This window comes from Thalassophryne amazonica, chromosome 12 (assembly GCF_902500255.1).
Source record: "Thalassophryne amazonica chromosome 12, fThaAma1.1, whole genome shotgun sequence".
Classification (NCBI taxonomy): Eukaryota; Metazoa; Chordata; class Actinopteri; order Batrachoidiformes; family Batrachoididae; genus Thalassophryne; species Thalassophryne amazonica.
This window is the reverse complement of record NC_047114.1, coordinates 43683091-43752021: the sequence shown is the minus strand read 5'-3', so window position 1 is coordinate 43752021 and position 68931 is coordinate 43683091. Positions and strand designations below refer to the sequence as shown.

At 44.4% G+C, this 68931-nt stretch overlaps 1 protein-coding gene across 2 annotated transcripts; it reads right to left on the bottom strand.

The window, feature by feature from the left end:
* Nucleotides 1–8202: 8202 nt before the first annotated feature.
* Nucleotides 8203–56277, bottom strand: col6a2 (collagen, type VI, alpha 2). 2 transcript variants are annotated; one of them, XM_034182867.1, is made up of 32 exons: nt 56072–56276; nt 35980–36074; nt 35732–35832; nt 35476–35619; nt 31926–32288; nt 31820–31840; nt 31657–31722; nt 31335–31433; nt 31215–31241; nt 31017–31043; nt 30871–30915; nt 30683–30736; nt 30549–30611; nt 30388–30450; nt 23575–23628; nt 23456–23491; nt 23308–23370; nt 23107–23169; nt 22924–22986; nt 22243–22305; nt 22098–22148; nt 21912–22010; nt 18505–18567; nt 18259–18294; nt 18129–18174; nt 17899–18051; nt 17556–17650; nt 16117–16298; nt 15836–16017; nt 15693–15731; nt 9735–10069; nt 8203–9654 (listed from the first exon to the last, which is right to left on the bottom strand). In XM_034182867.1, exons 2-32 carry the CDS (start codon nt 36056–36058, stop codon nt 9388–9390), a joined length of 3042 nt encoding a protein of 1013 aa, XP_034038758.1. In that variant the 5' UTR covers nt 36059–36074; nt 56072–56276; the 3' UTR covers nt 8203–9387. The 2 variants fall into 2 exon arrangements, with proteins under 2 accessions (XP_034038758.1, XP_034038759.1); XM_034182868.1 differs by lacking the exons at nt 8203–9654; nt 9735–10069 and adding an exon at nt 10092–12371 and having other exon boundaries at nt 56072–56277.
* Nucleotides 56278–68931: the final 12654 nt, after the last annotated feature.

The following is a 68931-nucleotide window of genomic DNA, read 5'->3' as shown; positions in this document are numbered from 1 at the left end:
TACTCAACGTCCGGGATCAAATCAATGGCACAATTGTACGGATGGTGCGGGGGAAGGGTGAGCGCCAGATCCTTGCTGAAAACATCAGCAAGATCATGGTATTCGCTTGGCACCACCGTCAGATTGGGAGGGACTTTGACCTCCTCACTAGCTGTCACACCAGGCGGAACTGAGGATCCGAGACATTCCCGGTGGCAGGTTTCGCTCCACTGAGCCACAACCCCAGACGGCCAATCAATCCGGGGATTGTGCTTTATCATCCAAGGATAGCCCAAAATCACACGGGAGGTAGAAGGTGTTACATAAAACGCAATCTCCTCCCTGTGATTACCAGACACCACCAGTGTCACTGGCTGTGTCTGGTGTGTGATTAATGGAAGAAGGGTGCCATCTAGTGCCCATACTTTCAAAGGCGAAGGTATAGCCACTAGAGGGAGCCCGACTTCCCTTGCCCATCTGCTGTCCAGCAGATTCCCTTCCGACCCCGTGTCTACCAGTGCTGGGGCGTGAAGGGTCAGATCCCCACTCAGGATCATTACTGGGATGCGTGCAGACTTACGGGTTTCCCCACGTGCGTATTATGGCACACCCTTAGCCCAGCTTCTAAGGGCGGGCGTTGTTGTTTAACCGTTTGGGGCAGTTCCTCTGTAGATGCTCACTTGAGCCACAGAAAAAACACTCCCCGCAGACCAGCCTCCCTTGTCTGAGCTTTGTATTGACTTTAGCCCTGCTCGTGTCCATAGCTTCGTCAGCAGGGGGAGCTGTTGCCACACGTGAGTCACGGGCTGTGGAGCGTGGGGAAGACGGCACCCTTTCGGACCCGGAAGGAAGAGGGACGGCTCGTGCCCGGCCACGCCCCCCGCCCTGCTCCCAATAGTGTTCCTCTAATCGGTTATCTAATCGTATAACCAGATCAACAAGCCCATCAAAATCCCGCGGTTCATCCTTAGCCAGTAAATGCTCCTTCAGGACCAGAGACAGTCCGTTTATGAAGGCGGCGCGGAGTGCAACGTTGTTCCAGCCGGACCTCACAGCCACGATGCGGAAGTCGACTGCATACTCCGCTGCACTCTGTCTGATTGACAGCAGCAAGTTTGATGTGGATTCGCCTCTATGGGGGTGATCAAAAACCTGCTTGAACTCCCTCACAAACCCAGTATACGTCGTTAGGAGCCGTGAATTCTGCTCCCAGAGCGCTGTAGCCCAGGCGCGTGCCTCTCCTTGAAGCAAGTTTATTATGTAAGCCACCCGGCTGGCGTCTGACTCGTACATGACGGGACGCTGTGAAAAGACGAGTGAGCACTGCATTAAGAAGTCCGCGCACGTCTCGACACAGCCTCTGTACGACTCCGGAGGGCTTATGTAAGCTTCAGGGGATGGTGGTGGGGGGGGGGTCGTTGAACAACTAGCGGAATGTCTGTCTCAGGCCTCCGGTCAGCAGGAGGAGGTGCTGCAGCAGCGCCCGGAGCCTGCGCTTCCACCCGGGCGGTGAGAGCCTCCATCCTCCGATTGAGAATCACATTCTGCTCGGTGACTAAGTCCAGCTGAGCAGTGAAAGCGTTTAAGATTTGCTGCAGCTCACCTAACATGCCTCCTGCTGACGCCTGTTTACCTCGCTCTTCCATTGGCTGTTCAAGCAATGGTTGACGCCCCTCAGGATCCATGACGCTGGCCGAGAAATCCTGTTGTGAAAGTGTAGGAACATGGACCCACAACAGAGGGCGCTAAATGAACGGACAATGGATAAGCCAAACAGTAACAATTTAATGTTGTGAAAAGCACAACGGAATACAGACAAACACAGTTTTGGTACCACAGACAATTAGATGTTAAGTGACGTGTGGGCAGGCTTGAGGATAGGAGACCTCCATCTAGAACCGAGCCAGATCCCACACCGCCTTCACGCCAACGGAATCCGAAGAACACCGGAGCCGCCAAGTCCTGGAGCCCAGGTGGCCACCATCTCCAGCTGTCAGACCGGGTACTGTTGGCACAGAACAGAAATAGTTTTGATGAGTGTGACTTCGCACACTCAGTAATTCCACCGTCTGTGTTCTTTTGGGAGGGAGCACCTCCACCTCCAATCACACACTCGTGCAGCTCCTGTCTAACCACTTATCTGGTTGGAGTGTGAAGCGAAGCCGTCGCTGATCACACCAAACGCCAATCCCACAGATAAGGCACACCACAGGAAAGCGGCTGCAAACAGAGTTCAGACAAAGACACAGTTTTCAGTATAGCAGAGAATTACCTCCAAGGTAGCTGATTTCTTGGCGGGGAGGTGGAGTTGCAGTCCGGCCTTTATGGTGGTGGTGGTATGATGTGAAATGAGTGACAGCTGGTGCTGATGACGGGTGACAGCTGTCACTCCCGGTTGCTATGACGCCCTCGTGCTTGAAGCTCGCACTTCAAGCAGGGCGCCATCTGGTGGTGGTGGGCCAGCAGTACCTCCTCTTCAGCGGCCCACACAACACAAAGTGGGTGAAGGCCGCAGCAGGAGGGGCCTGTGCCGCCCAGCTTGGGGGCTGAAGACTGCAGCAGTAAAAACCGCTCTGCCTTTGAGGTGGCAGGGAGGAAGTCAGGGTGAGGGGAGTGCAGAGATACGAGGGGGGGGGGGTAATAGGGATGGAGAGAAGGAGACATTTGTTGTGTGCAGATGAGTTAAATTTCTGTCAATTTCTGTCCGTATGTGTATAAAGTCTGACAGTTTCTGTCCGTGTGTGTGTGTAAAGTCTGACATTGCTAGGCAACAGCAGGCTGGGGGGGGGAGATAGATGAGAAGGGGGAGCCAAATTCCTTCACCAAGGCCGTACATCCTTCTGGGGGAAGAACAGGGTATTTGGCCTTCAGGAGCCGATAAGACTGCCATGTGATGTTAGGTGGAGAGATACAGAATTCTATTTACTGCACCGTGACCGTCTAGAGTCCAAATTTATGAAGAATATTCTCCGGTCCTCAGCAACACATCCTTTGCAATGCAGCAATTTGCTCTGAGATTGTATCCATTTTGCGTTTGAGTTCAAAAGTTCACACAGTCTGAGATTACACAGCATTGCCCAACTCATTAATCATGATGGACAGACGATTTTTTTGTCGGACAGAGAAATTGTGGAAGCAGCCATCTTTGTCTAATATTCCTGTGGGTCAGGGCACGTGCACAAACCAATCAGCGCCAAACCTCCCACCATAAAAGCGAATAGGAATTGAATCTCAATGTCTTCCACAGAGAGTGGAGCCAAGCATGTCAAACCCCGTCTCTGTCAGGCATCGAGAGCATAGCCCGCTGGGTCCCTCAGCCCTGATTCCTTGTCAAAAAGAAATGGTGTCAATAGCATTGAGAGACCATCTGATCAATTCCATGGTAATCCAAATCTAATTTATAGAATTCATAGTCTGGTGAAGCTGGTACTTTGAAGATTGGAGCAGAGATAGAGAGAAGGAGGAGAGCAGAGGGGAGGAATGCGACCGTACTTGCCAAAGTTCCAAGCTGTACATAGACTCTATTACTCCCAAGAGAAGCTCCACAGTTTGTAGCTTATTGTTTCAACTATTAGTAATTGATGTAAATCTGTGACAGCCAACATAGCACACTCCTTCTGGTTATGCAGCAAAGTTCATCATACTAGAAAATTATATTTCAGTGTTATCTGCATGGGGAAAAGTTTTGGAACATGATCCTCTTGTAGCAGATTTTGCAGCTGCCAGCCCTTTGCCTTTTGTTAATTATGAGACGTATATTCAGTTGTGAGTGGTGACTGAAAAAAAGGTCAATCTTGTGTGTATGGAAATGGACTCTGTGCCTAACCTGTGGTTGGGAAAATGTCAAACACACTGCACTTGGAGAGACTGAGATTTATGATGATCGAGGAGATGAGCAGTATGGTGGTTTAGTGGTTAGCACTGTTGCCTCACTGCAAGAAGGTCCTGGGATCGCTTCACGCGTGGGCTTTTCTGTGTGGAATGGTGTTCCCGTTTGTGTGGTTCTTTTTGGGTGCTCCAGCTTCCTCCCACTTCCAAAGACATGCAGGTTAGGTGAATGATGACTTCTACATTGACTGTAGGTGTTGTGTGTGTGTTGTCTGTTTAAATGTGGCCAGTGAGACTGGCGTCCTGTCCGGGGTGTACCACAGCCTCATGCTCTGCAGGGATAGGCCCAACCCTCAATGACCCTTGATTGGATGTAAGTAGCGGTTATAGAAAATGAATAATCGAGGGAGATATGTTGACAAGTATGGGACCCCTTCCTGAGCTACCTCAAGGGTCAGGGACACAAGAATAGTGAGTGGTAATAGTGCTATACTACCCATAAGTGTTACGCAGGTCATACATGTTTATTTGATCTTGTATTTTTAGAAAGAATCTTGTCTATTCTATTATTTAGTTTATTAATTAGCTGCGACCATGGACTGCTGTTATGGATTTGGTTGTGCTAGTCCTGTGTGTTATGTTCTTTTCCAGTTAATAAATAAATAAAAACAACCATCACGTCTGTATGCCCAATGACCAAACATCTTTTAAGCATTGTGAGAAGGAATGGCAAGTTACAAAGTGGGTAAATGCATTGCTGTCCCAGGTGTTTTTGGAAGTGTGCTGGTCTTAAATACAGGACTAGATGTATATAACAAATGAGATTATGTTGGCTACACAGAACATTAGTTTATACTGTCTGCAATGAAATACAAGTCAAAGTTAATGTTAAGGATCACACATCAATTTCCATGCCATCCAAACTTTTTTTTGATTTAGCACTGTAGATAAATACTAAAATAGAACCTGTCAGTATTCATGATCAAAACCTAGAGAGTTGATTACTGTGGTGTTAAATCCTTTAAAATTTAATTTCATTTGTTGACATCATATCGCTCTTGATTGTACAGGTTTGTGGTTCTCTGTCCAGCAGAGGGAAGTCACAGACGTATGTACATACAGTCTACTGTATTCATAGACTAGACTCACCCTCAGTCTGTAACACGCCAGAGGGAGGGGCAGAATGATCGAGACAACATATATGTCGGTATTACATATACATACATACATGCACACATACACTCTCATGTCATTCCTATGAAGGCATCATGAAGGGATCAGTGGTTGGCAGTGATATAACAGCACAAGCAGCACCACAGGAAGAGGTCCTGGTCAGCACCGTTTAACCACGCATGGCTGCTCACTTCATTTAATCACAGGTGAAAGACATCCTGGACACAACGTTCAAATGGAACCAGGCAGTCCCTCAGCCTGTGCAGAACTCCTTTTTTGGGGGGGGTTCATCTCAGAGATGTTTTCATATCACTGCTGATATCATCCAGAGGAGTGTCTTGGTGGCAGTTCTGGTTTCTACAGGGAGCTGAGAAAGCAGGCCCTCAGAGTAGACAAGGAGGCTTTTGTTCGAGGAGCTTTGAGTGAGTGATGTACCAATTATGGTCTAGTTAGCTTTGGCCTGCTTACAGAGGAACTCAAGTCCACATCAATACTTAATCCCACCACAGTCTTCGTAAGCAATGATACAGTGCTGACAGATGTCCCATTAAGCCAACCACTTTGAGCAGTTGTATCAGGCTGATTCTCCTGCTACAATGTTGGACAGCTCTGCTGCCAGGATCCTTCTGAAGCATCCTCCTGATAGCTGTGAACCATCGATTATCACTGAGATTGCAAAGGTGGTGAAACAACTGACTGGACCTAAAGCCGCATCTAACCTGAATGTCTTCAGGCAGGTAGAGATGCTGGAAGTAATCTTTACTACCATTGGAAAATCATCTTTACTTACCATTTCTTAGACATTTAACATCCCAAAAGCCTAGACAAAATGATTTTTTGTATTTCTTTGGAAAGGAAACTTTGATCATCTGGACTACAGGGTATCACACAATTCTCAGCATCAGGAAAGGTACTTGCAAGGATCCGATTGAGTGCCTGTTGCTTCTTGCTGGTCTGCCTTCATGCCCATGAAGTCAATCACTGACCCCATACTTGCTCTGTGTATACTTATCAGTCACAAATGTAAATGTGGGCAGGGATTCTTTGTAGGTATGGTGATTTTTGCCAAATGTTTGACGCTGACATTGACTTTGCAGATGATGCTGTGATGTTTGTTCATTCAATAGATGCTTTGGTAGCACCTCTTGAAATGCTGAGTGAGGAGTCAAAGTGTCTGGGTTTGTGGTGGTCCTGGGCCAAGTCAAAGATACACATTTTCTGTGACTTCCTGGACTCAGCTATCAGCAGTGTAGTTCTGTCTGGCGAGAGTCCCACTACTTCTAATCTTACTGTACGGTTGTTTGACCTGGACATTAATGAGACAATAATGAGATTAACTGAGATTTACAGTGCACCTGGAAAACAGCACTTCACTTTTTCTACATTTTATGTTACAGCCTTATTCCAAAATGGAGTAAATTTATTTTTTCCCTCAAAATTCTGCTCTCAACACTTTATAATGATAACATGAAGAAAGTTCTTTGGAAATTTTTGCTAATTCATTCAAAAATAAAAAAACTAAGAAATCCCATGTACGTAAGTATTCACACCCTTTGCTCAATATTTTGTTGATGCAGCTTTGGCAGCAATTACAGCCTCACGTCTTCTTGAATATGATGCCACAAGCTTGGTGCACCTATTTTTGGGCAGTTTTGCCCATTCCTCCTTGCAGCACCTCTCAAGCTCCATCAGGTTGGATGGGGAGCGTCGGTGCACAGCCATTTTCAGATCTCTCCAGAGATGTTCAATTGGATTCAGGTCTGGGCTCTGGCTGGGCCACTCAAGGACATTCACAGACTTGTCCTGATGCCACTCCTTTGATATCTTGGCTGTGTACTTAGGGTCACTGTCCTGCTGAAAGTTGAACCATCACCCGAGTCTGAGGTCAAGAGCACTCTGGAGAAGGTTTTCATGTACATTGCTGCATTCATCTTTCTCTCAATCCTGACTAGTCTCCCAGTTCCTGCCACTGAAAAACATCCCCACAGCATGATGCTGCAACCACCATGCTTCACTGTAGGGATGGTGCCTGGTTTCCTCCAAACATGACACCTGACACGCACACCAAAGAGTTCAATCTTTGTCTCATCAGACAAGAGAATTTTGTTTCTCATGGTCTGAGAGTCCTTCAGGTGCCTTTTGGCAAACTCCAGGCGGGCTGCCATGTGCCTTTTACTAAGGAGTAGCTTCCATCTGGCGACTCTACCACACAGGCCTGATTGGTGGATTGCTGCAGGCATGGTTGTCCTGGAAGGTTTTCCTCTCTCCACAGAGGAATGCTGGCGCTCTGACAGAGTGACCATTGTGTTCTTGGTCACGGCCCTTCTCCACTTATCGCTCAGTTCAGACAGGCTGCCAGCTCTAGAAAGAGTCCTGGTGGATCCGAGCTTCTTCCATTTAAAGATGTTGGAGACCACTGTGCTCATTGGGACCTTCAAAGCAGCAGAAATGTTTCTGTACCCTTTGTCAGATTTGTGCCTTGAGACAATTCTGTCTTGGAGGTCTACAGACAATTCCTTTGACATCATGCTTGGTTTGTACTCTGACATGCACTGTCAACTGTGGGACCTTATATGTAGACAGGTGTGTGCCTTTCCAAATGTCCAGTCAACTGAATTGACCAAGTCTCCAAGTAAGCTGTTGATACATCTCAAGTATGATCAGTGGAAACAGGATGCACCTGAGCTCAATTTTGAGCTTCATGGCAAAGACAATGAAAATTTATTTAAATAAATTAGCAAAAATCCCCCCCCCCCCCCCCCAAAAAAAAAGTTTTTCACATTGTCATTATGGGATATTATGTGTAGAAGTTTGAGGAAAACAATGAATTTTGTTCCATTTTGGAATAAGGCTGTAAGTGCAGTGCTGTGAATACTTCCTGGATGCAGAGTGTGTTCTTTTGTTTCTTTGTACTTGATCTCTGACTGTTCTGCTTTCTTACAGAGCTTCCAATAGGTGTTTTTCAACTGCTAGTGTTTCATGCATGTGCAAGATCGTACCAGTACTCCTGTTACTGTAAACAGACACATTTGTGTTTACTAGCACATACAACCAAGATAGTATGTAAAACAGGCGCGTAAGAGATACAGAGTCTGTAGTAGAAGTAGTTTCTGGGAAACATTTGTATTAGCCCAAATGAAGTGTTAGCGGGAGAAAGGCAAATACACATCTTGGGAAGGGACTCATACTCTTTTCGTCATATACAAACACAAAACACATTGCTGGGCTCACCACATTAGACTTTATTTAAACTTCATGATTACAAATTTTGTCAACAAATTTGTTCCTTTAACTTTGGTATGCGTGTCTGTGATTGCCGATTGCCTGTCTAAGTACCTACACTGTATGTACGTTAGGATGGTCCTTATTTTGCAAAGTTTTGAATTGAATACTCTGACCCCCTGAATAGGTTCTAATTGATGAAAAAACATGCTGTGTAAAATTTTGTTTGTATAAATAAGTTTTTACAAGTATCTCAAAAGCATTGACATTTTGCTACTTTCTGCTATATAACGCTGTACAAACTAAAGCTTAAGGGTGCCCCAACCCATCCTAAACAACATATGAAAAGTCCTGATGAATCCTCCTGGTGCTCACTCAGAAATTCAAGGTGGCCTCCACAGGTGATTTTCAAGCTTTTGTTAGTATCGCGTTTATATAGCATGAAAATAGCAAAATTTCAATGCTTTTGAGTTACAGCTAAAAAATGTTTTTATACAAACAAAATTTTACACTGCATGTTTTTTCATCAATTGTAACCTATTCAAGGGATCCAGTTGGAGTATTAAATTTCAAAACTTTGCAAAATAAGGACCACCCTAATGTACGTGTGTATGTGTATTATTGTGTGGATGACCCTGGACCATGTTTGTGTGCAAGTTTCCCTGGACAGACATGTCTATATGATTGTCCCCTGAACAAACAACAGTACAGCTGATACATGATTTAAAAAAATTTAAAAACCAGCTAGACGGCTTTGTCCTCTTTCTAATTTAGCACCTTTAATGTAAATACTGACTGTGAAAAAGCGTGAGATACAACAAGAGAAAGAAAGCTTTCCTTTCAAAATGAATACAACACAAAAGAAATAAAAACAAAACACATTAGAGCCTATAATTTGTCTCCTACACATTCAGTATTCATACACCTCTCCTATTGGATATTTATATAGCGTCTCTTTGGTTGGACCATAGATTTAGAACAGCCCAGTCAGAGTTGATGTTGCTGTGTACGTGTTATCGCCTGCTGGTCCTACATGACTGTTTGGCTTTGACAAATGAATTTTCAAAAGGCATCTTCTGTGCGTCATGGTGATCATAGCTGTTTGGATGACGCGTTGAAGTAGCTGTTCCTTATTTGTTTTTCTGTGGATTCTAATTCTATCGTGTTGAGTAGTACAGTTCCTCACTAGCATATCCAGCGGATAAAGCGCTCAAAGAACGAGGGTTTGGTCAGCATAGTGTAGTCGCCTCCTCTAAAGATGGCTGACTTGTCCCCTAGAGTGATGTTCCGCAGCACCTCTTCGTCCGTGTCGGTTCCCATGGCGATCACAGTGGGAACGCCTTCCACGCGCCTCATGGCAGACACACCTTCAACCAGCTGCCCGCTGGCTGTGATGCCATCAGTGATGAACACAAAGGCCAGCTCAGCGAAGCGCCGCGCCACACGGCTGCCCTGTAAGAAACAAACCGTGTGAAAGGTTTCTGACACCGCCGGCCAAATGAGAGAAAAGTGACACTTGAGTGTTTTTATACCCCTGAGTTCACCACATTGTTGACAGCGTAGATGATGGCACTGCCCAGAGCAGAAGAAGAGTCCATGTAGGTCATTCCTGCCAGCGAATCAGAGATCACTGTCAGATTATGCGTGAGTGGGAACTCCACCCTTTGCTCTGTTGGGCTGCCATACTGCAGCAAGGCAAAGCGTGCATTCCTGTCGTCTGTTCGGCTTTTGGCCAGGACGAGGCGACGAGCCGCATTCTCGATGAATTCTTTGGCGCGGCGGTGGTTCTCCACTCCCATCCTCTCTGAACCGTCTAACAGGAAAACCAGATCCACAGGCCGCTGGACACAGCTAGCGACCGCGGGCTCTAGAGCACAATTTGAAATCAGAAACGGAATTTAGATTTAATTTAAGATTAAATGTGCATGCAAGCTGCAGCACAGATGTTTGGCTTCATGTAACGTTTGTCAGGAATGCACAGTTTTATTTTGCTGTACCGCTTTATTCTGTTGAGATGACAACATGAACATATGAATTTACTCCAGTTCATAGATATCAAGTCAGTTCACATTTGCAAAAAAAATAAAAATAAAAAAGCAGTCACAAAGCTTATATGGCACCACAGCATTTCTTTAAAGGTTCTTCAAGCCAACCATCAATGGAAAAGCCTTATAGGACCAACATGACTCATTCACAGAACACCGTTCGTGTAGCGGTTGTCACCATGGGTGTGTGCAAAACAAAAACTGGAAATTTAAGTAATTCAGTAAGCTGGTGATTCACAGTGGAAATGAGGCTTCATCAAAGAGCCACAGTACACAGGACAGCATGAATGGGTCTACAGATGCCTCCAACAAACGGATAACTTTCCATAACCAAAAGTGTTCTTCCACTAAGTTGGAAGACCTGATATGTATCATATTACTAACAGTAGTTTCCTGAGAAACAGCGGTATATGTCAAAGTATCTCCAACAGCGACCATCATGAGTTCTCTTTTTTGTTATTTTTGAGTTGGGCTCATGATACAATATGCATCACAGCACACAGGCCACAATACAGCTGCATTGTGAAACATTGCAATACATGATTTACTGCAATTTTTTGTTTTAAAAAGAGCTGAGAACAGAAATTGTTCTCACCTGGGTAGTCTAATATTTACACCACATTATATTGACAATGCAGCCGACTCATTCAATATTTCATCTTAAATTTCCATTCCAAATTATAAGAATGGCTTTTAAATTGCACATTACTGAACACACTGATGTTAAAAATAACATAAAATCACACGATGATAAAGTGCAATAATTCAAATTCAATAGCATAATACTGTATCTAATATTCTAAAATGTGCCATTATACATAATGAGAAATTTTACATTTGGTACTTTAAGTATATTTTGATGCTATACTGCTTTGTCAGTTCGGTGTGACACACGTCTGTCCAGTTGGCGATGATAATGCAGCGACAGGTTTGCCAACTGCCATTGAAGTTACAAGAAGAAGACACTAACTTAGCTAACTTTAGCTTTACATTACTTACTTTGCAGTCTGCTGCTGTACATTGACAGTTGCTCAATCAGCCTCCTAGCTCTATAGTGATCTTTCCAGGAGTGGAGGTTGTAGTGATCACAGGGATTTGTGGGAAATTTAATGACGTTTTAAATCCATTTAATGTATTGATATGAGAGCCGGAAGACTGATACACTATCATGGATTTAAAAAACCTCACGATACTTACCTGTATTGATTTTTTTTTCGTACACTGGTGTAATTACGTTCCATTGATGTGTGCCTTATGTCATCCAGTTATATTGCAACAGTTAAAACCTACAGTCAATTTTGAGAAAATAATGCCCCAATTTTCACAAAACTTTTTCTAGTTGCAGCAGTAAGCTTATTATTGGCATCCTCAGAAATACCCAGCGGGCAAAATGACATTGATTGAACGTTGATCAGTTTTGAAGTCTGATGTTCAGTAAATGTAGGAAATAAGTTGGATTTGAAAATTGGATGAACGTAGAAATCCTATCATTGGTTCAACACAGATGTTCACCATAGATATTCAAAATAATATTCAGCTTATTATAATAAATTTGAAAAGCAGCAACTAACAAATCTGATGTTTTGTGTGAATAAATAAATATACTTTGTATGGGTTTTTGACAAAAGACATCAAAACACAGGCGAGGAACCTAACCTTATTTTGATATTTTAGCAATATCATATTCTGATGTTGTTACACTAGGAAATGGCGTTGGGGCAACATTAATATCATGTTGCTTGACATCAAAACTTAATATAACCAAAAAACTACACTGATACAACATCCCCATGCCTGCTAGGCATACTGGTGAGGTGGTATGATTAGCATTACAACATTAACAGATTTTTAAGGCTTTTTCTGGGTCTCCCATAATGTCTCCGTAGACGTATTTGAAGGAGTCGATGAATAGCTGGGTCCATTGCTGCCTGTCCTCTCCCTGGGCAAGTTTGGCTCTCTGGGCTGTGTATGCCATGGTTGCCACGCCAATCCCATACTGCTGCTCATTCAGGCCATTCAGTAGATTGGCCACACCATCCAAAGTGGTGGGGACCAATCCAGGGTTGCTTTCTTCAGCTAGTGGTTTCCAATGGGGAGGGGCTTGACCAGAAGTGATGCGCCCTCCTGCAACAAGTGGGCGAATAACAGTGTGGGCGGGGTCCCACAAACACGATGCAATACCACATGGAGAAAAGGTGCTGAAGACGCACCTCAAAGTACTGAATGAACAAGGTTAGTTGTGAATGCTGGCTTTACAGCCGCAACATTTAATTACAAAGAAATAAATGAATCACAGCAACAGTAACTTAGCTACTTTAAAAAAACAAAACAAAACAAAACAAAAAACAACAACAAAATTGACCTCAACCCAACTCATCAAGTATTAACCTACAGCAGTGCTAATAGCACACCAGCCGGAAATTCGTTAAATATTCACAAAAATATTTACCCTGTCATTGCTTTGTGTTCGTGTATTTCTGCTGAGATTAGACAAATGGCATAATTTCTCAGGGTGCAGGACTGCTTTGTGTCCCTAGGGTGAATAACAAGTCTGCAGGCAACAGAGCCTTCTCTTATCGTGCCCCTGTTTTGTGGAATGATCTCCCTGCGCCAATAAAACAGTCAGATTCTGGATAAACTTTCAAGTCTAGAATTAAGACGCATCTATTCTCCCTTTCGTATAGCTAGCATACTGGCATAGTATGTTACTATGCTGTTTATCCATTTAAAGCCATTTTATTTGCAGCAGAACAGGGCTCAGCCTCAACTTGATCTAAATTCTAGGTCTGTTAGTGAAGCTTAAGGCTAGCTGTCGGCGATCACCTTTGTAATTTCTCTGCTTTTCTGTCGACTTACTGCTGATGAATTATACTTTAGGTATAGTTTTCCGGCCGACAGATTGTGCTCTTTTTCTCTCTGTCCAAGGTATGGATGACATCATATAGGATTACAGGGTTGACAGATCCAAACCGCATGGGGCCAGAGTGATGGTGAGATACAAGGCCTGAAGCAGGTGCTGCATGCTGCAGTTTGCATTTGAAAATGACCCTGTTGCGGGAAAAAGCCCACTGACGGCTTGGACAACCCCTGCCTGTGGTGCTTACGTCTGCGTGGACTTCTCATCATCTTTATATTATTATTATGTTGTTTGATTTCCTGTTTTCTGTTTCTTCAGCTTTGTAAAACCTTTTAACACATAAGCAGTGGGTCACCCCTTTGAGTCTGGTCTGCTTGATGTATGTTCCTCAATATCATTAGAGGGAGTTTTTCCCTTACCAGTGTTGCCTGTGTTCTTGCTCTAGGTGTTGGTAAGGTTAGACCTTACTTGTCTGAAGTAGGGTTTGCAGCTATTGATTATTTTAGTAATCGAGTATTCTGTCGTTTATCCTGGTGATTAACTGAAGAATCGGATAAGAAGTTTTTTTGCGTTTTTAAACAACATCAATAGTCCAGGGGTCTCCCTAAGCAATGGCACAATGTTGCTGTGCCAAAGTGTTGACATTTTCTCTTTGTTTTGTTTTCTCCAACTTGTAAAATTTAACCATTTAAAATTTTTAAAATTGTTCTGCCATTTCCTTGCAAACTCCGACGAGAGACTCCACCCATCCTCACACAAAGGCTGCTTACAAGCAAATGACGCAACCGACAGGCGTGAAAAAAATCACGCATGCGCACGAAGGTTCAAGGTTTGCTCATGCAAGCACACGTGATTCAAATCCATCAGATTTTTGAAAAAAAAAAAATAAGGTTGAATACTTTTCTAACAGACCTCGTATATATATATATATATATATATATATATATATATATATATATATATATATATATAAAGGTTGATGGACTGGGTCCCTGTGTGATTTTTTTTTTTAATCCCTCTATCTTTGCGATTCAGCAGATGCATTTCAGCTGGAGGTTGAACATGCAAGCTTCGCAGTCAGTTTTTTTATTATTATTTTATTGAAGTTACTGTGTTTGTGAAGCATTGTGCGTTGCCCAAAAAAGTGAAACTTAAAAAGCAAAACACTCAGTGCAAGTCTGAGCAAAACACAGAAGAAAGAGTGGACTTCTGCTGTTTGTCATTGTAGCTGGGGACGGAGCTGTGACTCGCCCGGTCTGAGAGCCCCTCACACCAGGTCGAGAGAGACAGCAGCTGGCCGCCGGGTCAATAGTCACTCCCCACCTAGAGCAGACCGTGTGTTTTTTAAAAGGCCGTGGCTATTCGCACGGCGGCCGTGTCCATAACTCTCATTTGGCTATTCGCACGACAAGACTCTGGTGGTAAAACTTGGAACTACGGTACTTGTATAAACAAACATACTGCATTCATGATGTCTTAACTCCTTTAATTTTTTTCGATTTTGATGATTTTTTTTTTATTCGGCCGTGTCCATAACTCTCATTTCAGTATTCGCACGGTGGCAAAAAGTCGACCCTATTCAAACGGCGGCCGTGTCCATAATTCTCATTTAATGCAGTTTGTTTATACAAGTCCACGTTTTACCACCAGAGTCTTGCCGTGTGAATAGCCAAATGAAAGTTATGGGCATGGCAGCTGTGCAAATAGGCACTTCCTTTTTAAAAATAGACAAACACACTGTTTCAATTTAAATGTGTAGTAAATCTATTTCAGGTGATCAGCATGGACTGTCTTTCTCTTAAAAGGCTTTATTTTACTCTGTGTCACGTTGGAAAGCTGTAGCTATCATTGTTAATTTGATTAGCGGTTATGCTCTAGTCTTTTTCTGTTTTTTGTTTTTTTTTTTTTATTCTGGGGACATTGCGGCGCAACACACAGGCCTGGCATATGTACTACAACATTAAACGAAGCTTTGAGGCAAAGAATTTGCCTCAAATATTTTTTGTAACCGAATTATTCAAGTTACTTGATTAATCGTGCCTTGAGGCAGCTTTGTTGTGATTTGGTGCTGTATAAATGAAATAAATTAAATTGCCAATTTTATGTCTGAAGCAACTGAACTACAAAATCAGTGGCCATCTTGTACTGATCTGCGCATGTGCGCCAGGAAATTAACATGCACACATGTGCCAGTTGTAGAAGTTCATTCTTATGTGTGTGTTATCTTCCTGGCTTGCATACGCAGATCAGTACAAGGTGGCTGCCGACTTTATAGTCCAATCACTTCCAACGTAATGTTGCGATGTTTTTTTTTGGGGGGGGGGGGTCTAAACTCAACAGAAATACATCAATGCAAAGCAACAAGAAGGTAAACTGAAGTTTTCTGTGAATATTTATTCAGGTTTCGGCTTCACATGTACAGAGGATTAAGCATTGAAGGATTGAATGTGAATAAAAGTCTAAAGGAAAGACTGTAGGTTAAGGCATGGTGTTAGAAGGAAGCAGTAGAGACTTTGGCAATGCAAAGCAGGGCTAAACAACTTATTGTATATTACCCAACAAACAAACATTATGATTCAAAATTTTACCTGTTTCACAAGGGAGATCAGGGCACACAACCACAGGATCTGAAGCAAAGATGGAGAGAGATTGTCAGAAACTGTGACAAAGAAAATCAGCTCATAAGAACTTGACTGGCAGCAAACAGAATGTTTCTGTAGGCTAAGTGCACCTGGACAGAGCACAGTCTCTATCTTGTCAATGAATTCCTCAGCCACCAGGTCTGCAAAGCGCCTCATGCCCAGCACCTTCCCTTCCTTGTCACAGGCGATGCTCTTGAGACTCTCATTCTCCTCAATCTGGTCGAACATGTCCCCAATACCAATGGCACTCACGTCAACGCTGGCATCATCCCTAAAATGGAAGCACACACAAATATGAACCAGATGTCAGAACCTTTTTGTTCCACAAATGAATATTCAATATCTGAAAATATAACACCAAGTCAAATACCTGCAGAGGTAATTGAGCAGCTTGTCGTCATCTCGGGGGTCAAAGCGTCCATCGGTGATGACAACAACTGTGACTTTGGCTTTTTCTCTACGGCTGTCTCTGATCAGGTGGTCGTAGGCAAATTTTAAGGCTGATGGAGTCCATGTTCCTCCAGCAATCCATTCCAAACGCTTCACTGCATCCTGAACAGTGGGAAGAGCAGAATGTGAGTCGTGCATGTGGCTGTGAAAACAACACAGCATGATGCTGCCACCACCATGCTTCACTGTAGGGATGGTGCTTGGTTTCCTCCAAACATGACGCCTGGCTTTCACACCAAAGAGTTCAATCTTTGTCTCATCAGACCAGAGAATTTTGTTTCTCATGGTCTGAGAGTCCAGGTGCCTTTTAACAAACTCCAGGCGGACTGCCATATGGCTTTTACTAAGGAGTGACTTCCGTCTCACCACTCTACCATACAGACCTTATTGGTGGATTTCCACAGAGATGGTTGTCCTTCTGGAAGGGTCTCTCTACAGAGGAATGCTGGAGCTCTGACAGAGTGACTATTGGGTTCTTGGTCACATCCCTGACTAAGGCCCTTCTCCCCCAATCTCTCAGTTTAGACGGACGGTCAGCTCTAGGAAGAGTCCCAGTGGATCCGAACTTCTTCCATTTATGGATGATGGAGGCCACTGTGCTCATTGGGACCTTCAAAGCAGTAGAAATGTTTCTGTACCCTTCCTCAGATTTGTGTCTTGAGACAATCCTGTCTCAGAGGTCTACAGACAGTCCCTTTCACTTCATGCCTGGTTTGTGCTCTGACATGCACTGTCAACTGTGGGACCTTATATGTAGACAGGTGTGTGCCAGGCATGTGGAGACTAATTGATACAAATCGGTATCTAGATACAAATGTGCGCGATGCGAATGCATCGATTCAGTTGATGGGTTGAATCGTGTTGCATCGCTCACTGCCTGCTTGCATCGATTTTTCCGATGCACATTGAATGCACCACAGACAGTTCGGGACACCGGAGCAGCCGTTGTTTTTGAGGGTGTTTATTGAGAAAATTATTATTTCTCTACATTGACTGCAGACTGCAGCAGATCTGCTTAAAGGACCTGTCTCACATTTTTTAACGTCCCAGTTAGTAAGACAACATAAAAGTACTCATGATTGTAAGTGTCTCTGCACACACCAGAAAATCACTAAGGGCCCTTGGGCAAGGTCCTTAATCCCCTAGTTGCTCCCCGTGTGTAGTGAGTACCTTGTATGGCAGCACCCTCACATCGGGGTGATTGTGAGGCATTAGTGTATAAAGTGCTTTGAGCATCTGATGTAGATGGAAAAGCGCTATATACCATTTACCATTTATATAAATGCAGTCCATTTACCATTCAACTGAAATACGTATCAAAGAAGTGCTCATATGTGGGTGTTTGTTTGCAAGCATTACCTTGAAAGCAGAGAGCGAATCAATCTTGGGGTCGTTAAGCCGGATGGCCTGGAAGGTTCCATTGTGACTGTACTGAACAACTCCAACTCTTGTACCTGCGGACAAAAGAACACATTTACATATGTAGCAGTAGTCTTGGGAGTGTTGCTTTCAGCTGCCCTCAGCTGCTCAGTTTTTTGCCAGATGTCCTTCATGACACAAATCCAGTTGTACATGGACAAAGATGTGTGCATCTCCGTGTGTTCCTCATCGGTCTCCCAACGAAATACTAATCAGGACTTACAGGATGTCTATAATAACCTGAGGTAAGAAGCAATGTGTGTATTTAAACATATCTGTGCACCTGTTTCTGATTTGGGGTCTTTGGCCATAGATCCAAGTCTGTTGATGGTGTTGATGACAAAGTTCTTCTCTAGGGTGAAATTGGTTAGACCCACTGACTCTGAGCTGTCAATCACAAACACGATGTCCAGAGCGCCACATCGTTTTTCACAGTCTGTGAACAAAATCACATTTAGAGCATCTGTCTGTCTTTTCAAAAGCCTCGTCTGGCAAATCACGACGGAAACATACCACAGCAGCCACAGGTCTCCCTGATGTAATTCATCACATTGCATTCCTGTAGGAACAATAAAATCCATCATCATCATCATCATTCTGCTGATACGACAGTGATAAATCAGCTGTTTAGTATCGTTCTCACAGTGAGACCAGGATCTCCCTCAGGGCCAGGATCTCCCTGTAGGAGAACAGATAAGATAAAATCACTTCCTGACACTCCCGTTTCCAATTAACAACAGATAAGTGTTTGTACACAGTTCGGAGTCATGTCAGATCTTAAGTCGAACATTTTTCAAATGGATGCAACTGGATTTTTTTGAATGTCTGTGGCTGGAAATGTCCGTCTAAATGTTGCAGCTGATTTAAGGTATAGTTTTTGCATACTTACTTCACGCCCAACCTCCCCTTTTGGTCCTCTTTTTCCAGGTTCTCCCTGAGGACCAGGATCACCCTGTGGCAAACAGTGAAATGACAAACTTATGTAACTGCAACATACGTACAAAATCAGAATGCACTTTAATTAAAAATGGACTTTGGAAATCTCTTTTAAAGTGAAGCCAAAATGCCTCTGGTCTCCTGGTGGCTGGTTGCAGGACTTGTTTAGCATTCCTTCTGGCAAATTAACACAACATGATTAAAGATAAAAGCTGGAAATGGATGTTATGAACATTTGTCCAGGGGTTTCCTGTGTTATTTTACATCTCAATATCCACTGTACTGATCATTTTGCGCCCAAAGGTTATAATATGATAATTAAATGGGCGTCAAACAATCAATCCATTTATGTAGTGAGTACTAGTGACCAACCAAGGATAACTGTGACCTTGATTAACAGCTGCTTTCAACAAAATTAACACTGACACACCTCATGCATGAACTATTTAAAGGACATGTCCCACGCTTTTAAGACTCAGTCTCAGTTAGTAAGATGTAAATACTGTAAATTCATCAAAGGGTGCCAATAATTATGTCAAGCATACATTTTATGGGTATTTGGTTTCACTTCATGAAAACATTTTGTTTTCTTGTTGTTCCCAAATAACTATGGATAATTTTCAAAATATTTAGTCAAACAAAATTGTTTTGTTTGCATTTATTTCTGACCATATATTAAAATATGTACATGAAATCCCAACAGTTTTGTCTATGTGAATAAATTGAGGGCCCCTTCACACATAACACGATTTAAGCCGACTAGCGCATGAAGGAGGAAATGCATTCCATTCATGAAAATCGGAGCTACCTCCAACGCCCTGTACACATGTCGCTGCAACTATTCGCGCACAACAATGGCTGAAAGACAGAGAGTGCCCTGTGAGAGCCCATTTGATCCCTCTCGCGGCAGGTGTCGGCCAAATTCTTGGTGACCCACATGAACATCTAACAGCACTTGCTTGACACTTAGAAAATGTGTGGCCATTCACGTTGTTAGCACAAAAATAGTGAGCAGACGATCACTTTCAAGCTGGATGTGAAATTTGCAAAAACCAACACACATGTGGCCTGCATGTGTATCACACGTGTCCCCCCCCCACTCCCCCCCGAAACACTTGTGGCGTATGTGTGTTTCGCATCTCCCGTGCCCCCCTACACATGTGGCGTGTGGTGGGCACACTTGCATAAAATGCTTATACGTATGAACACATGCTGGGTTGACAGCCAAGTCAGAGTGCACACAGCACGGGGAGGCACCTCCCAGCTGCTGACCAGAGACATAAATGACTGCTCAGTGCACAGGAGGTATCACAGTACAAACACAGAGACCACAGCCAGGACAGGTATATTAATACAGTAAGTACTATACTACCTATATACACAATTACATAACAAATAACTAAAAAATAATGATCACATAACAGACAGTGACGGTGTGTGTGCTGAAATGACATGGGGTGTGTCCGCCGACAGCTGCAGCTGTTGAGATCTGTGGTTCTGGACATCCCAGCTGGACAACACGTACCGTGTTTGGACGGACATGAACTAATAACTGTCCACTGTGATGAGCGTGTGTCTGCTTGCTGTCCTCATGTGGACATACATAAAAACATATATCGCTGTTGCAATGGGTTGCAGTGAGCACGTGCACGGCACATACATTGACAGTGTGAAAAGGACGATTAGATCATAACACGCAGCGGGTGATCTGAATGTCACGTCACCCACGCGAGCTCTGTTCCACATGACGTGGTATCTCTCCTGCGGCACGCCATCCACAGGACATGCGTGTTGGGCCAGATGCACGCTGGGCTGGCTGGACACACCGGGCCAGCAGATGTGGACATGATAAGAGCGCATGAACTGCTTCATTCATGTCATTTCATGACTGTATGTCTGTGGCCATGGGTCATCTACAGAGGAACAGACGGTTCATACTTGTATTGTTCGTTCGATAAGAGGGATTCAATACAATGTGGCGATTTTTTATGGTGTGTGTTTTTTAATACGTTTATCTCCTTGTTGATTTCAGACATTTTACACACCTTTTCTAGGACAGCAATGGTAGTGCAGTGGTAAAGTTTCTGGCTGGCAGTTAGAGCTTTTGTAAATTGCAGGTTCGAATCCCGTGGGTGGCATGTATTTTTTTTTCACAGTTGCTGCGCAATGTGGTTACACATGCTGCAACTGCTTGCACTGTGTTGCTGCTGTGACGGTGTCGTGCACGAAACCGTCGCAGCGGGGTCATTCACGCCTGCCCGACCACGTGTCCCTCCCGACGTCAGCTCAGTGTTTTCGTGGTTCCCCCTGATTTGTACTTATTCGTACTATGTGTGCAGGGGCCCTGAGACCTAACGTGTACAAGATGGGCATACTATGTAATTCAAAAAACATTTGAGCCACCATCAAATTAACTTGTATAAAGAGACTGGACTTTGTTTAAATGTTTGTACCATATATTACTTTATCACTGTTCATCTTGTTTGTAGGTCAGTAGGTGTTTGAATCCTACCATGTTGACTATGACACAGATTTTAATTCATTGTATATACTGTATGTTAATTGTCTCACCTACTGCAAGAGTGGTCTTAAGATGGGTTTACACTGTGCGAGTTTTGCTCCTTTTTCAGCCGATTTTTCACTCATGCGAGAACCTTTTGGATCGCACCAAGTTTCAGCTTAATCGTGCGTTGTGCATCGTGTAGTATACGTGGAGTAACGAGCTGCGTTTAACCTCTCACGACCACCTCCCGATGGGCAATCGTATGGTCGGATGAAAATCAAACCTGTTTGATATTCTGGTCGGCCCTTGTGAGGGTATGGTGCTGTTGAAGCAGCGCTACAAGCGCCAGTGAGCTGATGTGCAAACACCGGAGAGAGCATCAACAGTGATCATCTCTTTGGGAGAGCAGCTTCTGTTTCTTTTTCCCCCTTCAACTCATGTAAAGTCTTGTGCTTTTTTATTTCTTTCTTTCTTTTTTTTTAAACTTTGATGTCTCCCATTGAGAATTTTTTGTAAAAATAAGAAATGGAAATGAAGTTTGAAAAAAAAGAAAAAAGAAAGGAAAAAAGCTTCTGTTTACGTTTTGCTTCCAGAAACATGAGTCCGACGTGTGGTTTTTGAACGTACAATGTGAGTAATCAGATCGCATCAGCGCATCGGGTCATATAGTGTGAGAACATAAATCATGCGCTCTGAACTTTGACACCCTGCCGTTTTGTCGTACAGTTTGAGCTAGAGCCGAGTACAACGATTGAAAATATCGTACAGTGTCTGCCCAGCTTTATGGGAATGAACTTTCCATTCTTATTGTGAATGAAACCTATGGCGCATGTCTCCTCATTGTTGGAGTTACTCACAGGTTCTCCTCCAGGCCCTTTTTCTCCAGGTTCACCCTTTTGTCCACAGTCACCTCTGCTACCACGGGCACCACGGTTGCCCTTTTCTCCCCTCTCGCCCTGTACAACAACAAAGGAAAGCAATATCAGCAAAAAGCACAACTGCAACCTGGAAGTATAGGAAAAACAACTGCACCCTGATATTACCGATGAGCCTCTTGGTCCAGGATAGCTGAAGCCTGGCCTTCCACTGTCACCCTAAAATAAAATGGAATGAATATTAAAGATAAAACAGCTTCAGCACTGTTATCGGCTAACCTGACAGACACATGCTAAAGAGACATATATGTACCTTTGGTCCAGCATCTCCTGGATCTCCTCTTGGTCCAGGATCACCAGGGTCACCTTGTGTACCCTACAATACATAGTGTTAAAGCAGTCAAAACATGTTAGCTACTATACATTATCAGTGTTACCACAGTTACTTTGAAACGTTACTTTTTTAGTTACTTTAAGCTGTTACTTCATTAGCAGCTTTACATAGTTACTTTATTACCAGCTGCTGCTGCTGACAATTTGTTGGCAGCTGCTGAATGTCACTAATAAGGCAACTAGTAATCTAGCTTGGTTACTTTTAAGATTGAATAATCAGCAAAGTAACTAACCAGCAAAGTATGAGTACTCAATCTTAAAAATAACCAAGTTAAGCAATTTGGAATTCAGGTCACCAACTGACAAAACATTTTTATCTTTAGCTCATGAATGTTCAATTTCCTTCGCTGGGTATTTGCTCATTTTGTTTGGCATGAAGTATCACAATGAATTAATTTGCTACAGTGGTGTACGTCAGCCTTTATGTTGTTGTTGTTGTTGTTGATGGCAAAAACAAACTAACTAAAACAAAAGTCAAGTCATAAATTTGCAATCTGTTTACATTTAACAATGATTTGCACATAATTTCAGTGTCGTATCGAAATGTTTAATTTTATTTCAAAAAATCGGACATAATGTGAAGCTCTTTACTTTGACCTACGTTCTTTCCAGCTTCTCCTTGTACTCCTGGTGGCCCCCTGGGGCCTGGCAACCCAATGTCACCCTGACAAGAACACAGAAGGATTATGAAAGCTAGTAAATGAGAAGGATGTACAAAACAAGTTCAAAAGTGTTGGGTTTTTGTGTAGAAATATGTAAACTGAAGTAATATACGTCTCCTCACCTTTGATCCTTTTGGTCCTTGTTCACCTGTAAGTCCTCTCATGCCCTCTGGACCCGCTTCACCCTGAAACATAAGCTCAGCTTTGAGTGCTTCTTGTGCTGAAATGATGTATCTCAACAAAGCATGTAATACGTGCTGTGGTAAAAACAGCGCACGAAATATGAGGTTCAAACTTCCGTGATTCTCAACATGACTTTACACCTTTTCTCCTTTGGCTCCATCTGGACCTGGTCCTCCCTTTTGACCATCATCTCCTGTTCTTCCCTGAAACAGAAGAGCCATTTGAGTACACAGTGCCAAAATAGACAAAGGACAAGTTTAGATTAATGGGCTACTCTGAGGTTCTTACTCTCCCTCCTGGGCCTCCTGGAGCTCCTGCAGTTCCCTTGAAAAACAAAACAAAATTGCACACAGTTGAGTCTTCTGAAACATGTACACAAGCATTTAATTCTAGCAGTGGTGTCTTACAGCTTTTCCTTTTTGTCCTGGATTTCCAGGTGAACCCGGACTTCCATTTTCTCCCTGAGGAAGAAACACAGACACTTTAACAATTTACCTTCACCTCTCACCTACTATCTGTTCTTGAAAAGCCCCGGTCACATGGGACTAACGAAGGACAACGAAGTCCAAATGAAACAAAAAAATCTGGATTTTGTTGACTTTCTGAGGCATTGCTTAACCTTCATCCAGCTTTGTTCCTGCAGCTGACGCTTCGTCCGAGTTTTTAAACTGTTGAAACATTTGAACGAATACCGACAACGACCTCAATTAGTCCGTATTTCGTTTTGCTTTTGTTCTTGACTGTTTCTTATCATTTGCTTAGTTTTCATAACACTAGCGTTTCGGTTGACTTTGTTCAACCTCCCAAGTCTGATGTATCGAACGAAAGTTGAGGATATCTGAACGACTCAATTTGCCCTATTGAGATTTCAAATCCCGCAAAATCTCCCAAAGCTTTGGAGAGTTCGCTGTGCTGCGAGATGTCATTAACATTGAGAACTGCATTGAGATACTCTGATCAGGCTGCACTTTAACCGCTGCACATGGACAACAGCATTAACATCGCAACATAAAACTCTTTATATATTGTGCCTAAAACTCTTGTGAATATATTATCTAGAGATTGTTATTGTGTTTGTTTTATGTAAACATGTGAGAAGCACAGGGTTTTTTTTCACCGTTATTTTCAATGGGCGCTGCTGTGAGCTGCGATCGCTTTCTGTTCATGTCGTTCTGGGGGAAAGAGAAGTTTGTCCTTTAATGTCCTGCTTATTGTCCTTTACAGCACTGCTTGTCCTGTTTGTTCCAGAGTAGTATATATAAAATGACTGAAATTCGGTTTGCGTTTATGAAGTTCCACGCAGGTTAAATGTAGCAGACATGGCTTATTTGGAATAATTGGTTTAGCAAGTTTTCAGGGTCTCATGCAGCAGTCTCTTATTAACATGATGAAAAGCATAAAAAAAATCACATTTTGGTAGTATAATGTTAATTTGCAATTATGTCATGTGATTTCTCTGTGGTATTTAGACAGCAGTGACTTTCTGGAGAGCAAAGGATTATGGGATATCTCAATAGGGCGAATAACTAAAGCTTCGACGAGCTAAACAAAACATTCTTGTATCAGTAATGAATTGTCCATGTTTGGGATGAAAAGGCAGCCTTTTCCTACAGAAACAATAGCGTTAAGAACGTTTTATCAACTACTTTAACTATTTACGCACATTGTCAAGACAAACAAAATCTCGCACCTGCAAGTACTGCGGACATGAGGATAAGGTTGGCTGCACTTGGTTTTATACCCGTTTTCGGTCATGTCATGGTGAATTTTTCATTTTGATTTTGTTTAAAGTGTTGAGGTCGACGGTTGCTTCATTTTTTTTTTCGTTTTGAGTTGTGTTTGAGTTCACTTGATTCACAGGCTTTTCGGTGATGGAAAAAGTGCAGGATCTTTCGTCCACCTTTTCTCAATGATTTTTGACATTTTATCCTTTTGCCATGTGCCGTGTGATCGGGGCATAAATCAGTCATGGCCAGTTGATCAAAAAACTGAATTGGGATAAAAGTGATCTATATTGGGAAATCCCATTTTTTTTGGTATCCAGGATCACAGAACATGCCTTACTTATATACTGGTTTTTCAAGACAACATTAAAGACATTTCAAATTGCACTGTGCACAATTCCTCCAATCACAGCAACATAAGCCTATAACTTCTTCTGGGTTGTCTGGGTGTCTTTCGTCACTTTTCTCCTTCTTGCACAGTCACTCAGTTTTTGAGAACTGTCTACTCCACACAGATTTACCATAGAGTGCCATACTGTTTGTATTTCTTAGCCGCCGTTAGTTCCCCCCTGGCAGATCCTGAGCAGCCAGGAAAGCAGGCCGACTGGGTGACTGTGAGGAGGAAGCGTAGCCCTAAACAGAAGCCCCGTGTACATCGCCAACCCGTTCACATCTCTAACCGTTTTTCCCCACTCGACGACACACCCGCCGAGGATCAAACTCTGGTTATTGGCGACTCTGTTTTGCGAAATGTGAAGTTAGCGACACCAGCAACCATAGTCAATTGTCTTCCGGGGGCCAGAGCAGGCGACATTGAAGGAAATTTGAAACTGCTGGCTAAGGCTAAGCGTAAATTTGGTAAGATTGTAATTCACGTCGGCAGTAATGACACCCGGTTACGCCAATCGGAGGTCACTAAAATTAACATTAAATCGGTGTGTAACTTTGCAAAAACAATGTCGGACTCTGTAGTTTTCTCTGGGCCCCTCCCCAATCAGACCGGGAGTGACATGTTTAGCCGCATGTTCTCCTTGAATTGCTGGCTGTCTGAGTGGTGTCCAAAAAATGAGGTGGGCTTCATAGATAATTGGCAAAGCTTCTGGGGAAAACCTGGTCTTGTTAGGAGAGACGGCATCCATCCCACTTTGGATGGAGCAGCTCTCATTTCTAGAAATCTGGCCAATTTTCTTAAATCCTCCAAACCGTGACTATCCAGGGTTGGGACCAGGAAGCAGAGTTGTAGTCTTACACACCTCTCTGCAGCTTCTCTCCCCCTGCCATCCCCTCATTACCCCATCCCCGTAGAGACGGTGCCTGCTCCCAGACCACCAATAACCAGCAAAAATCTATTTAAGCATAAAATTCAAAAAGAAAAAATAATATAGCACCTTCAACTGCACCACAGACTAAAACAGTTAAATGTGGTCTATTAAACATTAGGTCTCTCTCTTCTAAGTCCCTGTTAGTAAATGATATAATAATTGATCAACATATTGATTTATTCTGCCTTACAGAAACCTGGTTACAGCAGGATGAATATGTTAGTTTAAATGAGTCAACACCCCCGAGTCACACTAACTGTCAGAATGCTCGTAGCACGGGCCGAGGCGGAGGATTAGCAGCAATCTTCCATTCCAGCTTATTAATTAATCAAAAACCCAGACAGAGCTTTAATTCATTTGAAAGCTTGACTCTTAGTCTTGTCCATCCAAATTGGAAGTCCCAAAAACCAGTTTTATTTGTTATTATCTATCGTCCTCCTGGTCGTTACTGTGAGTTTCTCTGTGAATTTTCAGACCTTTTGTCTGACTTAGTGCTTAGCTCAGATAAGATAATTATAGTGGGCGATTTTAACATCCACACAGATGCTGAGAATGACAGCCTCAACACTGCATTTAATCTATTATTAGACTCAGTTGGCTTTGCTCAAAATGTAAATGAGTCCACCCACCACTTTAATCATATCTTAGATCTTGTTCTGACTTATGGTATGGAAATAGAAGACTTAACAGTATTCCCTGAAAACTCCCTTCTGTCTGATCATTTCTTAATAACATTTACATTTACTTTGATGGACTACCCAGCAGTGGGGAATAAGTTTCATTACACTAGAAGTCTTTCAGAAAGCGCTGTAACTAGGTTTAAGGATATGATTCCTTCTTTATGTTCTCTAATGCCATATACCAACACAGTGCAGAGTAGCTACCTAAACTCTGTAAGTGAGATAGAGTATCTCGTCAATAGTTTTACATCCTCATTGAAGACAACTTTGGATGCTGTAGCTCCTCTAAAAAAGAGAGCTTTAAATCAGAAGTGCCTGACTCCGTGGTATAACTCACAAACTCGTAGCTTAAAGCAGATAACCTGTAAGTTGGAGAGGAAATGGCGTCTCACTAACTTAGAAGATCTTCACTTAGCCTGGAAAAAGAGTCTGTTGCTCTATAAAAAAGCCCTCCATAAAGCTAGGACATCTTTCTACTCATCACTAATTGAAGAAAATAAGAACAACCCCAGGTTTCTTTTCAGCACTGTAGCCAGGCTGACAAAGAGTCAGAGCTCTATTGAGCTGAGTATTCCATTAACTTTAACTAGTAATGACTTCATGACTTTCTTTGCTAACAAAATTTTAACCATTAGAGAAAAAATTACTCATAACCATCCCAAAGACGTATCGTTATCTTTGGCTGCTTTCAGTGATGCCGGTATTTGGTTAGACTCTTTCTCTCCGATTGTTCTGTCTGAGTTATTTTCATTAGTTACTTCATCCAAACCATCAACATGTTTATTAGACCCCATTCCTACCAGGCTGCTCAAGGAAGCCCTACCATTATTTAATGCTTCGATCTTAAATATGATCAATCTATCTTTGTTAGTTGGCTATGTACCACAGGCTTTTAAGGTGGCAGTAATTAAACCATTACTTAAAAAGCCATCACTTGACCCAGCTATCTTAGCTAATTATAGGCCAATCTCCAACCTTCCTTTTCTCTCAAAAATTCTTGAAAGGGTAGTTGTAAAACAGCTAACTGATCATCTTCAGAGGAATGGTCTATTTGAAGAGTTTCAGTCAGGTTTTAGAATTCATCATAGTACAGAAACAGCATTAGTGAAGGTTACAAATGATCTTCTTATGGCCTCGGACAGTGGACTCATCTCTGTGCTTGTTCTGTTAGACCTCAGTGCTGCTTTTGATACTGTTGACCATAAAATTTTATTACAGAGATTAGAGCATGCCATAGGTATTAAAGGCACTGCGCTGCAGTGGTTTGAATCATATTTGTCTAATAGATTACAATTTGTTCATGTAAATGGGGAATCTTCTTCACAGACTAAAGTTAATTATGGAGTTCCACAAGGTTCTGTGCTAGGACCAATTTTATTCACTTTATACATGCTTCCCTTAGGCAGTATTATTAGACGGTATTGCTTAAATTTTCATTGTTACGCAGATGATACCCAGCTTTATCTATCCATGAAGCGAGAGGACACACACCAATTAGCTAAACTGCAGGATTGTTTTACAGACATAAAGACATGGATGACCTCTAATTTCCTGCTTTTAAACTCAGATAAAACTGAAGTTATTGTACTTGGCCCCACAAATCTTAGAAACATGGTGTCTAACCAGATCCTTACTGTGGATGGCATTACCCTGACCTCTAGTAATACTGTGAGAAATCTTGAAGTCATTTTTGATCAGGATATGTCATTCAAAGCGCATATTAAACAAATATGTAGGACTGCTTTTTTGCATTTACGTAATATCTCTAAAATCAGAAAGGTCTTGTCTCAGAGTGATGCTGAAAAACTAATTCATGCATTTATTTCCTCTAGGCTGGACTATTGTAATTCATTATTATCAGGTTGTCCTAAAAGTTCCCTAAAAAGCCTTCAGTTAATTCAAAATGCTGCAGCTAGAGTACTGACGGGGACTAGAAGGAGAGAGCATATCTCACCCATATTGGCCTCTCTTCATTGGCTTCCTGTTAATTCTAGAATAGAATTTAAAATTCTTCTTCTTACTTATAAGGTTTTGAATAATCAGGTCCCATCTTATCTTAGGGACCTCGTAGTACCATATCACCCCAATAGAGCGCTTCGCTCTCAGACTGCAGGCTTACTTGTAGTTCCTAGGGTTTGTAAGAGTAGAATGGGAGGCAGAGCCTTCAGCTTTCAGGCTCCTCTCCTGTGGAACCAGCTCCCAATTCAGATCAGGGAGACAGACACCCTCTCTACTTTTAAGATTAGGCTTAAAACTTTCCTTTTTGCTAAAGCTTATAGTTAGGGCTGGATCAGGTGACCCTGAACCATCCCTTAGTTATGCTGCTATAGACGTAGACTGCTGGGGGGTTCCCATGATGCACTGTTTCTTTCTCTTTTTGCTCTGTATGCACCACTCTGCATTTAATCATTAGTGATCGATCTCTGCTCCCCTCCACAGCATGTCTTTTTCCTGGTTCTCTCCCTCAGCCCCAACCAGTCCCAGCAGAAGACTGCCCCTCCCTGAGCCTGGTTCTGCTGGAGGTTTCTTCCTGTTAAAAGGGAGTTTTTCCTTCCCACTGTAGCCAAGTGCTTGCTCACAGGGGGTCGTTTTGACCGTTGGGGTTTTACATAATTATTGTATGGCCTTGCCTTACAATATAAAGCGCCTTGGGGCAACTGTTTGTTGTGATTTGGCGCTATATAAAAAAATTGATTGATTGATTGATTGATTGATTGATTTCTTCATAATTGATGTAAATAAAGTCCAAGACATATTCAGTAGCACCTTGACCATCAGAGAGCCTCGTCCACAACTACCACAAAAGACTCCAAGCTGTCACTAATGTTAAAGAGGGCAACACATGGTATTAAGAACAGGGGTATGTAAACTTTTGATCAATGTCATTTGGGTAGTTTCTGTTGTCATTATGATTTAAAATGAGTAAACACAGTTGTTGTCAATAAATGGCTTCACCCAACCACAAACCATGAGTAACAAAGTTTTTGTGTTATCATTCATATTCTCTAGAAAATGGCTAAAAAAAGAGTAAAAATAAATAAATACATAAAATAAAATAAAATCTGCCAGGGTATGTAAACGTTTGAGCACAACTGTGTAGACATTACATGATTCAGTTGTTGTGTTATTTGATCGTGTTAAGTTTAGTTTTATTACATTTTGCTCCTGAAATCCATACTGGACCAACCCCTATCCTGGGATAAGAAATACCCATTTTTTTTATATCCCACTGCTGCCTAAAAGTTTTGACCAACATAAAATGAAGGGTTGATCTGGATCAAAACCAAGAGTAAATTACAAAAAAACTAATCTGATGACATAATTCCAATTTTCTTTTGAACATCCAGTTTTTAATACTGAATCCATTCCAAATCAGTGTTATCCAAATAAATGTTTTTTGACATAGCCCCTGTTGCTATCCCAGGCAGTAACCTGAGTGGAAGCCCCTATTTTGTCTACCTTTGACAAGCTCACAATGTCAAACATTTATTTACCTTTGGCCCTGGGTCTCCAGGCAGCCCAGGGGGGCCAGGTCTTCCTTGGCGACCGGAATCTCCCTAAAGACAGGAGAGACACAGAAAGACAGGTAAAGTTTCATCAAAGGCTGGATGACAGTTTTTAACTGATGAAACAAGCTGAACTGTATTCCTTGTACCTTGTCTCCAGTAGCTCCAGGCAGACCACCTTCACCAACATCTCCAGGGTGACCATCAGGACCCTGTGACATATTATGTACAATAAACAGGCCACAAACTTGGACGTATCAACAAAGCATGATAAAGGTCTTACTCTCTCGCCTGGGTCTCCTTTGCAACCCGGTGCACCAATCCGTCCAATTTTGCCCTAAGTACAGAAGGGAAAGACATACATTATAATACATTTTGTCCTATTTATCCAAATGTTTATCCAGAATAGTACCAGTAGTTTGTAAAAGCACTTTGTCTGTTAGATTGACTTAAATATTATGTAGATCTTACCTTCTGCCCATCAGTACCGTTGCGTCCTGAGAGTCCGGCCACGCCCTGATGACCAAGAGATATGCCAATTATAGGAAGACTGATCACATTCCAGCACAAGGTTTGACTCACAGTCTGAGCTAATTGCTAAATAGAGAAAGACGTACCTTCTTTCCCAGAGTGCCGAGCTCTCCCTGTGGGTAGACAGAATATTAACAGTTATTCTGTGTGTCAGTCAATAACGCCCATGCATCCACCAAGAGTTTGACACACAGGCAACATTTGAGGTGTTGCTACTCTAAAAATCAAGTATTTGATTGAAAAGTCCTTTTTCATATATTCATATGACAATATGAATATCTTACCTTCTCGCCTTTAAGACCGGGTTCTCCCTATAGAAAGGAAAAAGAGATAATTATGAAGAATAGGGTTAAATAAAAACACATTGTTTGACTGCAATGAGTGATATGTAGTTGTTGCCTTACTTTGATACCAGGCTGACCGATAGGACCCTCAATACCAGGATCTCCTGGGCGACCTTTTTCTCCTTTTAGACCTGGGTCACCGTTATCTCCTTTAGCTCCCTGTAGTCAACAAGTTAAGACTGTGGTCACAAAAGTCATATTTATGTACCTCTGCGGGGACACAAAACTGCTTCCACCATCATTTGTAAAGACATAAACCCATCATATCCCAAAAAGATAATGTAAGGATAAGAGGAGCTAGATGATCATTGTAAGTCAATGTAATGCCCTCATAAATATATGAGTACACATGTGTAAATGTGTGTGTGTGTACATGTCTTACTTTTTGTCCCCTGTGGCCTCTTGGACCAGGAGGCCCTGGTGTCTCCAGACAGGTCACATTGTGACACTGTATAGGTAGAAAATGGACAGATAGGGTTAGTGATAAAGTTGTTTTAAAGCGCAGATGTTTTGAAAATGTCAGAGGATTTCTGCCCCCATCTTACCTCTACATATGCCAAATGTTGCTGTGAACACAAAGGAAAGAATGCATAAGAAGAAGAACAGGTCATGTTTCATCTTTCAGTGGATCTCTCAGGATATGTGAGTTACCATGGTCTTGACAATGCGGTCGATGGTGTCGTACTGGATGTCGGCTCGACCCTTGCTCAGATCAACAGCCATGAAGTCCCTTCTATAGACCGCTGCTGGAGTATTAGCGATCTCCCTCAGCCCTATCTCCTCCACATTTTTGGATGCTGCCACAACGAATATCTTGATCTTCTCGTCACGCGCCTTCTCTGCTGCCACCTTGATACCCAAGCATGGTTCTCCAGTCACATGGCCGTCAGTGATGACCACGGCAAAACGGATGGGTTTTGGGGATGTGGTCGATCTCAGCATATTTGAGGTCATTTTGGTGATGGCACAGTCAGTGTAGGTGCCCTTGCCCATGTAACTGATACCGCCGACTCCCTGGAAAAAATTGAGAAGTTGAAATGCTCTATCACTTTTGGATGTATGTTTTAGTCATTAATGGAACAAGAATGGGGAAATGATGACAAACATTGACGAATTTCCCACTTTTTCAAATAAAGCACCTGAAAGGTTTGGTTAGTAGTTAGAAAGAATCTCCATCCACACAAAATGAACACTGTCAATTTAAACTACAGCGCTCAATAGAGTAGGCAATCCAAACTTTTGAGTGTTGGGGTGAAGACAGTTTTGCGACTAAAACTAACTACGTGATTGATGGTGGACAGGAATGTGATGTAGACAGCAGTATGTAAATTAGAGGTGGGCGATACCGGGAATTTTGGTATTGATCCGATACCAAGTAAATACAGGCCCAGTATCGCCGATATCGATACCAATACCGATACTTTTTCATATTTAAGCTTCATAGATCCAAAGGATCCAAAAGACCTAGGATAGAATTTCGCCAAACATTGTACGTGACAACAAAATACTTTATTATCACAATCAACATTTTGGCTTAAAAAAATATCACTCAACACAACTTAAAACAAAATCTCCTGAGGTAGAGGGCTGACAAACCACAATACAAGGGTGCGCTGCTCTGTGTTGTGTGACACAGTGCAGCGCTGCTCTTATAGACAGAGAGCAGACTTTGATGAATCTGCGTGCGCAGCAGTCAGTGTGTGCGGGAGGGAAAAAAAGCTTGAGTATCAATCTTTTTACACGAGGATCATTCAATATCAACACCAGCGTTGATATCGATATTATCGATATTAGGATCGATCCTCCCACCTCTAATATAAATGAGGATTTTCCAATGTAAAGGCCGTAATTAAATTAATCACTTGAGGATATGCGCCTTGTGCTTTGTTATGCACAAACCCTGCCACATAACTGAGTCTGCTGCTCACGTGCTGACAATTAAAAACAAACAAATAACCCCAATATCCAGTTTCAGACATTTAATTATTCTTCCAGCTGTGACAGGCCGGTGTTCTGTCCAGTGCCTTGCCTCAAGTGCTGTGACTGCTGGGATAGGCTCCAGCCCCCCAGTGACCCTTGATTGGAGTAGCAGGCATAAGAAATGGACAAATGAATGCATGTTTTATTCTTCCAGCCATGTATTTATTCAAACTGGTGAATAATTATGCTGCATTCTTCCAGCACACAGACAGCTGTGCATTCACCTGCTGCACACAGCTGTCTGTGTGAGGTGTGTACACAGTTCTAGAATGATGTACAGTACACACTTCTGTCTGGGTTGCACCTGCCTTGGACTGTTTGTGTTCTGCTTGGTGGAAAGCACACAGCAAAAGGCACACAGATAGACAGCTGTGCACGCAGCACACACAGAGGTGTGTGCATCATTCCACACAGACCCAGAACTGTGTGTTTGTGTGACAAAGCATGACACATCAATAACTGTAACTATCCTGTGTTGCACCAAAATCTACTCTGGTCCAACTGTTAGGCATGGATGCATTTCAAATATGCACACCGTTTACAATGAATGATATAATATATATATATATATATATATATATATATATATATATATATATATATATATATATATATATATATATATATATATATATATATATATATATATATATATATATATATATATATATATATATATATATATATTCAGTCTGTCCAGCACAATAACAGTGCCAGTGTTTCAAAGTTACAAAATACAGATGCTATCAGCACCTGCTAAATTTTCTTTTGATCTTGATAAATAATGCTGCATATACAGTCCAAGAATTTTGCACTCTTGGGTGGAGAAACAACAAATTGCATAATTATGAATAGAAGGCAAATCCTCATTGCGCACTGTTAGTACCTCAGCATGCAGGTATATTTATGAGTGCAATTGTGTTATGCGCATTTTTACATATGCATATCTGAAGTGAATCAGGCCCTTAATGATTCCTGAGAAGCATACAGACATCATGTCAGTCTGCTCATGCTTCTGTGCTTGCAAAGTGACAGAAAATGAAAGATGCAAACATTGAACACACAGTATATTGAATCATACAATGATACAATGAACACACAGTACATTGAATTGTACAATGATTTCAGAGTATTTTTCAGATTTTACAATCCCATTTGAATAGCTCACTGGATAAGTGACTCTACCACCTGGGCCACATTCATCGAAAGCCAACCAGGACTTGAAAAATATATGTGGCAAAATTGGAGTGTTACTGCCAAACTCAAATTTCTTGGGTAAATACACAATATGAATATGACTCAGACAGAAGTACCTGGTGCTTAAGAGAAAAATAAAAAGAAAGCAGTGTACAAATAATCTTTGTGTTGGATGGAAGATACAGCCCAAAGTCATCTAATGCCGTTGCAACTCGGAGTCTGAATTGGGACGAAGTCATTGTCAAGTCATTCTCAAGTCATCAATCAATCAATCAATCAACATTTATTTATAAAGCGCTTTACAGCACCAACTGGTGTCCAAAGTGCTTAACATTAAAAACACAAATTCACAAAAATAAAACACATATAGAATGAAAATTTTAAAACGGCACATAAAACAGCTCCCCACTAAGTGTTAAAAGCCAGTTTAAATAAATAAGTCTTTAACTTAGATTTAAAAAGTGCTAGGTCAGGAATAGTACGTACCTCAAGAGTTAGCTCATTCCACAATCTGGGGCCAGCTACCGCGAAAGCATGGTCACCCCAGCGTTTATATCTTGACCTCGGAACATCTAAGAAAAGCTGGCCAGATGCCCTTAATGTCCTACTGTAGGTGCGCAAAGTTAAAATTTCAGACAAGTAGGGAGGTGCAAGGCCATAAATAGCTTTAAAAACAAACATTAAAATTTAAAATCAATTCTAAAACGAACTGGAAGCCAGTGGAGTGAGTACAGGACGGGCATAATATGCTCACGTCTAAAAGTGTTTGTTAAAAGACGAGCAGCAGCATTCTGCACCAACTGGAGACGTGCAAGAGACGATTGATTAATGCCCGAATAAAGTGCATTACGTCTCAAGTCTGTTTCCAAACAATTGGTGGTCATTATGACTTGAGACTTGACTTGGGACTTGCTGATTCATGACTTGAAAGTGATGCAATCTTGACTTCGTCCCACCTCTGACTCAGACTGTTATGACTATTAGGCACCATTGAAGGAGATGAGTGTGTGTGTGTGTTACTCACTTTAATGAAGGCATCCTTTGATCCTATGCGAGCAAACTCTTCCTGTTCCTGTGAGAAGTGCAGTCCACCAATGTTCCACCTGAACTGCACGGTGCCTCTGAATTCAATATCCTCTAAACGTTGTGCAAACTCCTGACTGAACGTCTGCAACAGACAAACACACAATGTTACACAACATGCCAGTTCAGTCTAGTGGCAACATTTCTGTAGGCACTTCTGTGCTGTGATTAAAGAAATGCAAAAGTAGGTAAGGAACCTTGATACTATTCACGAGTGCTCCAGGGGGCGGCTCCTGCAGGGCGACAGTCTCAGATGTGTCTATGGTGAAGTACACATCTATGGGACAGTCATTCTTCCCTGGAGGGGAAAACAAACATGTCGGGGAATTGCAATGTGCACAAAAAGTCAATATAATAAAGTGTCTGGTTATTTGTCACTGAGGTGTGTGAAGACAACATGTTCCTGTGCAAAAAAGCAGACTGGGTTTGGTTGGCTAGAACTTACTGGCGCACTCTGCTGGTGACTGGCCGTAAGTCAAGGCTCCAAAAAGGAAGCACAGCGTGATGACCTCTAACCCGAACATCTTCCTGTTCTCCTGTCTGACACACAGTGGCACAAAACAATTTCTTTGATTATTTCTGTAAATAGAAAAAAAGAGAGCATGAATGCAAGCAAGTAACAGGAAGACAAAGAACGGGAAGGAGAGGAACAGTAGTAGCCAATAAACCAGTATTGATCTGTATGTGTGGTATTTATATTGTGTATTTATAATGTATTTTTTTGCAAACTGTTTTCTTTTTTACTTCTTCTTACCCTGTGTGCTGGTACACAATGCTGCTGGAACCTCAATTTCCCTGAGGGAGTCTTCACAAAGGATCAGTAAAGTTCTATGTAATTTAATCTATCTAGTGCAGGTACAGACTGTGTGCTGATTGTAGTATGTAAATGTGAAATTCAAAAATAGCACAATCATTCACTTCTGTTTTAAGCATTTTAACACCAGAGGGAGCAAATCAACTGGAAGGTTCTGAAATATTTGTTTCGAATCACTTGGCTGACAATGAGTCCCCATTTTGTCCAGCTTGTGAAGATCACTCCTCCACTACCCATACACCCCAATGCCCCCCTACAACTTATTTTAGTTTGTGATGTAGACGTGATAGGCACACTTATATATCTGTTTTACACACTGTCCCAGTCCACTGCCAAGCCACAATACTCCATCAGTTGCGGATATCAGCGGATATACAGCGCATAGATTATGTATTGCGTATGTAAGGCAGATGTCATCCGCAACCAAAATTTTGGGCAGCTCAAAAATCCAGGCAACGGAAAAACGTGCCTCTGCGGATAATTGTGGACGTGTACGGATGTCGGCCGACTCATACAAGCATGTTTCATGGATACTGCGGATGTTTAGTGAATATAAACCAATTTTGTGCGCAATTCATATGCCAAGGCTTTAAGATGCAGTAGGATATAAAGTATCAAGTGTATGCGTCTTCAGAGAGGGAACAGATATTACACAGTTATACGGCAGAGTTTATGAGCCTAACAGCTTCAGGGAAGAAGCTGTTCTTCAACCTGGTGATCCTCACTCTGATGCTGTGCAGCCTCCTGCCTGAGGGAAGGGGGCAAACATTCCATGTGCAGGGTGGGAGGGGTCCTCATGATGCCGGCAGCCCTGCTCCTGCTTCTGATGGTGTATAGTATGTGGCTGATTGTGAGGTTTCTCCTTGCCGCCCTAAGCAAATCTGCATCACCAGTCATGAATGCTAAATCAGCACTCTCTCAAGAGATATGACCTCTGCAGTCCGCCAGGGCTTCTGGTTGGGGTGGGTCTTTATTATTCTTGTGGAGTTGCTGCTGCTGCTTCTTTGAAGATATACCAGTTGGTGCTCTCAAAGCAGTCTTGAAGCACAAAGGCCACACCATTGGGTCACACTATGATTGTCTTTTGTGTTGGTTTTGTTGCCTTTCACCCCAGAGGAGATAAGAAGTTATCAAATAGTCCGAGGACAGGGTCATGGGCCATACTATCCAACACCCTAATCAACACAAAAAACAATCATGGTGTGATTTCCTGGATTGTTCATTTGCTAAATCCCTCATAGACACTGTTTCTATGTTGACAGCTTCTTCTTTGTGCTTTGACTTTAACCTTCACCTGTTCAACATCAGCCAATAAATTTTTACCACGCTGTGTCCTCTGCATCTGGGTCTTCAGTTGTGCTAAAACCTTCACACAAACGTTGCTTAATTCCAGTTTTACATCCCCATTCTGTTTGTACACTTCATCTCTTATTTTGCCAAGGATAACACACTGTGTTTCTTCCTGTCATGGCCAGCCTGTTAGCTGGGCACACGGCACGCCCAGTGTTCAGGAGGCAGACAAAGCACATCTGAGTTTCAACCACAGCTGTTTTATAGTATTTAATAGCACTAGTCAACAAAATTTTTCTTGCATGGAGTTTTTCAATGGATTTGGGGTCATTTGGGGACACTGAATCCATATCCTGTTTAATTTTTGCCAATCACATCATGTTTTTGAGATATGTGAACTTTCCCGTATCAAGCATTAAAGCAAAAGCTGCAGCTTCGCACACTTTTCGATGCCATAAACGATATTACGGCTCTTGTTCACATTTCACGAACCTGATTTAAAAACTATGCTTTTGAAGCTGTTTTTGTGCCCGATTAGTGGTATCGAACTTGTGAGTGAATGAGCAAGTTTTGCATAATCCATCAATACGGAATATACTGACTGCAAAAAATGTGATGTGATAGAGGAAATCTGAGCTCAGATTCAGATTTAGCACCCCAAAATTACCCTAAATCGGTTTCAAAGTCCATGCAATAATTTTTTTTGGATCAGTGTAACCTATTCCAGTAGTTCGTAGACAGCTACATATTTGAAATATTACATAGATAAAACAAAGTGTATTTTTCAATCAATCTGGTGCATCAGTCCTCATGAAATATTATTTTATCATGGTGAGTTACAAGATGGCACCATTTATTGTTTTTGAGATATTGTCTGCCTGGGATTCACTCACTTAGTCAGTCACTCATCTACATTTTTGCTGTCCTTGTTTGCAGAGAAACAAATGGCTTCCTTCAAATCCAAACACTAATTTTTTTTAAATGTGCCACTAAGATGAACCCATAAGTCTACAAACAAAGAGATAATGGGGTTATCTGAAAACAAGCAGCATCCCACCTACACATTTTTGATTCCAAAGTTTCAAAAACTTTAAAAAATATTCCCACAACAATTTTGCACTTTTTTGGGGGGATGTTTTTAAAACTATTCCCAGAACATTCCCTGTGTGGTCACAGAAACTTAGACAGATCTTACGTAGATCCCAAACTCCTAAAAAATCTTGCAGATATTTAATTGAAATAAAAAGAGCATGGCATGACTTTTGCATTACTACTACACACTAATGTAGGACTTATAAGGTTTCACCACACTTTGTCAATAACCTCAATTCAATACAATTTAATTATACAGCATCAAATCACAATAAAAGTGACCCTAAGATGCTACACATAAGCAATGTTTCAACCTTTCCCAACCGGTGACCAAACACATTGGCAACAGTGGGAAGGAAAAATTCCCTCAACCATTTTCTGATTATAGGAAGAAACCTCAAGCAGACCACACTCAGTGGGGTGACCATCTACGATAACCATACTAACAAATTAAACCAAAGCACAACACGGAATTGTCAGAACATGCAGCGACAAAAATATCAGCACTAAGCAAACATTTACAGTTACTGCCCAGAATGATAGATGGCCGAAAGGACAACCATGAGGTGAACACCAGAATCCTGACCAAAAAGACAGTACTAGTAAATTAATATCATCAATGCCAGAACAGGCATTGAAACTGGACATTCCCCATGTCTCACTTCAAATGTGATGCACCTTCATATACCCCCCCCCCCCCCCCACCCTCCCTCTGCAAAAATGCCCCATCCCACACAAGGAAGTTCTGTGGTTCAAAAGCTGTGATGTCACGAGTGCATCCCTCACTGTTCAGTCACATTATTTGATCTTTTGTCCATTTGACCTGCCAGTCCACCTCAGTGTGGCTTAAACTCCATCACCATCCAAAACTCCAATACTTATTCCCATGAGTTGACCTTACCAGCTTCAGCACACTTTATTGCAACATTTCATCAAATAAGGTAGACCTCATTTTTGAAACATCGTGCTTCAGTGCTTAAAAGCAAAGATCTTGCGTGATAGAATGAAGATGGGTAGCTGCTATATATTTTAGCAGCAGGGAAATGAATGTGTGTAGACTCACATTTTGACATACATATGACAATATTCATACCATAAGTTCCATTGTTTCACAAAAGCCTCAGTCGGTAACTGGCTGCAGCCTAGTCTAACATGACAAAAAGAATAAAATAAGTCTTCAAGTCCCATAAGTCTTAATATGGACCAAACGGTACATTCATAGTCTTTCAAGTCTTTTTGTGTTGCTTAGTTCGCAGTGCATTCCATCATTTAGAAAATGTAACAAATTGTTTATTTGGCCCATTCTAAAGTTTCTGCTGTTTGCCTGATGTGGTTACTTTTTCAGCCTAAACATGTCCTCTTTCACTTTCATCAACACATTTTTGGACATCACATTAGCTACTAAATGTAAAGTCAAATGTTGTGAAAGTGTAGGAACACGGACCCACAACAGGGGGCGCAAATGAACGGACAATGGAGGAAGTCAAATAACAACACTTTACTGTTGTGAATAAGCACAACAAACACAACGGATCACAACAATAGACAAAGAAGTCAATTCACAAGAATGTGTCACGTGGGCAGGCTCGAAGATAAGAGACGTCTGTCCAAAGCAGAACCGGAACCACACGATTTCCTCCGCCACCGAACCCCGGGAATACTGGAGCCGCCAAGTCCCGAACTCCCAGGTGGCCACTGCCTCCGCGTGTCGGATCTGGTACTGCTGGCGAGGAACAAAAACAGTTAAATGTGGGTAAATGTGGTTAAATGGTAAATCCGTATGGCGGGAAAACCACCTCCACCTCTCGTTGGAAGAATGTCTGCTATTTAACGCACAAAAGTAATAAAGGGTTACTGTCAAAAAGACAACACAGTCAGCTGAGTACGGTACCTTCTAGGTAGAGCGATATCTCGGCAAAGAGGTGGAGATGTCATCCTGCTGATATACCACTGTTGATCAGATGATTGGTGACAGCTGTTGTAGGTGATAAGTGACAGCTGTCACCCCGGCTGCTCCTGTGAGGCGGCAGCGCCCTCTGGTGCCTGGAGCCCGCACTCCAGACAGGGCGCCCTCTGGTGGTGGTGGGCCAGCAGTACCTCCTCTTCAGCGGCCCACACAACAGGACCCCCCCCCTTAACGGGCGCCTCCTGGCGCCCGACCAGGCTTGTCCGGGTGGCGGCTGTAGAAATCGGCCAGGAGGGCCGGGTCCAGGATGAAGCTCCTCTTCACCCAGGAGCGTTCTTCGGGTCCGTACCCCTCCCAGTCCACCAAATACTGGAAGCCCCGGCCCATCCTACGGACATCCAAGAGCCGGCGCACAGTCCAAGCCGGCTCGCCATCGATGATCCGGGCAGGAGGCGGCGCCGGACCCGGAGCACAGAGGGGTGAGGTGTGATGCGGCTTTATCCGGGACACATGGAAAACAGGATGGATCCGCAGTGAGGCCGGAAGCTGAAGCCTCACTGCGGCTGGACTGATGACCTTTAGGATTTTGAAGGGGCCGATGTAATGGTCCTGTAGTTTGGGGGAGTCCACTTTGAGGGGAATGTCCTTTGTGGACAACCACACCTCCTGCCCTGGCCGATACGCAGGGGCCGGGGGCCGCCGACGGTCTGCATGGGCTTTTGCCCTCGTCCGGGCCTTTAGCAAAGCAGAACGGGCGGCGCGCCACACCCGACGGCACTTCCGCAGGTGGGCCTGGACCGAGGGCACACCGACCTCTCCCTCAACCACCGGAAACAACGGGGGCTGATACCCCAGACACACCTCAAAAGGGGAGAGGCCGGTGGCTGAAGACACCTGGCTGTTATGGGCATACTCGATCCAGGCCAAATGGGTACTCCAGGCCGCCGGGTGCGCGGCCGTCACGCAGCGCAAGGCCTGTTCCGCCTCCTGATTTACCCGTTCTGCTTGCCCGTTGGTCTGAGGATGATACCCGGACGAGAGACTCACCGTGGCCCCCAGTTCCCGGCAGAAGCTCCTCCAGACTTGCGAGGAGAACTGGGGACCGCGATCGGAGACGATGTCTGTTGGAATCCCATGCAGCTGGACGACGTGGTGGACCAGGAGGTCCACTGTCTCCTGGGCAGTCGGGAGCTTCGGGAGGGCCACGAAGTGGGCCGCCTTGGAGAAGCGGTCCACTATCGTGAGGATGGTGGTGTTGCCCTGGGACGGCGGGAGGCCCGTGACAAAATCCAGGCCGATGTGGGACCAGGGGCGATGAGGCACAGGCAGCGGCTGGAGCAGTCCCGATGCCCTGCGGTGGTCAGCCTTGCCCCTGGCGCAGGTGGTGCAGGCCTGGATATAATCCCAGACGTCGGCCTCCAGGGACGCCCACCAGAAGCGCTGCCGGACAACTGCCACGGTCCTACGCACCCCTGGATGACAGGAGAACTTGGAGCCGTGACAGAAGTCCAGGACTGCAGCCCTGGCCTCTGGTGGGACATAAAGTCTGTTATTCGGCCCAGTTCCGGGATCCGGGCTCCATGCCAGGGCCTCCCGGATGGTTTTCTCTACGTCCCAGGTGAGGGTGGCCACGATAGCGGACTCCGGGATGATAGGTTCCGGTGGATCCGACAACTCCGTTTTGACTTCGTCTTCATGCACCCGGGACAAGGCATCCGATCTCTGGTTTTTGGTCCCGGGACGGTAGGTGATCCGGAAGTCAAAACGGCCGAAGAACAGTGACCAGCGGGCTTGCCTGGGGTTCAGCCGCTTGGCGGTCCTGATATACTCCAGGTTCCGGTGGTCAGTGAAAACCGTGAATGGCACGGACGTTCCCTCCAACAGATGTCTCCACTCTTCAAGAGCCTCTTTCACCGCAAGGAGTTCTCGATTGCTGACGTCATAGTTCCGTTCGGCCGGGGTCAACCTGTGGGAAAAATAGGCACATGGGTGAAGGACCTTATCGGCCTTTCCGCTCTGAGATAGCATGGCTCCTATCCCTGAGTCCGAGGCGTCCACTTCAACCACAAACTGGCGACTAGGATCGGGCTGCACCAGAACAGGTGAAGACGAGAAGCGCCGTTTCAACTCCTTGAACGCGGCATCGCACCGATCCGACCAGGTGAAGGGAACTTTTGGAGAGGTCAGGGCTGTCAGGGGGCTAACTACCTGACTGTAGCCCTTAATGAACCTCCTGTAGAAATTCGCAAAGCCGAGGAACTGTTGCAGCTTCCTACGGCTGGTGGGTTGGGGCCAGTCTCTCACCGCCGCAACCTTGGTCGGATCAGGAGCGACGGAGTTGGGGGAGATGATAAACCCCAGGAAGGACAAAGAGGTGCGGTGAAACTCACACTTCTTGCCCTTCACAAACAGCCAGTTCTCCAACAACCGCTGCAGGACCTGACGTACATGCCGGACATGAGTCTCAGGATCCGGAGAAAAGATGAGTATATCGTCTAGATATACGAAGACGAATCGGTGCAGGAAATCCCGCAAGACATCATTAACTAATGCTTGGAACGTCGCGGGGGCGTTTGTGAGGCCGAACGGCATGACCAGGTACTCAAAGTGACCTAAGGGGGTGTTAAATGCCGTCTTCCACTCGTCTCCCTTCCGGATCCGAACCAGATGATACGCATTTCTAAGATCTAGCTTAGTGAATATCTGGGCTCCATGCAGGGGCGTGAACACTGAATCCAACAAGGGCAACGGTATCGATTACGAACCGTGATTTCGTTCAGCCCCCTATAATCAATGCATGGACGAAGTCCACCGTCTTTTTTACCCACAAAAAAGAAACCTGCACCCATCGGGGAGGTGGAATTCCGGATCAACCCGGTGGCTAAAGAGTCCCGGATGTAGGTCTCCATTGATTCGCGCTCAGGTCGTGAGAGGTTGTACAGCCTGCTGGACGGGAACTCAACGCCTGGAACCAAATCAATGGCACAATCGTACGGACGGTGGGGGGGAAGGGTGAGCGCCAGATCCTTACTGAACACATCCACAAGGTCATGGTACTCCACCGGCACCGTCCCAAGATTGGGCGGGACTCTGACCTCCTCCTTAGCCTGGGAACCGGGAGGAACCGAGGAACCTAAACATACCCGATGGCAGGTCTCGCTCCACTGAACCACTACCCCGGACGGCCAATCGATCCGGGGATTGTGTTTTAACATCCAAGGGAACCCGAGAATCACACGGGAGGTGGCAGGAGTCACAAAAAACTTGATCTCCTCCCGGTGGTTTCCTGACACCACCAGAGTTACTGGTGGTGTCTTATGTGTGATTAGAGGGAGTAGGGAGCCATCTAGTGCCCGCACCTGCACAGGCGAGGTAAGCGCCACCAGAGGGAGCCCTGCCTCCCTGGCCCATCTGCTGTCTAGCAGATTCCCTTCAGAGCCCGTGTCCACCAGTGCTGGGGCCTTCAGGGTTAAATCCTCATAAAGGATTGTCACTGGGAGTCATGTGGCAATATGGGTATGTCCCACGTGAATGTTTTGGCCCACCCCTAACCCAGTTTCTAGGGGCGGGCGTTGGTGTTTAACCGCTCGGGGCAGTCCCTCACTTGATGCTCTATTGAGCCACAAACAAAGCACGCTCCGCGGACCAGCCTCCTCTGTCTATCTGGTGGCCTAAATGTGGCCCTGCTCGTGTCCATAGCTTCATCAGCAGGGGGAGCTGTAACCACACGGAGCATAGAGGCCGTGGAGCGTGGGGAGGGCGGAACTCGGTCGGAACTGGAAGGGAGAGGGACGGCGCGTGCCCGGCCACGCCCTTCGTCTCGTTCCCGACGGCGTTCTTCTAACCGATTGTCTAATCGTATAACGAGATCAATAAGCCCGTCTAAATCCCGCGGTTCGTCCTTGGCCACCAGGTGCTCCTTCAGGACCAACGACAGTCCGTTTACGAAGGCGGCACGGAGGGCAGTGCTATTCCAGCCGGACCTCGCAGCCGCGATGCGGAAGTCGACTGCATAAGCAGCTGCGCTCCGGCGCCCCTGTCTCATTGACAGCAGCACGGCTGAAGCGGTCTCTCCTCTATTTGGGTGATCGAACACTGTTCTGAACTCCCTCACAAACCCATCATATGTCAGAAGGAGCTGTGAATTTTGCTCCCAGAGCGCTGTAGCCCAAGCGCGTGCCTCGCCGCGAAGCAGATTAATTACATAAGCTATCTTACTAGCATCAGTCGCGTACATGACGGGACGTTGTGCGAAGACGAGCGAACACTGCATAAGAAAGTCCGCGCATGTCTCCACACAACCCCCGTACGGCTCTGGAGGGCTTATGTATGCTTCAGGGGAAGGTGGGAGGGGTCGTTGAACGACCTGTGGAACGTCACTGTTGCGCACAGGATCGACAGGAGGGGGAGCCGCAGCAGCGCCCTGAGGGCGCGCTTCCACCTGCGCGGCGAGAGCCTCCACCCTGCGGTTAAGGAGGACGTTCTGCTCGGTCATTAGATCCAGCCGAGCCGTAAAAGCGGTGAGGATTCGCTGCAACTCACCGATCATTCCTCCTGCAGACGCCTGTGCGCCCTGCTCTTCCACTGGCCGTTCAACAGCCGGTTGACGCCCCTCGGGGTCCATGACGTTGGCCGAGATATCCTGTTGTGAAAGTGTAGGAACACGGACCCACAACAGGGGGCGCAAATGAACGGACAATGGAGGAAGTCAAATAACAACACTTTACTGTTGTGAATAAGCACAACAACACAACGGATCACAACAATAGACAAAGAAGTCAATTCACAAGAATGTGTCACGTGGGCAGGCTCGAAGATAAGAGACGTCTGTCCAAAGCAGAACCGGAACCACACGATTTCCTCCGCCACCGAACCCCGGAATACTGGAGCCGCCAAGTCCCGAACTCCCAGGTGGCCACTGCCTCCGCGTGTCGGATCTGGTACTGCTGGCGAGGAACAAAAACAGTTAAATGTGGGTAAATGTGGTTAAATGGTAAATCCGTATGGCGGGAAAACCACCTCCACCTCTCGTTGGAAGAATGTCTGCTATTTAACGCACAAAAGTAATAAAGGGTTACTGTCAAAAAGACAACACAGTCAGCTGAGTACGGTACCTTCTAGGTAGAGCGATATCTCGGCAAAGAGGTGGAGATGTCGTCCTGCTGATATACCACTGCTGATCAGATGATTGGTGACAGCTGTTGTAGGTGATAAGTGACAGCTGTCACCCCGGCTGCTCCTGTGAGGCGGCAGCGCCCTCTGGTGCCTGGAGCCCGCACTCCAGACAGGGCGCCCTCTGGTGGTGGTGGGCCAGCAGTACCTCCTCTTCAGCGGCCCACACAACAGTCAAAACTTGGAATCAACTCCAGAGCTTTTATCTATTCAATCTGCCATGAAATAATGTCAAGTTATTATTTCCATCGAATCCATATCAGTCAATCATTGATGAGCAGTGGCTTCTTGTTGTTTTGCTCTTTCAATGAATGCAAAAATATGTTGCAGATGTTTTATCACTCTGTGGTCTCCAGTGTCATTTTCTATGCTGTAGTGTGCTGGGGTAGTAGTCTGAAGGCAGCTGACACAAATGGATTCAACAAGCTCATCAGGACAGCTGGCTCTGTCCTGGGGGTTGACCTGGAGTCGGTGATGGAGGTGTCAGAGAGGAGGATGTTGAGGAAACTGCACAGCATCCGGGACAACACCTCCCACCCCACTGCATGCCACATGGATGTCCTGTCAGAGCACCTTCAGCCATAGACTGAGACCACGAGGTGCACCACAGAACGCCAAAGGAGGTCTTTCCTACCTGTGGCAATCAGACACTATAATTCCTCCCCCTACTGCAGGATGAATACATAATGATCAGAGTTATTCAGAGTTATTCACTTGCTTAGTTACATGCAATATTGGTGAACATCTTGTGAAAACGTCTTCAGTCATTTTTGCATAAATTTGTTGTACCTATTGTATAAAAAATGTTCACAGTTTACTGCTCGGTACTATAGCAAAATAATTTCCTTCAGGCTAATAAGTTCATCTTATTCTTCATCTTTTCTTATTTGCCAATGTAGTACTAAAATCTATTTACAAATTCATGGCCAGATATTTTGATCATTTTAAATATGCAGATGAGCCATTAGAAATCAATGACTGTTCATATTTATTTGAATCAGGCTATATGGATGAAGAGCTACAGGAGCATATTGTTGACTTCCAGCAACATCAAGGTCTTAATCCACACCCACTGTAATTATTGGTGTATATTACCCACTTTTGTCACTCATTTTATAAAACCTAAATATTACTGTGTCCAATGTACACAACAACTAAATGCTATTTCTATATAAATGAAAGAGACAATTATGAATACAAACTGAGAGATGAATTTTCCCATTATTTCGTTACCCATGGTTATAGTGCATCCAGAAATTACTCACAGCGCTTCACTTTTTCCACATTTTGTTATGTTACAGTCTTATTCCAAAATTGACTAAATTAAATTTTTTTCCCCTCAAACGTCTACTCACAACACCCCATAATGACAATATGAAAAAAGTTTTTTTTTTTGGAAAAATTTATTAAAAATAAAAAAAATAAGAAATCACATGTACATACATCCTTTGCTCAATATATTGTTGATGCACCTTTGGCAGCAATTACAGCCTTGAGTCTTCTTGAATATGATGCCACAAACTTGGTGCACCTATCTTTGGGCAGCTTTGTCCATTCTACTTTGCAGCACCTCTCAAGCTCCATCAGGTTGGATAGGGAGTGTCAGTGCACAGCCATTTTCAGATCTCTCCAGAGATGTTCAATCAGATTTAAGTCTGGGCTCTGGCTGAGCCACTCATATCAAGGACTCCTTTGATATCTTGACTGTGTGTTTAGGGTCAATGTCCGGCTGAAAGGTTAGCGTTTTTCCAGTCTGAGGTCAAGAGCGCTCTGGAGCAGGTTTTCATCCAGGATGTCTCTGTACATTGCTGCATTCATCTTTCCCTCAATCCTGACTAGTCTCCCAGTTCCTGCCACTGAAAAACATCCCCACAGAATGATGCTGCCACCACCATGCTTCACTGTAGGGATGGTGCCTGGTTTCCTCCAAACATGATCCCTGATATTCACACCAAAGAGTTCAAGCTTTGTCTCATCAGACCACAGAATTTTGTTTCTCATGGTCTGAGAGTCCTTCAGGTGCCTTCAAGCTGCCTTTTACTAAGGAATGGCTTCTGTCTGGCCACGCTACCATATAGGCCTAATTGCTGCAGAGATGGTTGTCCTTCTGGAAGGTTCTCCTCTCTCCACAAAGGAATGTTGACAGTCTGACAGAGTGACCTTCGGGTTCTTGGTCACCTCCCTGACTAAGGTCCTTCTCCCCAATCGCTCAGTTTAGATGTGCGGCAAGCTCCAGGAAGGGTCCTGGTGGATCCAAGCTTCTTCTGTTTACAGACGATGGAGGCCACTGTGCTCATTGGGACCTTCAGAGCAGCAGAAATGTTTCTGTACCCTTCCACAGATTTGTGCCTTGAGACAATCCTGTCTCGGAGGTCTACAGACAATTTCTTTGACTTAATGCTTGGTTTGAGCTCTGACATGCACTGTCAACTGTGGGATATATTGTGGGGTATATGTTGACAGGTGGGTGTATTCCCAAATCAAGTCCAATCAACTGAATTTAACCTAGGTGGACTCCAACTAAGCTGTAGGAGCATCTCAAGGATGATCAGTGGAAACAGGATGCACCTGAGATCAATTTTGAGCTTCATGGCAAAAGCTGTGAATACTTATGTACATGTGATTTCTTGTTTTTTTTTTTCATTTTTAATAAATTAGCAAAAAAAAACTTTTTCACATTGTCATTATGGGGTATTGTGTGCAGAATTTGGAGGGGAAAAATGAATTTCATTAATTTTGGAATAAGGCTGTAACATAACAAATGTGGAAAAATTCAGTGCTATGAATACTTTCCGGATGCACTATATACTCCAGTAATTACAGTAGTTTCACACTGAAATCTCCTTGTTGAAGACAACACTGTGCTGCTGTAGCTCTCTGACAGTATATTCCAATTCAAATAAATGTGGACAATCATCAAATTCAACTGACTTATATGTACATTCAAAATTAGTACCTTGCATGTTGACGAAGCAGCGATAGCAGGGTATAGTTTACACTGCTGTGTGTCTGTGTTATCAGTGTGTCCAAGGACAAAATAACTCAAAACAGCTGGAAGGATTTCCTTCAAACTTGATGGGAATATTACGTATTTGGGTAGATATCTCAAAGTGATTAGATTTTTGGAGTACTTTGGTCACAAGACAAAGGACAAGGCCAAGCTAAACATGGTCTGAATAACCCCCTTTTTTTGTATATTGCAATAACCAAGAAGCCTAGATGGATTAAACTTGGTGGGAGTATTATTTGGATAGATATCTGGAAGTGAATAGATTTTGGAGTAGTTTGCTCAAAGGTCAAGGTCAAGGAAAATACGGTCACAAAACATCTTTTTTAATATACTAGCTGGATTATCTAAAATATATTGATCAGCAAAATATTTGTGATTGATCAGTATGAATGACTTCATAGCAGCCGATCTGCTCTATGTAAGCCTGATCCCGTTAGATCTCAGAAGCTAAGCAGTGCAGGGCCTGGTTAGTACTTGGATGGGAGACCTCTTTGGAACACCAGTGGCTGTGTGTGTTTCTCCAGGTAACACTGGAGTTGCGTCAGGAAGGGCATCCGGCATAGAATCTGTGCCAAATATCAATGCGGATCTGGTTGTATCTGCTGTGGCGACCCCGAACACAAAAAACGGGAGCAGCCGAATGGACAACCTGGTATGAATGACTTCATATGATATCACACAGGAGTCATATGTTAATGTCATACATAATCAAAATCACCATCACAGACGTATAAGTAGTCACTTTGTTGGTAAACAATAACGAGCTGCTCATCAACAATCGACTTGTATGGACTTAGTGAATTCTGACGGTGTCACAGGAGAGAAATATGAAGGTAAGTCGCAGCCTTTCTCAACAGTCATTTAAAAAATGTCTTTCCATTACTAAAGTAAATATATACACGTGTACCTCGGTTTGCTTCATGCTTCCTGATACATTTAATATAGGTAAAGTAAGATAAGGTAATATAAGTAATAAAACATTACTGTCTGCTTTGCACCTTCAAGGCAAACCTCTGACAATTATAAACTATGTAATTACTTTATCAGATAGATTTTGCCACGCTGAATCTCAGGCTGCTTGCTGGGGGTCATGAGTTTCTGCAGTTTATTAGAAACATGCCATTACAATAAAATTGTCCCATAATGCATTGCACTACCAGCGGAATAAATGATGTATTGCTCTGACTGGCCAATGAAAGAACACAGCTTGCAGGTTATCACCCTGACAATCCAATAGCTTCCATGGAAAGTGTGATTGTTGTCATTCCGTAGTGATTAAAGCAACATTTGTCACTTTTGAGTGGTGAGGTTTGTCACAGGGAAAATGATAACTGCATTTTCTGAAATGTGCCGGAGGAAAGTGTGCGAGTGTGCTCGAGAATGGACTGAACTGGTGAACACCGAACAGAAAACGGTGGCTGTACAGTTACAAAACATGTAGGGTGGAGCTTTTTGCATCCGCCAAGGACATAATAAAATCATCTGTGTTTATTCATTTATTTGTCTGTTAGCAGGATTATATCTAAACTACTACACGGATTTTGATGAATTTTTCACCACATATAAATAGAAAACTCCATTAAATTTTGGAGGTGATCCAGATTTTGGATCACCTTTACATAGGCTTTTAAGGATTACGTTAAAAACAAACAAACAAACAAACAAACAAAAACGACTTCACGGATTCTCACCAAATTTGCACCACAGATAGATATTAGGGCATGGAAGACTCTTCTGAATTTTGGAGGAGATGTGGATCCGGATTCTGGTTCAGGATTTGTTTGGAGTGATGCGGATCAATGTGCAGGTTCTGCAGCAGAAAGACATGACATCACGATTGTTTGCTTCCAAATATGTTCCTGTGTGCCCCCGGGTTCAGTTTGAAAACAGTGCCTGGATCATCGGGGTCCCATCGATGGTGCTATGTACATTTCACAAACAAGTAATCCATTGGTGCAGCTTCTTGACATGGTCATTAAAAAAAACGTCAGCACAAACCCCTTCCAGCATATTACCTGCTGATGAGGAAACAACAGTTCCACCTACCTCAGCCTCAGAAAAGAAAACCCCAATGAACTGGGCACAAATGTTTCCCATGTTGGAAAGAATTCCATATACCGACGTCACAAATTTTCCCTACAATTTTTGGTTATCAGAAAGCAACACATCCTAAAAAAGTCTAATTTACCAGTGAAAATATCAAAACATTTACTAATAAAACACCAATTCTTATGTCAAGTAACATCCACATATGGAACTCTTTCCCTTCCAGCACCCCCCCCCGGTCCTCGCCAAGATTTAGTTGGTGTAAATTTTGTCCTTTGATTTATCAGGAAGTGTTGCCCTTTCCTCAGAAGTACTCTCAGTGACTGAATTGTGGTGTCACCAATTTTACAGAAAAAAAAAATGAACATTGAAGCATGTCTTCTGCAGGTAGTAGCCAAGAAATTATTGATGATCTTAAAATGTCCTAAAACAAATGGTATTTTGCAGTGTGGTCAATCAAAAATAAATAAATAAATAAATAAATTACAACTAATTCTGCTGATAGAAAAGCAGTTTAATTAATGGGAAAAGTAAATTGCATTTGTGCCACAAAGTGAACATTTCAAAACAAATTTGCTCTTCTTTGCATATAAAATTGTGTGTGACCAAGAATGAATTTAAGCATTATTAAAAGGAAACAGCTGTAAGAGGGGAGGCTGGAAACTGTAAATGTGAGCACTGCAGGAAAATACAAAAGGCTGTAAATAAATTGTGTAAATAAACAGTGGATATTTTGAGGAGGAGCATCTTGGACTGTCTGATGTGATTAACATCATATAATATTGGGGGAACCTTGGACCAGAGGGGAATAAAAAGGTGAGTTCATCGATTCTTCTGCGCTCTTTTTACTTGCTGGGATCTTTATATATTTTACACACCAAGCCTCAAAAGTGATCAAATTTAGTGGAATCATAATCTGTCTGCTGCACTCTCCATGGAGGCTGCCATGCTGTTTTCTGGGGTGATCCTGTGTGTAACACACGTTCTTTTTTTCATTGGCTGATAAGGGCAATATGTCATTTTTTATGCTGGTAGTGCAATGCATTATGGGACAATTTCTACCAGGTCCTATCTTTATTTTCAGATGTCGCATTTTTGCTTCAGGAATTCCCCCCCCCCCCCCCCCCCAAACCCCCAAACAGGCAGATTTGGATTCACGGTAACAAAATCTGGAAAAAAAAAGTAATTAATTTTTAATTCTCAGAGATGTGCCACAAAACTCATTTGCTAAGCAAAATAATCAAGAATGTTTCCTCACCTAATAATATTTTAACCTATTCAGTGATAACAAAGAGTTTTACTGTGATGTTTTCAGTTTGCCCTGTGTGCTTCCGTTGTATGTTCGCCCATGACGGTTTTTAATCTTCAAACGAAACATTGATCAAATCAAGACCAGGCACCTAAGTGGCTCTACTCCACTCTTCTTTTTTTTTTAGATATTTAGATATACCTTAGTATACACGAGAGCTGGGCGGATCAATCCTAATATCGATAATATCGATACCAACGTTGGTATTGATACTGAAACGATTCTTGTGTAAAAAGATCGATACTCAAGCTTTTTTCTCTCCCACACACACTGACTGCTGCACACGCAGATTCATCAAAGTCTACTCTCTGTAAGAGCAGCGCTGCGCTGTGTTACACAGCACGGAGCAGCGCACCCTCCCCCCTCTGGTCTTTTGTTGTTGCGCTGTCACGTGGCTCAGCAACGCCAGCCAACAGCCATGCAGGTAGGCTCAGCCTGGCCCGCCCACTCAGCGCTCTCCTCGAGTCAGCCCTCTGCCTCAGGAGATTTTGTTTTAAGTTGTGTTGAGTGATATTTTTTAAACAAAAATGTTGACTGTGATAAATAAAGTATTTTGTTGTCACGTACAATGTTTGGCGAAATTCTATCCCAGGTCTTTTGGATCCTTTGGATCTATGAAGCTTAAATATGAAAAAGTATTGGTATCGGTATTGGTATCTGTATCGATATCGGCGATACTGGGCCTGTATTTATTTGGTATCGGATCAATACCAAAATTCCCGGTATCGCCCACCTCTAGTATACACTAGTAGAGTTCTACCTTAGAATTGGAATGTATTATAGAAGACATACCTTACTGAATTTTCATTGGACTGATTAAAATAATTTTTTTGCCAGGTGAAAAGTTGAATTTAAAAAATATCTAAAAATATTTTTAAAATATCAGAGGTCCTCTTTAAGACTGCAGTATAGTCATCATTGCACAGTCAGAATGAGGTGCAGCTTTTATGTATAAAGAGCACTCACGACCACCCCCAAAGTGATGTTGGCCATCTTTAGGCTTTCTATGTGCTGTTCTTGTCTGTGACTGTAAGCGTGATAACCTAAGAGCCATTAAATTTTTACAAGTGCATACCTTGTCATAAGATCTCAAATGTGTTCACATACAGAGACCACAGGGAAAGGTCAAGGTCATAGATGTCAAGGCCAACTCTATGGGTGGAGCAGTCATTTTACTTCTAGATGATTAATGACGTTTTGTAAATGTCAGGATTTGAAACAGTGTTTGGTGAGAAAGGTGTTTTACTCGACTAAGTGCAATCACCTTCTTTCACAGATGCTTTCTCGTTAAATTATCATACTTGTATTTAGAGAAAACTATTCACTTAATACCTCCACTGTCTTGATGGAGCTACTAAGAGTATCAACTTAAAAGGCTGTGCCAGTTTGTAACCACAGCACATCAAAACACCACCAGGAAACATTTTCAGACCTTTTTTTAAGAAGTGTCCACTTATTGGGTGTGCCAACATCCTTATGTGATGACACTTCAGCATCACCTTCAAACATTCTTTTACCAACCCCATGGGGAGATTTCCACAGTCTGCAGACCCAGATGCAGGTAATGCCTTATCCAGGAATGAGCAATTTGACTTCAACATCAACACAAAGGAGTTTGATTGACTTGTCAACCACTGTTCTTTTCACACTCATAATACCACTGAACCCTTAATATTAACCAAGGTCAAGTTTGGACTGGGAGCATCCTCCTAACATCTACCTACAGCAGCCATTTAAAACATGGGCACGCCCTTGGCCTTCTCCAGTTGCTGGGGTCCTTAACATTGAGGGATCTATGCTCATCATGCTGAGAGAAATGAAGCTACATCACCAAACATGTTATAGCTGACACTCCTTCATGGTTATCTTAGTTTCCCCAAGTAACCATGTTTAAATTCCTTTGCTTTAGCAAGAAAAGAGAGTAAGTGTTCCCAGTGATGAATTAACAGGATCAACAAGTCCATTTTATTAGAAACAAACTAAAATTATCAACAGTCGCAAGTCAGGCCAGGCCTAGAAGCATGCACCACACTATATAAGGGTGATTCTTAGACTACGGGCACTTATTATGTCCTTTGATCATATTGTATGAAAAACAGAAAAAAGGGGAAATTTCACACTTTTATAGTTATCTTTACAATGAAAGTGTGTTAAGAAATTTGTTCTAGTAGTCTATGATGACTTTTTCACCTTTTTTTCAGCATCATTATATGCAAATATTGCCATTTAGTGCTTGTCCCACACCCAGACTTTTGATCTTCAATGATAAAAATGAATGGTAAAGAAACGTTTTTTCTAATGTTTTAAAATATCTCTGAATAAAATATCAGTAAAATAATCAAAACATAATTGGGGTATGTTGTGATTTTTTTTAAACAAAATGTAGTTGTCCCACACTATTGCCGTAATTCTCCACACAACACTGTAATGTCCCTAAACAGTTTGTATGAAAGATTGTTTGGGTAGTTTCTATGGAGATAAACAGTGACATCAGAGCACATGTATATAGCGCCAAATCACAACAAACAGTTGCCCCAAGGCGCTTTATATTGTAGGGAATGGTGTGGTGGAAATTACATTTACAAGGCCAATAGTGCCCGTAGTTAAAGAATCACCCATAACCACCTTGGGTCTTGGGTGACAATCATCCAGACAGGCAACTGGTCAATCCCCACCTCTCGAAAGAAACCATTGATCTGTGATGAAGCATGGATGTTCTCTTGGCCTTCTTCAGCTACTAGGATCATCACACTCAAGGACCTATATGTGCTGGATCATGCGTAAGAATTGCGTCAAGTGGTCCAAAATGTTGTAGCTGATGCTGTCTTACAAAGTGAGCCATACTCCTCATCTTCATCTCCAATGGTGACCACTGGTTTGACACAAACTCATTCCAGCAGTACGCAAGAATCCTCCAAAGAGCACTAGCACCAAAGACATCTACTCATCACCTTAGGTCACTGGTTAGCATCCAAGTCTCACAACAGGACAGGAAGCACCAGGACCTGAAAGACTTCACCTTTGTTCTCCTGCAAAGGTATTGGCATCGACAAACACCTCTGTCGAGCAATCTCATGACTCAGTAAGATCTTTCCAGGAGTCTTTTGTTCTCAAAGGCCGATAACCCAGAGATATGTACATCACCGCCAGGAAAAGTGAACGTCTCTAAGTTATCATATAGTCTTCTGATGGCCAACTCCAGGACGTCATTGAAAGGCTGGATCTTAATCTTGATCAAGGACAACTGCAAACCCAGACACACGATTCCTCAGTAAACCTTTCCTAAAAATGTTTTTATCTTCACCATTCCACCAGTTGTATGAGCTGGTAATGATGTTATATAATTATTTAGATTGGACATAAAGTCAAACGTCTGCTGCGGTCCTTTAAAAATGTTATAAAGTCCAGGTGTAATTCTGGCTGTGGCTCCCTCTAGCGGACACACAACAGCGGGCTGCAGATGCGTCGTTGATGCGTTTGCGCCCACTCCACACGTGCCACGACAGTGCGCGTGGGTACTTCTAAATTTTTGTCACTGCAGAAATGATTACTAATAAGACAGAGACACAGGACAGCCGACACAGTTCGCCTCCACATTCTGCTTTGTCCTTCTTTGTTTTAAAACATTTGCATGTTGAGAGTTTTTGTCTAAAATAACAGTTTCGTTGATTTAACAAGGCGGCATGTAAGGTAAGAAAAATACATAAAGTAACACATAAATGCAGAGAGGAAAGACAGACACACACACACACACACACACCACACACACACCCACACACACACACACACACACACACACACACACACACACACACACACACACACACCACAACACACACAACACACACACACACACAGAGAAACTTTGGCGCATCTGTGGCGTAAAAGCGCGTCTTACCAAAACTCTATCCAACAACCTCCACACTTGTTGATCACTCGAGCTTGTGCTGATCACCTCCTCATCCCAGACACAGAGAGATGCGAGAAAGAAAAAGGGGGAAATGGGAGTCGAAATAGGGAATAAAGCCCTGGACGCGCGTTTCGCTCCCACAGAAAAACCGTCCGTTCGCTCCCCGTCCCGGTCCAGCCCCAGCGAGAAGCTGTGATCCCTCCTCCTGTGCGCGCCACGGCTCACCCCTGTGCGCCAGTACTGCCCGCTTGGAGGCGCTGTAGCTCCGCTGGAGCCCGTGCGTGAGCGCGCTGGTACGAGCAGTAAAACTGGACGTTAAAGCGCAGTTGGAGTTCTTCTGTGCCCCCCCACCCCACCCCCTCCGCTGCCACCCTAAGCTCCAGGTTTTATGTCCGTTCATCATGCAGAGATATGACTCAGTTATAGGGACGTGCCCGTCGGCGGAACACATGACGCGCACCCCCGCTGGTGACGCGCAGAGTTCTCAGGTCCTAAGATGGAGCTCTCAGGAGGTTTTCATCAGGTGGTGAGCGGGATGAGAAGCAGACACACACAAACGGCTCGAGCTCGAGCTGGTTGTAATTAGCAGACAGAGTGCGTTTACCCCAAGTGTAAACACCGACAGTGCGTGCGTATGTGCGCGCGCAATCTGGTTTACATATTTCCATTAGTTGCCGTGCGCGCTGGGAGGTCTCCCTTGATAAAGTCTCCATCATCTGCGGCGTGTTTGGTTTTGGTGCAGCTGTGGCGTTGACTCGGGTGTCCATCGTGCTTGTGAAGGTCCACGTTGTCTCCTGGATTGTGGCTCCCAAAGCTGACGATGCAGTGCCACTAATGAGTTATCCAGACAACAGGAGGGACGAACAAGCTGCTGCATCCACGTCCACGTCCGTTACACACTGTCACGTTTGGCTTTTGGAGTGGGAAACGGACGGAGCAGTACTGCGTATTCTATTATTACAATTCCATTTCAAAAGGTCGATCGATCGGTCTGTCTGTCTGTCTGTCTGTCTGTCTGTCTGTCTGTCTGTCTGTCTATCTATCTATCTATCTATCTATCTATCTATCTATCTATCTATCTATCTATCTATCTATCTTTCTTTCTTTCTTTCTTTCTTTCTTTCTTCAACCTCATATTAGAAAAGTGACAATATGGGAAAAGCCCACCGTAGTGATTTTGTCTACTTTGACTACTTTCTAAAGTTGTCAACCCTTCTCACAACATTTTTGTCATTGACGACACCAAGCAATGACGTGTTTCTGGTGTTATTTTGTCCCATTCTTCCTGCAAACTTGTCTTTTGGATGTGCAGCAGTACGAGGATGTTGTTGCTGCATTTTCATTTCAAATTTCTCCACAGTTTCTCTGGTCAGATCATGGACTGCAGACAGGCCAGTCCAGTACTTGTACCTTCTTATTTCGCAGACCTGGCTTTATAATGTATGATGAATGTGGTTTTATGTTGTTTTGTTAAAAAATGCATGGGTGTCCCTTAAAAAGATTTCATCTTTAAGTCAAACATTGCAGCTGCATTTAGTTATGTCCACTTGCTCTGAACATAAAGAGCTCTTACAAGTGTTGGATGTTGAACTCAACTTTACAAGTTGAGTTGTAAAGTTGATGCAGCTGCAGTGTTTTAGAGTGTAGGATCAATGGAATCAGTGGGTCTGCAAAATTTCCAGTTTACAAAACAAAATCCATAATGAGCAAAAAGATGCTGTCACGTAAAGTTTGATTTGCCAACCCTTCTTACAAGTACAGTGATACAGCTGACCACTCGTAAATGGTCTTAACATTCATGACAAATAAGAGAAAAACAACTGTCAGAAAATAAATATGATCAAATTGACCAAATGTTAATGGTAAATGGACCACATTTATGTATATAGTGCTTTTATGATAAAAGTGCTTTACAGTGATGCCTCACATTCACCCATTCACACACACATTCACAAACTATACATAGATATATACGAGGTCTGTTAGAAAAGTATCTGACCTTTTTATTTTTTCAAAAACCATATGGATTTGAATCACGTGTGATTGCATCAGACAAGCTTGAACCTTCCTGCGCATGCTGTGAGTTTTTTCACGCCTGTCGGTTGCGTCATTCGCCTGTGAGCAGGCTTTGTGTGAGCACTGGTCCACCCTCTCGAAGTTTTTTTTTATTGCGAATAAATGTCTGAATGATTGGGAGCTTTGCTGCATCAATTTTTTTTCCAGAAACTGTGAGAGACCTCCAGGTGGACACCGTTCGGAAAATTAATATAGCTTTCAGGGATGATTTTATGGGGATTACACAGATTAAGGAGTGTTACTGCCGCTTTAAGGACGGCCCACAACTTGCTTTTCAGTCGTGTGATTATCCGATTGTGATTGTGCATGAGCTGGACATGCCTGAACATGTCCTGGAAGGCTTCATCACGGCATTGCTTTGCCACCGCGATGCGTGGAATCCGCTCCTCTTTCCATGACAAAAACTCCTGTAACAGTGGAATGTGCCGTTCATTTCTAACTGGACGGTGTCTTGATCCGGTATGTCGTCCTGACTAGCACAGGATTTGTGAAAAGGACGTGGACATCAGCACATTAAGACAGACGTGCGGAGGAATTCCTCGCGTCGTGGTTGGAGCTGCATGGCGCAAAGCAACGCCGTGATGAAGCCTTCCAGGACATGTTCGGGCTTGTCCAGCTCATGCACAAGCACAATCGATAATCACACGACTGAAAAGCAACCGGAATCCATCTGAAACCACCTGAAGCCGTCCTGTGAGACCAACATGGAGGTGGCTTTGTGCTGCGTAATGAACGGCTCCGTGGCGCGTCCCTCCGCTTTTTCTTTCCATGAAAAAACTCCTGTAACAGTGGAATGTGCCGAAAAACGTGATGATGTCCCGACTTCTGCCTTTTTGTGAAAGTCAGACGAGGTCCCGGATCAACAAAGCCTTCACGTTGGAAATTATCTGGTGTGTTTCAGCGGGGTCTGGCCTGTCAATCAGCAGTTGTGGGCCGTCCTTAAAGCGGCAGTAACACTCCTTAATCTGTATAATCCCCATAAAATCGTCCCTGAAAGCCATATTTTCCAAACGGTGTCCACATGGAGGTCTCTCACAGTTTCTGGAAAAAAATTGATGCAGCAAAGCTCCAAATCGTTCAGACATTTATTCGCAATAAAAAAAACGACGAGAGGGTGGACCAGGCTCACACAAAGCCTGCTCACAGGCGAATGACGCAACCGTTTCTGCTGTTTGCCTGATGTGGTTACTTTTTCAGCCTAAACATGTCCTCTTTCACTTTCATCAACACATTTTTGGACATCACATTAGCTACTAAATGTAAAGTCAAATGTTGTGAAAGTGTAGGAACACGGACCCACAACAGGGGGCGCAAATGAACGGACAATGGAGGAAGTCAAATAACAACACTTACTGTTGTGAATAAGCACAACAAACACAACGGATCACAACAATAGACAAAGAAGTCAATTCACAAGAATGTGTCACGTGGGCAGGCTCGAAGATAAGAGACGTCTGTCCAAAGCAGAACCGGAACCACACGATTTCCTCCGCCACCGAACCCCGGGAATACTGGAGCCGCCAAGTCCCGAACTCCCAGGTGGCCACTGCCTCCGCGTGTCGGATCTGGTACTGCTGGCGAGGAACAAAAACAGTTAAATGTGGGTAAATGTGGTTAAATGGTAAATCCGTATGGCGGGAAAACCACCTCCACCTCTCGTTGGAAGAATGTCTGCTATTTAACGCACAAAAGTAATAAAGGGTTACTGTCAAAAAGACAACACAGTCAGCTGAGTACGGTACCTTCTAGGTAGAGCGATATCTCGGCAAAGAGGTGGAGATGTCATCCTGCTGATATACCACTGTTGATCAGATGATTGGTGACAGCTGTTGTAGGTGATAAGTGACAGCTGTCACCCCGGCTGCTCCTGTGAGGCGGCAGCGCCATCTGGTGCCTGGAGCCCGCACTCCAGACAGGGCGCCCTCTGGTGGTGGTGGGCCAGCAGTACCTCCTCTTCAGCGGCCCACACAACAGGACCCCCCCCCTAACGGGCGCCTCCTGGCGCCCGACCAGGCTTGTCCGGGTGGCGGCTGTAGAAATCGGCCAGGAGGGCCGGGTCCAGGATGAAGCTCCTCTTCACCCAGGAGCGTTCTTCGGGTCCGTACCCCTCCCAGTCCACCAAATACTGGAAGCCCCGGCCCATCCTACGGACATCCAAGAGCCGGCGCACAGTCCAAGCCGGCTCGCCATCGATGATCCGGGCAGGAGGCGGCGCCGGACCCGGAGCACAGAGGGGTGAGGTGTGATGCGGCTTTATCCGGGACACATGGAAAACAGGATGGATCCGCAGTGAGGCCGGAAGCTGAAGCCTCACTGCGGCTGGACTGATGACCTTTAGGATTTTGAAGGGGCCGATGTAATGGTCCTGTAGTTTGGGGGAGTCCACTTTGAGGGGAATGTCCTTTGTGGACAACCACACCTCCTGCCCTGGCCGATACGCAGGGGCCGGGGGCCGCCGACGGTCTGCATGGGCTTTTGCCCTCGTCCGGGCCTTTAGCAAAGCAGAACGGGCGGCGCGCCACACCCGACGGCACTTCCGCAGGTGGGCCTGGACCGAGGGCACACCGACCTCTCCCTCAACCACCGGAAACAACGGGGGCTGATACCCCAGACACACCTCAAAAGGGGAGAGGCCGGTGGCTGAAGAACCTGGCTGTTATGGGCATACTCGATCCAGGCCAAATGGGTACTCCAGGCCGCCGGGTGCGCGGCCGTCACGCAGCGCAAGGCCTGTTCCGCCTCCTGATTTACCCGTTCTGCTTGCCCGTTGGTCTGAGGATGATACCCGGACGAGAGACTCACCGTGGCCCCCAGTTCCCGGCAGAAGCTCCTCCAGACTTGCGAGGAGAACTGGGGACCGCGATCGGAGACGATGTCTGTTGGAATCCCATGCAGCTGGACGACGTGGTGGACCAGGAGGTCCACTGTCTCCTGGGCAGTCGGGAGCTTCGGGAGGGCCACGAAGTGGGCCGCCTTGGAGAAGCGGTCCACTATCGTGAGGATGGTGGTGTTGCCCTGGGACGGCGGGAGGCCCGTGACAAAATCCAGGCCGATGTGGGACCAGGGGCGATGAGGCACAGGCAGCGGCTGGAGCAGTCCCGATGCCCTGCGGTGGTCAGCCTTGCCCCTGGCGCAGGTGGTGCAGGCCTGGATATAATCCCAGACGTCGGCCTCCAGGGACGCCCACCAGAAGCGCTGCCGGACAACTGCCACGGTCCTACGCACCCCTGGATGACAGGAGAACTTGGAGCCGTGACAGAAGTCCAGGACTGCAGCCCTGGCCTCTGGTGGGACATAAAGTCTGTTATTCGGCCCAGTTCCGGGATCCGGGCTCCATGCCAGGGCCTCCCGGATGGTTTTCTCTACGTCCCAGGTGAGGGTGGCCACGATAGCGGACTCCGGGATGATAGGTTCCGGTGGATCCGACAACTCCGTTTTGACTTCGTCTTCATGCACCCGGGACAAGGCATCCGATCTCTGGTTTTTGGTCCCGGGACGGTAGGTGATCCGGAAGTCAAAACGGCCGAAGAACAGTGACCAGCGGGCTTGCCTGGGGTTCAGCCGCTTGGCGGTCCTGATATACTCCAGGTTCCGGTGGTCAGTGAAAACCGTGAATGGCACGGACGTTCCCTCCAACAGATGTCTCCACTCTTCAAGAGCCTCTTTCACCGCAAGGAGTTCTCGATTGCGACGTCATAGTTCCGTTCGGCCGGGGTCAACCTGTGGGAAAAATAGGCACATGGGTGAAGGACCTTATCGGCCTTTCCGCTCTGAGATAGCATGGCTCCTATCCCTGAGTCCGAGGCGTCCACTTCAACCACAAACTGGCGACTAGGATCGGGCTGCACCAGAACAGGTGAAGACGAGAAGCGCCGTTTCAACTCCTTGAACGCGGCATCGCACCGATCCGACCAGGTGAAGGGAACTTTTGGAGAGGTCAGGGCTGTCAGGGGGCTAACTACCTGACTGTAGCCCTTAATGAACCTCCTGTAGAAATTCGCAAAGCCGAGGAACTGTTGCAGCTTCCTACGGCTGGTGGGTTGGGGCCAGTCTCTCACCGCCGCAACCTTGGTCGGATCAGGAGCGACGGAGTTGGGGGAGATGATAAACCCCAGGAAGGACAAAGAGGTGCGGTGAAACTCACACTTCTTGCCCTTCACAAACAGCCAGTTCTCCAACAACCGCTGCAGGACCTGACGTACAGCCGGACATGAGTCTCAGGATCCGGAGAAAAGGAGGATATCGTCTAGATATACGAAGACGAATCGGTGCAGGAAATCCCGCAAGACATCATTAACTAATGCTTGGAACGTCGCGGGGGCGTTTGTGAGGCCGAACGGCATGACCAGGTACTCAAAGTGACCTAAGGGGGTGTTAAATGCCGTCTTCCACTCGTCTCCCTTCCGGATCCGAACCAGATGATACGCATTTCTAAGATCTAGCTTAGTGAATATCTGGGCTCCATGCAGGGGCGTGAACACTGAATCCAACAAGGGCAACGGTATCGATTACGAACCGTGATTTCGTTCAGCCCCCTATAATCAATGCATGGACGAAGTCCACCGTCTTTTTTACCCACAAAAAAGAAACCTGCACCCATCGGGGAGGTGGAATTCCGGATCAACCCGGTGGCTAAAGAGTCCCGGATGTAGGTCTCCATTGATTCGCGCTCAGGTCGTGAGAGGTTGTACAGCCTGCTGGACGGGAACTCAACGCCTGGAACCAAATCAATGGCACAATCGTACGGACGGTGGGGGGGAAGGGTGAGCGCCAGATCCTTACTGAACACATCCACAAGGTCATGGTACTCCACCGGCACCGTCCCAAGATTGGGCGGGACTCTGACCTCCTCCTTAGCCTGGGAACCGGGAGGAACCGAGGAACCTAAACATACCCGATGGCAGGTCTCGCTCCACTGAACCACTACCCGGACGGCCAATCGATCCGGGGATTGTGTTTTAACATCCAAGGGAACCCGAGAATCACACGGGAGGTGGCAGGAGTCACAAAAAACTTGATCTCCTCCCGGTGGTTTCCTGACACCACCAGAGTTACTGGTGGTGTCTTATGTGTGATTAGAGGGAGTAGGGAGCCATCTAGTGCCCGCACCTGCACAGGCGAGGTAAGCGCCACCAGAGGGAGCCCTGCCTCCCTGGCCCATCTGCTGTCTAGCAGATTCCCTTCAGAGCCCGTGTCCACCAGTGCTGGGGCCTTCAGGGTTAAATCCTCATAAAGGATTGTCACTGGGAGTCATGTGGCAATATGGGTATGTCCCACGTGAATGTTTTGGCCCACCCCTAACCCAGTTTCTAGGGGCGGGCGTTGGTGTTTAACCGCTCGGGGCAGTCCTCACTTGATGCTCTATTGAGCCACAAACAAAGCACGCTCCGCGGACCAGCCTCCTCTGTCTATCTGGTGGCCTAAATGTGGCCCTGCTCGTGTCCATAGCTTCATCAGCAGGGGGAGCTGTAACCACACGGAGCATAGAGGCCGTGGAGCGTGGGGAGGGCGGAACTCGGTCGGAACTGGAAGGGAGAGGGACGGCGCGTGGCCACGCCCTTCGTCTCGTTCCCGACGGCGTTCTTCTAACCGATTGTCTAATCGTATAACGAGATCAATAAGCCCGTCTAAATCCCGCGGTTCGTCCTTGGCCACCAGGTGCTCCTTCAGGACCAACGACAGTCCGTTTACGAAGGCGGCACGGAGGGCAGTGCTATTCCCGCCGGACCTCGCAGCCGCGATGCGGAAGTCGACTGCATAAGCAGCTGCGCTCCGGCGCCCCTGTCTCATTGACAGCAGCACGGCTGAAGCGGTCTCTCCTCTATTTGGGTGATCGAACACTGTTCTGAACCCCTCACAAACCCATCATATGTCAGAAGGAGCCGTGAATTTTGCTCCCAGAGCGCTGTAGCCCAAGCGCGTGCCTCGCCGCGAAGCAGATTAATTACATAAGCTATCTTACTAGCATCAGTCGCGTACATGACGGGACGTTGTGCGAAGACGAGCGAACACTGCATAAGAAAGTCCGCGCATGTCTCCACACAACCCCGTACGGCTCTGGAGGGCTTATGTATGCTTCAGGGGAAGGTGGGAGGGGTCGTTGAACGACCTGTGGAACGTCACTGTTGCGCACAGGATCGACAGGAGGGGGAGCCGCAGCAGCGCCCTGAGGGCGCGCTTCCACCTGCGCGGCGAGAGCCTCCACCCTGCGGTTAAGGAGGACGTTCTGCTCGGTCATTAGATCCAGCCGAGCCGTAAAAGCGGTGAGGATTCGCTGCAACTCACCGATCATTCCTCCTGCAGACGCCTGTGCGCCCTGCTCTTCCACTGGCCGTTCAACAGCCGGTTGACGCCCCTCGGGGTCCATGACGTTGGCCGAGATATCCTGTTGTGAAAGTGTAGGAACACGGACCCACAACAGGGGGCGCAAATGAACGGACAATGGAGGAAGTCAAATAACAACACTTTACTGTTGTGAATAAGCACAACAAACACAACGGATCACAACAATAGACAAAGAAGTCAATTCACAAGAATGTGTCACGTGGGCAGGCTCGAAGATAAGAGACGTCTGTCCAAAGCAGAACCGGAACCACACGATTTCCTCCGCCACCGAACCCGGAATGCTGGAGCCGCCAAGTCCCGAACTCCCAGGTGGCCACTGCCTCCGCGTGGCGGATCTGGTACTGCTGGCGAGGAACAAAAACAGTTAAATGTGGGTAAATGTGGTTAAATGGTAAATCCGTATGGCGGGAAAACCACCTCCACCTCTCGTTGGAAGAATGTCTGCTATTTAACGCACAAAAGTAATAAAGGGTTACTGTCAAAAAGACAACACAGTCAGCTGAGTACGGTACCTTCTAGGTAGAGCGATATCTCGGCAAAGAGGTGGAGATGTCGTCCTGCTGATATACCACTGCTGATCAGTGATTGGTGACAGCTGTTGTAGGTGATAAGTGACAGCTGTCACCCCGGCTGCTCCTGTGAGGCGGCAGCGCCCTCTGGTGCCTGGAGCCGCACTCCAGACAGGGCGCCCCTCTGGTGGTGGTGGGCCAGCAGTACCTCCTCTCAGCGGCCCACACAACAGTCAAAACTTGGAATCAACTCCAGAGCTTTTATCTATTCAATCTGCCATGAAATAATGTCAAGTATTATTTCCATCGAATCCATATCAGTCAATCATTGATGAGCAGTGGCTTCTTGTTGTTTTTGCTCTTTCAATGAATGCAAAAATATGTTGCAGATGTTTTATCACTCTGTGGTCTCCAGTGTCATTTTCTATGCTGTAGTGTGCTGGGGTAGTAGTCTGAAGGCAGCTGACACAATGGATTCAACAAGCTCATCAGGACAGCTGGCTCTGTCCTGGGGGTTGACCTGGAGTCGGTGATGGAGGTGTCAGAGAGGAGGATGTTGAGGAAACTGCACAGCATCCGGGACAACACCTCCCACCCCACTGCATGCCACATGGATGTCCTGTCAGAGCACCTTCAGCCATAGACTGAGACCACCGAGGTGCACCACAGAACGCCAAAGGAGGTCTTTCCTACCTGTGGCAATCAGACACTATAATTCCTCCCCCTACTGCAGGATGAATACATAATGATCAGAGTTATTCAGAGTTATTCACTTGCTTAGTTACATGCAATATTGGTGAACATCTTGTGAAAACGTCTTCAGTCATTTTTGCATAAATTTGTTTGTACCTATTGTATAAAAATGTTCACAGTTTACTGCTCGGTACTATAGCAAAATAATTTCCTTCAGGCTAATAAAGTTCATCTTATTCTTCATCTTTTTCTTATTTGCCAATGTAGTACTAAAATCTATTTACAAATTCATGGCCAGATATTTTGATCATTTTAAATATGCAGATGAGCCATTAGAAATCAATGACTGTTCATATTTATTTGAATCAGGCTATATGGATGAAGAGCTACAGGAGCATATTGTTGACTTCCAGCAACATCAAGGTCTTACTCCACACCCACTGTAATTATTGGTGTATATTACCCACTTTTGTCACTCATTTTATAAACCTAAATATTACTGTGTCCAATGTACACAACAACTAAATGCTATTTCTATATAAATGAAAGAGACAATTATGAATACAAATGAGAGATGAATTTTCCCATTATTTCGTTACCCATGGTTATAGTGCATCCAGAAATTACTCACAGCGCTTCACTTTTTCCACATTTTGTTATGTTACAGTCTTATTCCAAAATTGACTAAATTAAATTTTTTTCCCCTCAAACGTCTACTCACAACACCCCATAATGACAATATGAAAAAGTTTTTTTTTTTGGAAAAATTTATTAAAAATAAAAAAATAAGAAATCACATGTACATACATCCTTTGCTCAATATATTGTTGATGCACCTTTGGCAGCAATTACAGCCTTGAGTCTTCTTGAATATGATGCACACAAACTTGGTGCACCTATCTTTGGGCAGCTTTGTCCATTCTACTTTGCAGCACCTCTCAAGCTCCATCAGGTTGGATAGGGAAGTGTCAGTGCACAGCCATTTTCAGATCTCTCCAGAGATGTTCAATCAGATTTAAGTCTGGGCTCTGGCTGAGCCACTCATATCAAGGACTCCTTTGATATCTTGACTGTGTGTTTAGGGTCAATGTCCGGCTGAAAGGTTAGCGTTTTTCCAGTCTGAGGTCAAGAGCGCTCTGGAGCAGGTTTTCATCCAGGATGTCTCTGTACATTGCTGCATTCATCTTTCCTCAATCCTGACTAGTCTCCCAGTTCCTGCCACTGAAAAACATCCCCACAGAATGATGCTGCCAACCACCATGCTCACTGTAGGGATGGTGCCTGGTTTCCTCCAAACATGATCCCTGATATTCACACCAAAGAGTTCAAGCTTTGTCTCATCAGACCACAGAATTTTGTTTCTCATGGTCTGAGAGTCCTTCAGGTGCCTTCAAGCTGCCTTTTACTAAGGAATGGCTTCTGTCTGGCCACGCTACCATATAGGCCTAATTGCTGCAGAGATGGTTGTCCTTCTGGAAGGTTCTCCTCTCTCCACAAAGGAATGTTGACAGTCTGACAGAGTGACCTTCGGGTTCTTGGTCACCTCCCTGACTAAGGTCCTTCTCCCCAATCGCTCAGTTTAGATGTGCGGCAAGCTCCAGGAAGGGTCCTGGTGGATCCAAGCTTCTTCTGTTACAGACGATGGAGGCCACTGTGCTCATTGGGACCTTCAGAGCAGCAGAAATGTTTCTGTACCCTTCCACAGATTTTGTGCCTTGAGACAATCCTGTCTCGGAGGTCTACAGACAATTTCTTTGACTTAATGCTTGGTTTGAGCTCTGACATGCACTGTCAACTGTGGGATATATTGTGGGGTATATGTTGACAGGTGGGTGTATTCCCAATCAAGTCCAATCAACTGAATTAACCTAGGTGGACTCCAACTAAGCTGTAGGAGCATCTCAAGGATGATCAGTGGAAACAGGATGCACCTGAGATCAATTTGAGCTTCATGGCAAAAGCTGTGAATACTTATGTACATGTGATTTCTTGTTTTTTTTTTTCATTTTTAATAAATTAGCAAAAAAAAACTTTTTCACATTGTCATTATGGGGTATTGTGTGCAGAATTTGGAGGGGAAAAATGAATTTCATTAATTTTGGAATAAGGCTGTAACATAACAAATGTGGAAAAATTCAGTGCTATGAATACTTTCCGGATGCACTATATACTCCAGTAATTACAGTAGTTTCACACTGAAATCTCCTTGTTGAAGACAACACTGTGCTGCTGTAGCTCTCTGACAGTATATTCCAATCAAATAAATGTGGACAATCATCAAATTCAACTGACTTATATGTACATTCAAAATTAGTACCTTGCATGTTGACGAAGCAGCGATAGCAGGGTATAGTTTACACTGCTGTGTGTCTGTGTTATCAGTGTGTCCAAGGACAAAATAACTCAAAACAGCTGGAAGGATTTCCTTCAAACTTGATGGGAATATTACGTATTTGGGTAGATATCTCAAAGTGATTAGATTTTTGGAGTACTTTGGTCACAAGACAAAGGACAAGGCCAAGCTAAACATGGTCTGAATAACCCCCTTTTTTTGTATATTGCAATAACCAAGAAGCCTAGATGGATTAAACTTGGTGGGAGTATTATTGGATAGATATCTGGAAGTGAATAGATTTTGGAGTAGTTTGCTCAAAGGTCAAGGTCAAGGAAAATACGGTCACAAAACATCTTTTTTAATATACTAGCTGGATTATCTAAAATATATTGATCAGCAAAATATTTGTGATTGATCAGTATGAATGACTTCATAGCAGCCGATCTGCTCTATGTAAGCCTGATCCCGTTAGATCTCAGAAGCTAAGCAGTGCAGGGCCTGGTTAGTACTTGGATGGGAGACCTCTTGGAACACCAGTGGCTGTGTGTGTTTCTCCAGGTAACACTGGAGTTGCGTCAGGAAGGGCATCCGGCATAGAATCTGTGCCAAATATCAATGCGGATCTGGTTGTATCTGCTGTGGCGACCCGAACACAAAAAACGGGAGCAGCCGAATGGACAACCTGGTATGAATGACTTCATATGATATCACACAGGAGTCATATGTTAATGTCATACATAATCAAAATCACCATCACAGACGTATAAGTAGTCACTTTGTTGGTAAACAATAACGAGCTGCTCATCAACAATCGACTTGTATGGACTTAGTGAATTCTGACGGTGTCACAGGAGAGAAATATGAAGGTAAGTCGCAGCCTTTCTCAACAG

Bases quoted from the DNA above. Each gene is read 5' to 3' on its own strand.
- col6a2 (XM_034182867.1), bottom strand. From the start codon at position 36,058: ATGTTCGGGTTAGAGGTCATCACGCTGTGCTTCCTTTTTGGAGCCTTG. The intron at 17,651-17,898 runs GTGCACAGATAT...TTTTGTCCGCAG, and splicing joins AGACCCCAAATCAGAAACAG to GTACAAGAGTTGGAGTTGTT. The intron at 16,299-17,555 runs GTAATGCTTGCA...CCCACTGTTCAG, and splicing joins ATTCGCTCTCTGCTTTCAAG to GATGCAGTGAAGCGTTTGGA.